The sequence below is a fragment of the Euphorbia lathyris genome, chromosome 9, assembly GCF_963576675.1.
Source record: "Euphorbia lathyris chromosome 9, ddEupLath1.1, whole genome shotgun sequence".
NCBI lineage: Eukaryota > Viridiplantae > Streptophyta > Magnoliopsida > Malpighiales > Euphorbiaceae > Euphorbia > Euphorbia lathyris.
The window spans coordinates 13,755,972-13,828,060 of NC_088918.1; the positions used below are offsets into that span (position 1 = coordinate 13,755,972).

The 72,089-nt window shown below is 35.3% G+C and overlaps 2 protein-coding genes, 1 long non-coding RNA gene and 1 other non-coding gene across 4 annotated transcripts; 2 read left to right on the forward strand and 2 right to left on the reverse strand.

Annotated features, from left to right (window-relative positions):
- The first annotated feature begins 8,739 nt into the window (after positions 1-8,739).
- LOC136206618 (syntaxin-43-like) lies at positions 8,740-13,440 on the forward strand. The gene is made up of 8 exons (XM_065997749.1): positions 8,740-9,182; positions 10,003-10,279; positions 10,634-10,723; positions 11,005-11,082; positions 11,243-11,320; positions 11,615-11,680; positions 11,771-11,851; positions 12,891-13,440. The coding sequence occupies exons 1-8, from the start codon at positions 8,983-8,985 to the stop codon at positions 12,993-12,995; spliced, it is 975 nt and encodes a 324-aa protein (XP_065853821.1). The 5' UTR covers positions 8,740-8,982; the 3' UTR covers positions 12,996-13,440.
- Positions 13,441-14,225: 785 nt separating this feature from the next.
- TRNAT-AGU (transfer RNA threonine (anticodon AGU)) lies at positions 14,226-14,299 on the forward strand. The gene has a single exon. It is a non-coding gene; the product is annotated as a tRNA-Thr (tRNA).
- A 31,477-nt stretch (positions 14,300-45,776) lies between these two features.
- Positions 45,777-46,891, reverse strand: LOC136205255 (uncharacterized). Its single transcript, XR_010675871.1, has 3 exons — positions 46,658-46,891; positions 45,961-46,189; positions 45,777-45,912 (listed from the first exon to the last, which is right to left on the reverse strand). It is a non-coding gene; the product is annotated as an uncharacterized lncRNA (long non-coding RNA).
- A 7,156-nt stretch (positions 46,892-54,047) lies between these two features.
- Positions 54,048-57,546, reverse strand: LOC136205123 (exonuclease DPD1, chloroplastic/mitochondrial). Its single transcript, XM_065995606.1, has 4 exons — positions 57,278-57,546; positions 55,842-56,440; positions 54,535-54,740; positions 54,048-54,440 (listed from the first exon to the last, which is right to left on the reverse strand). The coding sequence occupies exons 2-4, from the start codon at positions 56,426-56,428 to the stop codon at positions 54,217-54,219; spliced, it is 1,017 nt and encodes a 338-aa protein (XP_065851678.1). The 5' UTR covers positions 56,429-56,440; positions 57,278-57,546; the 3' UTR covers positions 54,048-54,216.
- Between the last annotated feature and the right edge of the window lie 14,543 nt (positions 57,547-72,089).

A 72,089-nucleotide genomic window follows, 5' to 3' on the forward strand; every position in this document is an offset into this window, starting at 1 on the left:
CAACCGGTGACTAAGTCAGCTTCTTTCCTTGAGTCAGGAGATAGCACTTGAGTCTATTCCTGAACTCAGATACTCAATACACACAACTCAGCGTGACCTCTTTACTTGGTCAGTTTTGTTTAAGCAAGCAATATATATATTAAGGAGTTTAAGGTTAGAAAGATGTTACTCAGCAGATTTATCCAGGTTCGGCCTCTAAGCCTACGTCCTGTCCCCGGAACACGTTCTGAGCTTTCGAATTCTCTACTGAGCTCTTTACGGTAGAGCATCAAACCTTTTACAACTTAGAAGCTGAGTATAACAAGAGTACCTTCCTCTATACCTCTACTCACTCCTAATCTCTCGCTGAGTACTATAACCGAGTACTCAGCCTCTCCTTTCTAATCTCTAGAAATGATAAAGATTTGTCCTAAACAACAATTGCTAAGACACCTTAGATGATTGAATAATCACTCTAGACTTTTACACGAAAGATATAGAATTTGGTGTAAGTATTTGCTTTGCTTTTTCTCACAGAACTTTGAGTAGAATTTTGGTCAGCGTAATGGCTTGATGAAGTTCTGTGTTAAATGAAGCAACTGAAAGGCCCTATTTATAGAGACGTCTGAGGCATCAGTCATTTCGAATTTCGAAATAATCATTGGAGGGAAACGGCTTCCTGTCGTTGTCACTCAGTCCTGCTCAGTGCTCTTGGCCAATCAGATTCAAGTATCTTCTGTCTTCGGTCAGTGCTGAGCAACTTTTAGTCAGTCCGGCAGAATGTCTCTCCATTTATGGTAAGGTCAACTAGACAGCTTTCTGTGTCTTCTGAACTTTACCCAAAGTAGAAATACTTTGTCTAGAAGTTGTTCTTGCTCAGCTGCTGTCTTGTACTCTTTGTCGATACAACTCAGCAGCTTCGTTCCGAAGTTGTTCAACGAAGGTCTTCTCGATCCTTCTTTCGCTGAGCTGCGTTTTGTACACAACGACAGCGTTTTGCACACGCGGGCCGAGTGGTCTTGATCTGTTTGACTTGGGCTTTGACTTCCGTATTGGGCTTTAAGCCTTTTAGTCTTTATGTCTTATAAACAATTTAACTCAACATTGAACAAACACATTAGTGTAATAAATCAAAGCATCTAAACTTAGTGTGTTTAGAATATATTTAATTTTACTTAAATAATTTTGTCAAATCAAAATCATTTGGAAAGGTGTTTCAACAGTTGATAATCTTTGGAAAGAGATTCTAGAAGAAGCTCATACTGCTCCATACGCCATGCATCCCGGTATGACAAAAATGTACAATACTTTGCAGACTCATTTTTGGTGGCCTAAGATGAAGAAAGATGTAGCAGACTATGTTTCTACATGTTTGACTTGTCAACAAATAAAAGTTGAACATCAAGCTCCAGTGGGAAAATTGCAACCTTTGTTATTACCAGTTTGGAAGTGGGAAAGAATAACTATGGATTTTTTCTATGGACTTCCAAGAACTCCAGGCAAGAATGATGCTGTTTGGGTGATTGTGGATCGATTGACAAAGTCAGCTCACTTTTTACCTATACGGTGGGGCTGTTCACTTGAGAATTTGGCTAAGAAGTATGTGAATGAAATTGTTCAATTTCATGGAGTACCATTGTCTATTGTATCTGATAGAGACCCACGATTTACATCACGGTTCTGGATGAGTTTACAGCAAGCATTAGGCACAAAATTGAATTTTAGTACCGCATTTCATCCTCAAACAGATGGCCAGTCAGAGAGAACGATTCAAACATTAGAAGATATGCTTCGGGCTTGTGTTCTAGAGTTCGAAGGTGCGTGGGATGAATATATTGCTTTGATAGAATTTGCTTATAACAATCATTACCCATACTTATTTCACGAATCAGGTAATGAATTTCCAGAGGAAATTCTTTAAAAGAGGAGGAGAAATGTAACATCTCAATCTTAGGCATTCATGACATTGATGAGACACATGCATTACACGATATTACTTAGCGAATTTAGAAATAATTGTACGTCGACTTACATGTCATTCACCCCATGATATATTCAAATAGAGAGTAAAATCAGGATAACGTGTAAATGTAGAAAATAAAGGTAAATGTGTCTTCAAAGCACATAAACTAGATGAGTAGTTAACAAATACATAATTAGAATAATAATTGATTAATTATAGTATGAGTTAACACTAATAAGAAGTGTAACAATGAAAGAGGATGCAGTTGGAAATACGAAAATTGGTTTGGACAAATTCGTAAAAATGGTAACCTAGATGGATAAACATAATGATTTAACAAATATAATAAAAAAAAGGGAAAAGGGTTGAGATTTCTCCAGAACCCTTTTGGTTAAGAACTCCTAACAAAAAAACAAAAAGAGAAAAGGGAAGAGAAGAGAAGAGAAGAAGAAGGATAAGAAGAAGAGGTAGAAGAAGAAGAAGGTATGTTGTTCAATTGTTTGTAAAATCAATTTCGTGTCTTTAGATTCTGATTTTGAGAAGCTTAAAGAAGAGAAAGTTGTAAGTTTATGTCTTAGTTAAATTTCAAAATTCGTTTTATGATATTTGGGTAAGTATACTAGGAGATATGATAGTATCAATCAGACTAGGTCTAATCTGAACTGTGTACTTGATTTGTTTCTTTTTGTATAGTTTGGGACATCTTAGGTTCCGAATTTGAGGAAGGTATAAAAATGAAAATTGATCCTTTATGTATTGAGTAAGCCCCTGTAAAGTTTGGTTAGTATTGGATAAGTAAGTAGTGAGAAACTCACTAAGGAAGTGTAGATATACTGTGTTGCATAGGTGCTGCAACAGGGTCAGGTTGTAAATTTTACTGGAAATTATTTAGAGCTCCTAAAATTCTGATATTTGGATATGTTATACCTATGTATGTCTAGTTTTCTTACCAAAAAGAATCAGAGAAATAGAAGTTATACGTTTTAAGTTATGAGTAAATTAGTAAAACTGGTACATGCGAGTTGATACTGAGATAGGACTTCAAAAGAAATTGTGTCATAAATCGGGTGGTTCTGGAAAAATTATAAAATTTTAATATGATCTTCATATATGAGTTAGGAGTATAACAAAATAAGAATTATGTCATTTGGTTTAGTATAGAAAGAGTTACAAGGTTTTTGGTATTGACGGGTTATTGAGAAATATTATGTGATCTTGAAGTTTACGGAATCAAAGGAGAAAAAGAAAATGAAATTTGGTAAATAAAGAATTATGTCTTTTTAATCATATGTTAAATTATACTTATATATACGCAAAACTTTGAAGATATTCCGGAGGAAGGTACAAGTCGCCGTTAAGGAAGTTAGCGGCTTAGTTGTGAGTATAAACATGATATGAATATTTTGGCTTCTGAAGTTGTGATTGACATGTTGATATGAATTGATACTTTATGATATTGTGAATTGTTTTGCCATGTTTGATGGGAATTGATACTTGATTGAATTACTTGTGATGGAATGACTTAAATGCAAAGTATATGTACATGTTGCATAAAACGTAAATGACGTTGTGACATACCAGTTTAGGCACTTATGACTACTTGATTATATGGACTACTTGGACCTATATGGTCAAATATATGGACTACTTGGGCCTATATGGTCATTTACATGACCTACTTGATTACATGGGCCGAAAGGTCAAATTATGAAATTACAAGGCTGTACAACAATCCATGTGTTACCGTTTACCTGCTACTTGATCCCAGGAAGTGTCTAACTGGTGGTGTCATAACAAAATTAATAAAAGGCTTATCATTTGCATATGCATGAATTTGTACGTGTGTATGTGTATGTGATCTATAATTCATTGAGTGTTTATATTCACTGAGTGGCGACTCATATAAATCACTAAATTTTTCAGTTGGTTGATGAAGTAAATGAACAAGAGTTTCTAGAAGGTTCAGATATTGTAGATAGCATGGATGAAAGGTTGGTTGCATGTGTTCCATCTCGCGCTCTCTCCTCTCATTCCCAGCATGTAGAATATTTGAAGTTTGGGTGAAATATAAACATAGTCTGTAATATATGTAATCATAAATAAAGTCTGTACCATAAATGGTTATATATATGTATGTGTTTATGTATGCTTTGAATGACTATGAGATCTTGTGACAAAGAACTTATATTACTTATACGGCTAGGGTGTTACATTTGTTGGTAAACAATAGTTCTGAAAGATTCAGATGATGGATATTTCAATTTGCATATGAAATATGAGATGCTATTGTAATTCAAGGTTTTGAATTGATGAAACTGTTTGATAGAATTTGTATATGTTGTATAATTAATGAATTTATTTTAACGATAAAACTGAAATAGTATTTATGATATTAATGTAGTAGTTATGATATTTCAATTTTCTAAAACACTTCTTATCAATTCTCTCTGCTTCCGCTATTATATATAATCAATTAAAACCAATAATTTTATAAAAAGAAAGGGGGGGGGGGGGGGTTTAGGGATTAGACAAGCCAGGGACAATAATAAAAACCTGTTAATGAAACTTCTTTGGAGAATGTGGCAATCCCCGTCGGCTCTTTGGGTTCGGTTATTATGTGGTAAATACAGAAAGGATAAAGTCTTTGGGGGCCCAAGAGAGAGAGCTCTGAATAGTTCATTCTTATGGAAAGGGGTGAATGCTGTGTTTTTACAGTTTTGCTCTGGGATTGGTTGGTCGGTGGGAAATGGCAGTTCTATTAGCTTTTGGAAAGATGACTGGCTGGGGCCGAAGCCTTTATTAGAGGAGTGTTCTTCTCTTCTGCCCCTGGAGGTTCGTGATTGAAGGATTGCGGATATGGTGGACTCTGAAGGGGATTAGATTTGGTCTAACTTTGAGGCTTACCTGAATCTGGAAACACTCCTGAAAATTTGGGGAGTGAAGGTGAGTAGTGATAAGGAAGATGGGGACTTTCGATGTTGGTCCCTTACGAACAATGGGGCCTATTCTTGTAAATCTGCGTTTGAGGCTTTCTTTATAAACTTGGACTCTCCTCCTTCTGTCGTTTGGAAGAACATTTGGACCCTGAAAGTTCCCTATCGCATTAGGAGTTTCATGTGGCTAGGTACTAAAGACAGGTTACTCACGAACGTTGAAAGAAAAAGACGCCATTTAATGGAGGTTGATACTTGTAGTAGATATAGAGTTCAGGCTGAAACTACCCGCCACTCTCTGGTAGACTATGAGAAGAGTAAAAAGGTGTGGAAGGAAATTCTCCCGAGCCATTTACTTCCGAATCTCTTGGCATATCCGGGTAGTGATTGGTTTATTGATGGGGTTAAGGGTTTGTTATTACCTGAGCTGGAGCATGGAAATATCCTCTTTGTTGTTGTGTGTCACCAGCTTTGGCAGTGGAGAAATACCGGTATCTTTGGAGAAGGAGCAATCATCTTTCCTAATTTACTTGCTTTTTTCTCTAGAAAAATTAATTCTATTATTAAGAGCTTTAAAGAGGAATGCTTGTCTAATACTTTCCAGAGGAATGTGACCCAGTTGGTGGGGTGGAGCAGACCTGGAGAAGGGGCTGTGAAATTGAATACTGATGGCTCTTGTTTGTTGGATGGTAGAATTGCTGCGGGTGGAGTCTTGAGAGACGCGGGAGGTGCTTGGTGTCTAGCTTTGCTCAGAACCTGGGAGTGGGGTCTTCCTTCACTGCTGAGCTCTGGAGAATCTTCTCCGGGCTTAGACTCGCCAAAAGTCTGGGCTTAAAAAATCTTCTGGTGGAATCTGACAACCTTGAAGCGGTTAAAATTATCTCCGATAATAAGGCGTTATGTTTGAGTAACCTTAATTTACTAAAAGGGATTAAAAGGTTATGTTCTTCCTTCGACAACATCAGCTTTGGGCATGTCTTCAGGGAGCAGAATAAGGTTGCTGATCGCCTTGCGGCTGAGGGCCATGTGAGATTACTTGGTGTCTCTACCTTCCAGAATCCTCCGGATTTCCTTTTCTCTCTTCTTTCTGATTTAGTTTTTTGGTTTTTGTTTTTTCTTTCCTTTGCCTACCAAAAAATAAAATAAAAGCAACTTCATGAACCATGAATACTGTTATGACTAATAACCTCTATAAATAATAATAATAACAATAGACTTAATATATTAATCAGATGAACTTGTCTAGAAAAAATTAATTGGTCTTGAACTTTAAAGGGTGTCATGTTAGTTTCTAAACTTGTTTAAAGAACTAAATATAAATACTTAATATGTCAATTGAAAACTCTTTGGAAGTTGTTAATCTATTGTCCATATTGACATGTTTGCAAAGATCATTCATTTCCATTCTTGTATAATATGTTTTTCTATATAATCTTATGATTTTAAAATATTTACTACATTTTGTAATAAGTCGATTGCATCTGTGAATAGAAATATGTTTGTCTGAAGAGCCAGAATCTCATCAAAGCTATTTTGAGGCTTCGTCCTGCCTTTGAGTATCTTAATTTCTCCCATATTTTTAGGGAGCAAAACCGCGTGGCGGATCGCTTAGCAGCTGCTGGGCATGGGAGAATGTTAGGTGTTTCTACCCTATCTGTTCCTCCTTCTTTTCTTTTGCCTTCTCTCCTAGAGGATAGGATTGGAGTCAGCCTTCCTAGACTGATCCCGGTGTAGGTTTTTTGTTGGTTTTGTTTTTTTTCCTTTCCTTTCTTACCAAAAAAAAAATAGAAATTTCTAAATTCGGCAAAATCTTTATCAAGCGATGAAGAAACGACAGAATAACACAAATGTGAATTAGTATTTAATAATGAAACAATAGTTCTGAAAGATTCAGAGGACGAGTATTTCAATTTGCATATGAAACATGAGATGCTATTTATAATTCAAAGTTTTGAATTGATGAAACGGTTTGATGTAATTTGTATAAACTGTGTAATTAATGAATTTATTTAACGATAAAACTGAAATAGTATTTATGATATTAGTTATGATATTTCAAATTTCTAATTACTATTAATATAGATAACTTAAATTCATATATTTTTTCCTACGGTGCCAACTAAGCGAAAAGACTTCTAAAACACTTCTTATCAATCCTAGATGCTTCCGTTATTATGTATAATAAATTAAAACTTATAATTTTATAAAAGCAACTTCATGAACCATGAATACTGCTATGACTAATAACTTCCATAAATAATAATAATAATAATAATATATTAATTGGCTGAACTTGTCATGAAAAAATTAATTGGCTTTGAACTTTAAAGGGCACCATGTTAGTCCCTAAACTTGTTTAAAGAGCTAAATATAAATACTTAATAAGTCAATTAAAAACTTGAAATGGAAGGTGAAAATCATCAAATAAAAATATGTAATGTCTATATCACTTTCATTCTCTCATCCCTTATTACCACCTTCATCTTCTTGCTCTTTCATCACCATTAGCGCCTACTATCAACAGATTAATCATCAAAGATTTATTAGTTTTAATAGAAGAAAAGAAAAAAATAGAAGAACACAAAAATGTATTCTCATATTTGCTACAACCTTACTTGATTAAAAAAATGACAAACAAAAAATGATCCAACAAATCCAAAATCGTAACAATGTACAAACACAATCAATCATCCAAGAAATAGAAAATCATAAGTACAAATTCATTAGAATGAAGTTAATATAGGAGAAGAAAAATAAGATTGATCTTCAATAGCAAAAGCGTGTTTTTCCCCTCCTCCGCTTCCATTACTACCACTGTCGGCTGGAAATCCACCACTTCATTGCCTTATTTTGCATATAATCAGCCAAATATAATCAACCCACTGGTAGCAACTACCTTACCATTTTCGAGAAGAAGAAAAAGAAGAAGAAGATTGATTAGGAACATAAAATCAGTCGATTGCATCTGTCAATAGAAATTCCCTAGATTCATCAAAATTTTCATCAAGTGATGAAGAAACGACAAAATTACACAAAAGTGAATTGGTAATTAATAATGAAAAAATAGTTCTGAAAGATTCAGAGGATGTATATTTCAATTTTGCATATGAAACCTGAGATACTATTAATAATTCAATGTCTGTTAATAGAAATTCTCTAGATTCATCAAAATTTTCATCAAGTGATGAAGAAACGACAGAATTACACAAAAGTGAATTAGTAATTAATAATGAAAAAATAATTGTGAAAGATTCAGATGATGAATATTTCAATTTGCATATAAAACCTGAGATGCTATTAATAATTCAATGTTTTGAATTGATGAAACTTTTTAATGAAATTTATATAATAAATTTATTTTAACAATAAAACTGAACTACTATTTATAATATTAATAAAGTAATTACGATATTCAATTTGTTAATTATTATTAATATAGATAATTTAAATTCATATATTTTTTACTATGATGCCAACTAAGCAAACATTTCTTATCAATTCTCTCTGCTTCTGCTATTATATATAGTATAAATATATAAAATTATATAAGTACATTATTGAAAAAAATTATATATATAAAAAAAGGTATAATTTATTTGTGATATATGAAAAAATAAATTAATCTGGGAATTAAATTGTATAATATCATTCAATTAACAGGGTTTGGGCCAGGCAGATATCCAAGCCCACTAAACAAATCTAAGGGAAAATTAAGCAGAAATTCATATTTAAAAAAATATTAACCCATCTAAAAACCCGACTGAAAATTTGACCCGTTTAAGGAATGGATCATGGACCCCACAGTAGACAATTCTAAATAATGCAGTTGGACCAACAAACGAAAGCAAGCAAATGTCTTATAATTTTATTTTCCTTAACTAACCTCCATCCCGCCCCTCCGTCTGTCTTCAACTTTTGCAGCATCGCCGGGCAGTCTCCGTCCGCCGACGTAAACTCCTTCTCCCCGATATCCGGCGAACAGATAACATACTCTGTGTCGAGTAATTACGAAACGAGATATCTAATATATACAGATCTGAATCTTTATTTGAATCTCTTGTTTTCCTGGTTTACCAAAAACAAAATTGAAATTGTGAGTTTTTGGTTATGGCGACGAGGAATAAGACCTTGTTGTTTAAGAAATATAGAGATGCGTTGAAGAGCGTTAGAGTTCCGACGGGATTGTCGAATCAATCCACAACTTCGACAAGCTCCGGTGGAGGTCCGGTGATCGAGTTAGTGAGCGCTTCGCTTCTTCCCAATCGGTCTTATGCTCCTCTGAGTACTGAGGATCCCGGAAATTCAGGGTACGTATGCGTAATTAATGTACAGAATAAGAAAATTGAAGAAAAGAAAAGAAATAGATTTATGCTTTGATATGCCGAGTCTGAGATCTGTGAGTGATTTTTGTTTGTTAATTTTATTTGGCTCGCTAAATTGAAGTGTATACCGTATGAGTTGATTTGGAAAACATCAATTTCGATTATGATTTATGCTTAAGTTAATGGATAGCTGAATTGGGAAAGGATTAGAAGAATGTGGAATGAACTAGCAGCATTAGTTTATGAACAATTATAAGAGACATTGCCTTGTAGTGAGCTTGTGACACGGATTAGTAACCAGGATTGATTGCTTTGAGATGTTTTATGCTGGATCTTGTAATCCTGAAATGCTTGATGGTTCTAAAGCTATGTTGCATAGAAACACCTCTTCAATAGCATTTTTGCATTTCGTGCTCGTTTCTATTTTTGTTTGAACGTTATGTCTTGAGGGCTATGTTTTAGAAGTGACGTTCCAGTGTCCGTTTTCGTTTCGATTTCAGTTTGCTGGCAACATAGTTCTAAAGTCATGTCTAGTTGCTAGTTGCTACTTTTGGAGTTCTATCAATGACTTTGGACAAGTTGTTTGTAGAATTTTACACAGAGCAAACATTGATAAAGAGAGAGTGAGATACTGAATTGTTGACATATGTATTCTTGTTCTTAGTTGTGAAGGATAACATGGTAACAGTCACTGGACATTTTGTAGATTCTAGCATCTTATAACTTTTTAGTCTTTTAAACTATGAACCATTGTTGTAACTTGTAAGACTTTTTATGATGAAGTTAAAACATATGCTTGTTACAGTAAAGGTGCACTTACAGTTGGTTTACCGCCAGCTTGGGTAGATGTATCTGAAGATATAGCTGCAAACGTGCAACGTGCACGCACAAAAATGACTGAATTAGCCAAGGCTCATGCTAAAGCTTTGATGCCTTCATTTGGAGATGGCAAGGAAGATCAACGCTTGATTGAGGGTCTAACTCAAGAGATAACTGATCTCATAAGGAAATCAGAGAGAAAATTACAGAGACTTAATCCTGCCGGGTCTTCTGAGGATTCAAATTTGAGAAAAAATGTACAGGTATGTACCATAACTGTTATATTTTGTGGTTGTAAAAGTCTATCGAGTCACATTCTGATCTCCCAATTTTTGCAAGTCATGGTCAATTTAACATATGACGGTGGTCTCATGTTTGTGGATCTCTGCTCTTCCTCTGCCATCTTCTCTTGTATATTGAATAAACACAAGATTTCTTTTATACTGAGTTCTTTGAGCCTGTACAAATGTTCACAGTGATAGTTGAAATTAGCGTTTGGCTACCAATATGGCACTCATTGAAGCTTCACATTTTTTGTAGCACATATGAACTTATGCATACATGGTGGTGGTTTTATACTTCCATAATGCGCTAATGTTAAGCTACTTTCTTTACAGCGCTCTCTTGCCACTGACCTTCAGAATCTTTCGATGGAACTTCGTAAGAAACAGTCAACTTACCTAAAGCGTCTCAGGCAACAAAAAGAGGTTTGGAAGAATTCAATTTTTCTTATTCAACTATTTAAATTGGAGAAAGTTGACTTACCTTAGAGAGAGAAATCTATAACTAGCTGCCTCTCTTTATCAGGCCATCTCAGTTTTTTCATTTTTAGTTCTGGAGCTCGTTATCTGCGCCATGTTCTTGGCCAAGAAAAACTGGAATTTTTTAATTCTGCTTTCTGAAAATTCCAGCTTTATGTATTAGCAATTTTGCTTAAAGCATACGACTCCAGCATTTTCATATATTCATGTTTTATTTGATGATGCAGGGTCAAGATGGGGTTGATTTAGAGATGAACCTAAATGACAGTAGATCTAGAACAGATGACGACGATCTGGATGATATGGTATGCTCGTTTATTACAACTCTCATGCTTAACTGTTATCATTACATTATCAATTAGCCGAAGAGACATTATCTGAATAATATTGTAGTTGCAAATTTAATGGTCATGGTAAAGCTTTATTCTGCCCTAACTACTGCTTTATATATGAATGACATATTAGGTGTTCAGTGAGCATCACGTGGCCAAGCTAAAAAAGAATGAAGCATTCACAGCAGAAAGGGAAAGAGAGATCCAGCAGGCTAGTCATCGAATTTCTTTTCGATAATGAAACTAACCTAACAGAGGGCGAGCCTTGGCACCACGGTAAACGTTGTTGTTGTGTGACCAAGAGGTCACGGGTTCGAGTCTTAGGAGCGGCCTCTTGCCAAATAAATTGGCAGGGGAAGGCTTGCCCCCAGTACACCCTTGTGGTGGGACCCCTCCCCGGACCCTCGCTCAGCGGGGACGCGTAGTGCGACCAGGCCGCTTTTTAATGAAACTAACCTAACAGTATTTTTCATTGAATAAAATAATTTCTATTTATTCCTTATAGGTTGTGGAATCAGTAAATGAGCTTGCTCAGATTATGAAGGACTTGTCGGTTCTTGTCATAGATCAGGTTAGGAGCTCTGCTAATTCTCTTTTGCTAAGTCAAAACCCCATTCTTAATATCATCCATAATATTAATTGATTTTGATTTTCAAAACAGGGTACTATTGTTGATAGAATAGATTACAACATTCAGAACGTGGCAACTACGGTTGAAGAGGGGCTTAAGCAGTTGCGAAAGGTTCCATTCGTTATCCTCATTGTTGATTTCTTTTATGATCCAGTACTTAGTTATTAAAGGTGCAAGGCGCACTAAGGCTCCAAAACCTATGTGCAAGGCATGGGCGTGTGTCTCACTGAAGAAAAATAATATATAAAATTATAGACAACAACAATTAACATTTCTTAAATGCAACAAATAGTCAAATACTAAATCATATCCAATTTTCATATTCTTAAATTCTTAATCACAAATTCTAGCAAATAAGAAATTCCAAATTAATTATTAACTCTTCTGTCGTAATGCCTTGAATCTGTATTACACACTACGACAGGAAGCAACGGGGTGCAAGTCGGTTTAGGATAGGTTGAGTACTATAAACACTCTCTTAATGTAAACCCTAATGTGTAATCTGATTTCCGCCTCCTTAATAAAAGCTATTCTCCTTCTGCATGTGGACTAGCCAACATAATGTTGGTGAACCACGTAAAATCTGTGTTTCGTTTTTCGTTTATTTATCTTTTGCTAAATCCGCACAACATCTTCCATAATCATATAATTCATAATAATAAATTCAAAATATAACGACTAGAGTTCAACCAAATCCTAAGTTTATCAACTAATACTCTACTAACTACTTTTCATCGAGATTAAAGTCTCCATAGTCCATAACCCCATATTCATCACCACTACTATCTCCAACATCAAATTCGCCTTACGGTTTTTAGTCTCATCCTCTTCATCTTCAAGGTAATAGTCTACAAAGCCAGATTCTTCTTCCTCATCATCTCGAAAAACTGTAGGTGTTCTTTCTCGAACACTAGAAGATGGTGCTTTCGTATCCTTCTCCATTGTCCTAGGCCTAGCATTTGAAGTAGGGTTAGATTGAAACAACCACTTATTAACTTGGAACCCTGAAAAAATGGTCTGGATTATAAAATTGCGCCTTTGGCTTCTAATGCGACATGCCTGCAGCGCAGCGCCATTTTGCGCCTCTGTTGCACCTTTGATAACTATGTTCCGATGCTTCTATTCTGCTACTCATATTTTCCCATTGCAGGCTGAAAGAACACAAAAACAAGGAGGGATGGTGATGTGTGCATCAGTTCTTGTTATTATGTGCTTTGTCATGTTGGTTCTACTAATCCTCAAGGAAGTTCTCTGATTTCTTTTAGCATACAATTACTCTTTTCTCATTATTGCTTGCACACTTCCCTGCTACATTGGCACACTCATAGACGGAGACGCTTCAAGCACGAATAGAGAACCGATAAAGCTCGAGAATGTCTCCGTTCGCATCAGACTAATCGAACTACCCTTAATTTTGTGAGGGGGATAGGGAGATTGAATGTTTATTAGAAAAATGATAATAGTGTCAATGGTGTCGTGTCAGTCGGATTATCTCTGTAAATCGTGTTATTATGTTAGAAATTTTCACACCTACGAGAATGTATAGAGATATTACATACTTTGTAATTGATTCTTTTGATTTCCTTGGGGAATTTGGTGGTTTATTTTCATCACTTCTCTTCTCAAGGAGATTGAGGCCCTTTTTGTTACTTGTATCAAGTTCTCAGATTAATATAAAAATAGGTTGAATTTATGAACAATTCTTTTATTAAAGCATTGCTGTAGAATACCTATTGAAATAGGTCTTCGATAATATATGTCGGAAAAAGGGCTACATGGGAGTTCTGTTACACCTCTAACTACCGGAGTTTACTCTAGAATGGGTGGTTTCAGGTGGTTCGACTTAAAGTTAGTCTTATTAAAAAACCTTTCTCGACAAAACCGGAAAAAGGAAAAAGAGTTTTAACTGATGTATTGATAAGAAACAACATGATTATAGTCATAGCACAAAAGTAGGCATTTCCTGCCAAACAAAAGGACTAGCATAGCTTGAACGCCCGAGCTAAACAATGAGCAACCGAATTCTGACACCTTGCCAATTTGACACTATCAAAACATTATGCAATTCCATATTCTCGAATGCCCTTTATCAAATATATATGTTTTTTTTAAATATTCACTAGGTGAATAAATTATGTACAGTAATAGTTTAAAACTCTTTACAATTATAATATTATAATATTTTTATTAATTAAATACAAATATTATAATTCGTGTTACATGATAAATAATTAAATGATTATTTAAATGTATTGAAATCACTTAGATTTAATAAGCTTAGATCTAACGGAGATTTCATTTAATTTTTCAAATTTCTATATAACTTCGAATTGAACCAAGCTGATATCACCCCTTAACGATCCAGCTATACATTTGTTACAGAATTAAAAGTATATGGATTGAACCTTACAAAATTAAAATTGTAGGACGCAATTGTAAGAAAAAGTACGTATAAATTTTGTAATTTGTCACAAGTAATCAATAAGCTTTCATAGCTCAGTTGGTTAGAGCACCCGTTTAGTAAGCGGGAGGTCTTGAGTTCGACTCTCAATGAAAGCAACTTTATATCTTTTTTTGCTCAATTTCTCCTCATAAATGTCAGTTTTACCCTTGTGATTATTCTGCTTTATATTTCTTTTTCCCTCAATTTCTCCTAGTAAATGTCAGTTTCACCCTGCGATTATTGAGCAAAATAACATTGAGGCCCCTGATTTTTCATTTTTTTCATACATTAAACCCTTTGTTTTACCCTTGTGATTATTCTGCTTTATATTTCTTTTTCCCTCAATTTCTCCTAGTAAATGTCAGTTTCACCCTGCGATTATTGAGCAAAATAACATTGAGGCCCCTGATTTTTCATTTTTTTCATACATTAAACCCTTTATTTTTTTATTTAGACACATTAAACCCCTAATATTTTATTTGCGAAATAACATTGAGGCCCCTGATTTTTCATTTTTTTTCATACATTAAACCCTTTATTTTTTTATTTAGACACATTAAACCCCTAATATTTTATTTGCGATTATTGAGCAAAATAACACTGAGGCCCCTGATTTTTATTTTTTCATACATTGAACCCTTTATTTTTTATTTAGACACATTAAACCCCTAATATTTTATTTTCTGTCACATTAAACTATTGCTTGTTGAATTGGTTTGTTGTGAATACCTAATTCAGTTAAAAAAGTGTTGTCAATTTGTGTTTAAAATTATATCTTTCACAACTCGAAATAAAGTTTTTACAGTTTTGCTATAGCAATATTACACATATTTAAAAAATATCGAATTGTCAGTTTTACCCTTGCGATTATTGAGAAGAATAACATTGAGGCCCCTGATTTTCTTTTATTTTTTTTATGCATTAAGCTCTTCATCTTTTATTTAGACACATTGAGCCTCTAATGTTTTATTTTTTTGTAACATTAAGTCATTGCTTGTTGTGAATATCTAATTTAGTTAAAAAAGTGTTATTAATCTGTGTTTAAAATTATAGCTTTTACAGTTCGAAATAAGGTTTTTATAGCTTTACTATAGCAACATTACACATATTAAAAAAAATAGAACTGTTAAAAATAAAAATTTCTAACGCATGTGAAATGAATAACATTATGTTAATCGATTTTTATATTCAAAACTAACTTGTATGGTCGTCAGAAACTTAATGTGATAGAAAATAAAAAACCAGAAACTTAATGTGTTCAAATAAAATATCAAAAGGCTCGTAATGCTTTTTACTTTTTTTCTATAGTAGAAAAGTGTATTATAAAAACTCTAGCTTAATTTTAGTAAGCTGCTAAATATTGCCCTCAAATTACGTATCACCGCCCTCATTTGGACTTTTTTGCCATTCTCATAATTTTGATAAAAAACTGAAAATTCTCTCTCCAAAATCATAAACCCGAACAACAATAATTGAAATAATGAAAATAATTGATGTGTGACAGCCCGAACCCCGAAAATGGATGATTATGAGTCGGAAACATTAAAATTTACATTTTTTTAATCAAAGAACTCACGAAAATTATATATATTTTTCATGACGATTTTGCATTTTTCGTCACAAAAAATTAGAGAATTTTGCATTTTCGTCACAACAATTGAACGATTTAGTCTTTTTCGCCACCAATTTTTTTACGATTTTGCACATTTCAAAATTTGGCCTAAACAGATGCGGCATCTGCCCGACCCATGGGGGAACAGATGGTTCATTCACCCATCCTATGGTGGGGGCGGATGCTCCATCCGTTCCCGCCATGGTTCGGGCGGATGCCGCATCCGCCCCCACCATGCGCCGGGCGGATGCCACATCCGCTTAGGCCAAATTTTGAAATTTCCTCTCAATTTGTTTTTCCAGTTTTGAAAGTTTTTTTATGCAAATAGCAAAATTGTCCAAATAGGGGCGGTGATAAATAATTTGGGGCGGTAAATAACAAAACTCTAATTTTATCATTCTTTTTACGAAATATCTAAAGTTGCCTTGAGATAGAAATTTAACTTAATATTTCTTTCTTTCTCTTACGATTATTGAGGTCTCTGATTTTTCATTTTTTGGTACATCCCTTTATTTTTTATTTAGATATATTAAGCCTTCGATCTTTTATCTTTTTTTTTTGTCACATTAAGTCATTGCTTGTTGAATTGGTTAGTTGTGAATATCTAGTTCAGTTAAAAACGTGTTCTTAATTTGTGTTTAATTTTTTTTTTAACAATTCGAAATAAGGTTTTTACAGTTTTGCTACAACCACATTACACATATTAAAAAAAAAATCGAATTGTTAAAAATAAAAATTTCTAACGCAGGTGAAATAAATAACAATCTAATAATTGAATTTATATTCAAAACTAACTTTTATGGTTTTCGGAGGCTTAATGTGATAGAAAATAAAAAAATCAGAGACTTAATGTGTCCAAATAAAAAATCAAGAAGCTCGTGATGCTTTTTACCTTTTTTCTATCGTACAAAAAAGTCTAGTAGAAACTCTAGCTTAATTTTATCCCCTTTTTTGACGAAATATCTAAAGTTGTCTTACTATAGAAATTTTAACTTGATTTTATCATTTTGAAGAACTTTTGTGAGTAGCGTTTGCCGCTATCTATTTAAATCAAAAAAAAATTTGATAAACTAAACACCGGCATAACCTATTTACAATTTACTTTCAAATGTCATTGTAAAATCTTCCATTTGATTAGATAATTTTTTTTTCATTTTTCAAGAAAATAATGGACTTATGCCTTTAAATTATAAAATATTTTAAAATTACATTAGGTTTTAATTTTTTTATTTATCCCATTATTTGCAAAAAAAAAAAAAAAAAAATCAAGACTAACTTGATTGAATTGACAAGAATAACCGATTGAATTGATACAATTATTATACAAAAATAACATTGGAAAAAAATTAAAAACAGATCAGAAATTTGAAAAAAAAATAGAAAAAAAAGAAAGAAAATTATTATATGCTTCATCATTCATCAATTTGACAAAAGATAAGAATCACAACTTTAGAAAGTCTGAATATTACAGTAGGTGAACTTTAAAATATAATATAAAAATATTAAATTTTACGTTTTATTATATCTGTGGCAATTAAATTTTAACTAACTTCTTAAAATAACTTTTATTAAAATCAAAGTAAAAATATTCAATAATTAAAGTTGTTTAGAATGATATTTACTATGAAACCACATTTTTTTTTTTAAAAATCACCATTTTTGGGAGCTTTTTCAGTCTAAAAGTGAGATTTCTCTCTTAATCAATCAACGCATAAATGATCTCAAAATGAAAATTTTCAAGAATTAAAGTTGCTTAGAATATTATTAATTCTTAATTTTTTTATTTGTTTTAAGGCCGTCAACGGCCATTTTGAGGCGTTAATTGAAGTTTAATAGCATGTAATAAAGTGTAAAGTTCAATGACTTTTGTATTAAATTTTAAAGTTAAATAATCATATTGTGAAAATTGGTAAAGTTAATGAACATGGGTGTAATTTACTCATTTGGAGTTTTATAGTTCCACTAAACAAGTGTTGTTATACTTTTCTACCCTTAGCAACCAGAAGACGAAAATGCCTTTTCAGGTGTTGAGGTGGGGAAGGTGGTATTTTTTTTTCCTCTCTTAACATACGGGCGTGAGGTTATTATGCCTCACCACATGGTGAGGCATATGAACAATATGCCCCATCTTCTGGTGAGGAGTACAATCCGTATGCCTCATCATTTGGTGAGGCGTATGGCTAATACGCCTTACCACAAGGTGGGGCGTATTGTTCATACATCTCGGATCTAGACCGATGCTGTTTTTTTTCGATTTAATCAATTTTAAAGAATGAATTGAGATCTGAGAGAGTAATACTTTTTTAAAAATATGAGAAGGCTAAATGTAGAAATGCATGGCCAATTTAGTAATGAACTAAACTTAAGGTTAATAGTTAGGCATATATCATTATGGGATCTACTTAAAACACATTTGGATGGGCCTAATTTGTTTATCCATGTTAGAATAAAGAGATAATGTTCACTCCTATTATTTTTGGATAAGTGTAGATTTGCTCCTACCATTTGGAATAATATAATTTTACTCCTAATACTTTCAATCAAGATGAATTTTTATCAGTTTGACTATCACATCAGACCTTCTATATAAACGATGAGGCTTATACTAAATACTTTCCTTAAGATAGAATTTTTCCACTACGGAACAATCGTCTCTCAAGATACAATAACGAACTTGGTCGAACTCTACCACGGATAAAAAATTATCACTGGAACAAAAAAACAATAGAGAATCACAACGAGGAATATAAACATAATGAAAGAGTAGGAAGAATATCATTTACCATTCATTCATTAATTATTGCTTACTAATAGTAATAAGGTTTAATTACAAAGCTAACTTATTATTATTTCAAAATTTCAAAAGCTAAGTAAAATATATATTAGACCTTGAAATGAGAATTTATCATTTGCATCATTTTATTTCATTTTTTCTAATAATCCCTCCGCATGGATGAAATTGAATGATAACTCTAAATTGTCGATACTTGCACATAACAGGTAGGTAACAATCTTTGAACTTTCATTAAGAAAGTACATTTACTTTACTGATTAACTAATAGACATGATGTCCTTAAATGATGATATGTCTCACACAAATACAAACGTCACATGATTATAGTTCTCATGTCTATATTCATTATGACCATGAAATCTCCGGATTCTGTAATAGTACATTCTATATAAAAAGCTAATACACTTTCACCATGATTCCAAATCATCACAAAATGATGTGTCGCAATAGAATTTTTCACAAACCTTAACTCAAGAAACTGTTAGAAGCACCCGGTTTTCCATATCAAATGAAGGACTTCCATACATATTTTATTATGTGTAACTAGGGATGTAAATGGGGCGGGAATTACACGTCCCCGTTTTATTATTAGGGCGGGGACGGGGACTAATATGTGCCTCGTTAGCGGGGACATGCCGGGGATAGGAAAGGGTATCCCCGCCCCACGGGGATCCACGAACCCGCCTCGTATTGCGTCCCGCGGAGATTCTCGACGGATTACTCGTTTAATCCCCGATAACATATTATTAATCATAGAAAATAAAAAATACGCATAGAAAAACTTGAACCTATGATTAATCCGATCCAAATGTTTTACCTCTATTCCACTCTATATCTATTTGTTCATCATATTCTCATATTCTCATATTTTCTTTCTTTTTTTCTCTATTCTTTTTATTTATTTCTTTTTTCATATATTCTTTTAAACTTTAAATGGGTAAACATGGATGCCCGCGGGGCGGGGAGATGGATGACCTTTGTCCCTGTTTGTTTTGCGGGGCAGGTATGGGGATTCCCCGTTTAGTCAGGGAACGGGGATGGGAACTCCAATTCCCATCCCGCCCCGTTTACATCCATATGTGTAACATAAACCCACATGTATTATAACTTAAGAGATCCAATATTTCAATTATTAAGTGAGATCACAATAGACTTATCTAAATGTATGAGAATTTCTCCAAATAACATGGAAGACCAGATGCTTAATATGAGAACTCATCTCATTATGCTTCCACGTCATCAAACCTAATTAATCTTTTTCCTCTCATTCTTTCTTCTTCCTTTTACTTACATGATATGTAGTTGATTTTCTGTAAAAAGCAGTTGTTTCAAATTTTTACCAAACGCTTTTTGCCTCACATGAATATTGACATGCACCTTAATGACCAAATTAATTTGGTTATTCACCGTTAGATCTAGGCTTATTAAATCTAAGTTGTAGGATGCATTCAATCTTCACCCTAGGATTCTAATAAGCCTAGATCTAACAGTGAATTACCAAATACTACATGGTCATTAAGGTCCATGTAATCAAAACCGTATGTCTCATATTTAGACTTAAAAGGCAAAAGGCAGTACCAAAAATTGAAAACAAACGGATACTAGATGTTGTTTGATAAAATTGAAAATTAAGTGCTGAAAAAATAATTACTGAATTTTAAGTGTTGAATATTATAAGTGCTGAAAGTATTAAATGATACAACTGTTATAAAAATATTAGTTGATAATATTTAACTTAAAATTTTATGTTAAATAACTTATCAAAATAAATGATTTTTAACTTAATTGATTAATTTAAGTGGTGAAAAATAACCGTTATCAAACACACTTAAATTAAATAACGTCAGAGTATTTTATCGATGCAGTGTTTTACTTTCAAAATTATTAAGAAAATTATAACTCAATTTTATAATTTTTCAGGAATTTTATGAATAGTTTTTTGTTCGCATCTACTTTAGATTAATACCATTTGATAATCATCGAAATTAACATATCACATCTAAACAACTACAGAAAGAAAGAGATAAACCAAACACCATCATGACCTATTTGCATTTGATTATATATTTTATTTATTTTTTCTTAACCATTTTTTAAGAAAATAATAGAATTATGCCTCAAAATAGAAATATATTTCTAAATTACATTTTAATGTTACATTAGGATTTAAATTTTTTAATTTTTTAAATGTAGATTTGAATTTTTTATTTGGAAAAAAAAACTTCAACAATAACCAGATTAAATTGACAAGAATAATCTGATGGAATTGACACAATAATGATAGAAAAATGCAGACCAGAAATTTTAAAGACGAAAAGAAAAGAGTAATTGGATTTGAAAATGAAGATATGTTTATGTATGATCATCTGCAGAATTCCAGAAGTTAAAAACAAAGAATTACAAATAGAGATAAGAAATAAACAATTAAAATCGTTGTATTGAATAAACATATACACATGATTGAATTGGGTGAAAAAGAACACCAAAATAATAAAAAAATTTATTGATCATCGATCTAGGAACAGCAGAATCGGAAAAACGAAAATGAAAAAACTGAAAAAATTGGAACGCCATCTGCAGATCTGAAAATAATAAAAAAATTTATTGATCATTGATCGTTGATTTAGGAACAGTAGAACTGAAAAAACTTCTCTTAAAATTGGGACACCATCTGCAGATCTGAATCGGAGATAATGTTCCTAATTATCTCTGTAAATAGATTCTTATCTAGTTAGAGTTTCAATTTGTCTATAACCCTAGCTAGGTAGAGTTCTAATACGATTATACTTGTATATTGTATTCCTATACAAACTATTATTGGCTCACTATAAATACAAGGCCTCTGAGCCATAATCACTAAGGTGATTCAAACTATTAATTGTGTCATTACTAATCTCTCTCTATCTCCACAATCTTCCCTATATCAGATTATTCATTCAACATGGTATCGGTAGTATCAACTTCCGCATCCTCCGAATCCTCTGATCATCCTCAATCACCAACCTATTCCCAATACAAAGCTGCTATTGCCGCCGCTGCCGCCGCCACTGCCGCCGCCGCCGCCCCTTCTGCCGTCGCAGATCAAATCGTGTCCGGCGGTTCAATCGCACCGAGCTCGGGTTGGCGATTCACCTCTCCGTTTGTAACCGGTGAATCGTCGTTCCTCGCGGCAACTAATCCTCCGCCACAAGCGTCGCAGCCGCCTCCGACGACGGCGACAGAATCGCTACCTCAAGCGGTTCTTGACGCCCTAGCCGCACACCAGGCGCAACAACGCCAATCGCAGCGACAGCCGCAGGCGCCCCTCGCAGCGGGTGCTGTCCACACGCAAGGTGCGGCCACGCAAGCGCAACAGCCCCTACAGTCCGTGCAACAGCAACAGACCGTCGGCGACCTGCTGCCGCAGGCTGTCCGAGATGCGCTAGCCGCATTCCAGGCGGCAAGCCTTGGCGGGACGCAGCAGCAGAACGCGTTGCACCAGCCGGCCGCGCCAGACGCGATCCCCGCTACCGCTGCTGTCAACGCGCAAGCCGCGCCTCTCTTGACTCCGACGAACTCCACAGCCGATGCAGCGGTGCTAGCCGCGCTTGCGGCATACCAGGCAGCAGTCCCGCAAAATCAACAACCCCGGGTTCAGCAGCCATCCACTCAATTGCAACAATCTGCGACACCTCCAACTCTATTTTCTCCATCAGTTCTTGCTGCCCTAGCAGCGTATCAGGCAGCCGAAGCCAGTACAAACATCAACTATCAAGAAATTTTGCACAGCTTGAAGATAGTTGAAGGCATGATTCAATCGACTAGAAAGACAACTCTGCTTCAGCCCGAGGGTGTATCAGCACATCGGGAGGCCAATGTATCCACCATGGAAACAAATCAAGCAAAGAAGCAGAATCCAAAGAAGAGAAGAAGTGGCAAGTGCTACAATTGTGGTGATCCAAGCCACTGGGCTGACAAGTGCAAAAGACCAAAGAACAATTCAAGAGCACAATACAATCCTGGACCACAAGCGCACATGGCATGGCAACAACCACCAAATCTATTCATGGGTCCTAATCAGCCGTGGTATCCAGACACAGGAGCAACCAATCACATGACGACAAATCCGACTCAACTTCATCAAATGCAGCCATATCCAGGATATGATACAGTTCAGTTTGGCAATGGTCAAAGTTTGCAAATTTCTCACTTTGGAAATTCAAATATCAATAATTTGAAAATTAATGATGCCCTACTTGTTCCCAAGCTTACCAAATCTTTATTATCTGTTCAAAAATTTACCCGTGACAACTCATGTTTCTTTGAATTTTGGCCTAACCATTTTCTTGTGAAGGACCAAACAACTGGGGAAATCCTATTACGGGGCCCGAGTAAAGATGGACTTTATGTGCTTACACCCACCCTGAAGGAGGCGCTAGTTGGAGAGAAGGTGTCTTTTGAAAGGTGGCATGCACGGCTTGGACATTGTCAGAATCAGACAGTCAGCTCAGTTCTCAAAGGAAACAATCTATCCTCTTCAAAACCAGTTAGCAATTGTTCTTTTTGTCCATTAGGCAAGCTTGCTAAAAGCTCTTTACCCTCTATTAGTCGCTCTAGCACATTTATTTTTGAGAACTTACATCTGGATGTTTGGGGGCCAGCTCCAGTTGTTTCTTGTCTTGGCCACCGTTATTTTTTAATAATCATTGATGAATTCACTAGATTTGGATGGGTTTTCTGTTTAAAGAATAAGAGTGATGTTTTCTCAACCTTCTGTGATTTTTATGCCATGATTTCTAATCAGTATAGTGCAAGGGTTAAGAATATTTACTCTGATCTTGGGGGAGAGTTTCAAAAACTACAACCTTTTTTCAAACGACATGGCATTATACACAAAATTGCATGCCCTCACACTCATGCACAAAACGGTATAGCTGAGAGAAAAATTAGACATGTCGTTGACACCTGCCTTACTTTGCTAGCCAATGCATCTTTACCTCTAAAATTCTGGAACTATGCCATGATACACAGCATTAGGCTAATCAACTATTTACCCACCAAAATCCTGAACAACAATTCACCCTATTTCTTGTTCTACAAGAAACAGCCTGCCTATAAGGCCTTACGCATTTTTGGCAGTGGTATCTATCCTCTTCTTCGTCCATACAATCATCACAAATTTGATTTTCGCTCCAAGCTATGTGTCTATCTTGGTCCATCAGAAAATCATTCTGGGGATATCTGTCTTGAGTAAGCCACTGGACACATATACATCTGCAAATTTGTGCAGCACAATGAAGAAGTATTTCCTGCATCAGCAGTCACTGCATCATCACCTTCATCTAGCAACTCGGGGGTAAGCACATCGTGTCAACTACCATCTTTACTCGGCCCGTATCCAGGTAATTTCTCTAATCCCAATCCTATATTATCTACTTCTAACTTAGTTCCATGCTCCCAACCCATCACACCTGTCCACTCTGGGCCTCATCCTAGTACCCCAAATTACTCCCCCTGACTCTGAAGCCACAAACACTGCTCCTTTAGCTCCACGTCAATGTTTGTCACCAGTGGTCACTGCTGCATCCACACCTGTTCCTCAGAATGATCCTAGTACACCAGTTGATGCTGTGAACATCACCACACCAGAAATACAGAATGCAGTACCTCATAAAGAGAACATCATACCACAAACAGATTCTCCTCCTCCTGAAACTGCACCACCTGCTCCTATTCCAACTGAAAGGCCCAGGCCTCGCAATGCATCACTGATTGGTCCACGACAACATTATATGCAACTCCGACAGTCGTCTCTTCAGTCAAGAGGAAGGTTTGAGGGACTTTTAGCTACACATCCAAATGGCATAGTGGATCCCACATGCTTCAGTAAAGCCAACAAACAACCCGAATGGCGTACAACAATGTCTGAAGAGATTCAAGCTCTTCTGGACAATGGCACATGGCAACTTGTACCGAGACCACATGATCAGCATGTCATCACCTCCAGGTGGCTCTTTCGTACAAAGAAGAAGTCTGATGGAACCATTGATCGTCACAAAGCCCGCTTGGTAGCACGGGGATTCACTCAAAAAGCTGGGATTGACTACAAAGAAACATTCAGTCCAGTAATCAAAGCTACAACCATTAGGTCTGTATTTTCCATTGCAGCAGCAAACAACTGGTTCATCAATCAGCTGGATGTCTCTAATGCATTTCTTCATGGAAACTTATCAGAGACAATATATATGGAACAACCGCAGGGTTTTCGGGACAGTGACCGACCAGATCATGTCTGTCTTCTGAAAAAGAGTCTCTACGGATTAAAGCAAGCACCGCGAGAATGGTTCACACGCCTTCGCACATTCCTCCTCTCCCTTGGGTACAAAATGTCACAGGCTGACAACTCTCTGTTCATCAGACGCACCGACACTGAAAATACTTACATTCTGTGCTATGTTGATGATATACTCATAACAGGTAACCATCCTGCACACATCACCAACACTATTGCAGCCATCGAACAAGAGTTTCCCATTCACAATCTTGGCAAGGCAGAATATTTTCTCGGAATTGAGATCAGATATGAGAAGGATGGCATTCACATGTGTCAGGCCAAGTATGTGGCTGACATCCTAGACAGAGTGAAGATGATTGACTCCAAGCCCACACTAACGCCCATGGCAACCACGCCAACACTTTCAAAGGAGCTAGGCACCAGCTTAACCTCTGGAGATGAATATAGAAGCATTGTGGGAGCCCTTCAATACCTAACATTCACTCGTCCTGACATTGCATTTGCAGTTAACAAATTATGTCAGTTTCTGCACTGTCCGACTGATGAGCACTGGAAAGGAGTTAAGAGGGTCTTACGCTATATTCAGGGCACATCAGACTTTGGTATAGTCATGTCCATCAAACCAATACAGCACATCCATTGTTACTCAGATAGTGATTGAGGAGGGTGTCCTGATGATCGACGATCCACGGGTGCCTTCTGTGTTTACCTTGGATCCAGCATTGTATCGTGGCAGACCCGCAAGCAACCCACAATAGCCAGATCCTCAACAGAAAGTGAATACAAGGCAGTGGCAAATGCCACCGCAGAACTCCTATGGTTCAAATCTCTTCTCTCGGATCTCGGATTTCCCTTACCCACCCCGGTTCAACTATGGTGTGATAATGTTGGAGCAATTTATCTCACCTCAAATCCGGTGTTCCATGCCCGTACGAAGCACATTGAGCTAGATTATCATTTTGTTCGTGAACAAGTTCACAGAGGTTTTCTCAATGTCAGATTTATTCCCACTGATGATCAGGTTGCAGATATACTCACCAAGCCGCTAGCTTCGGCTCGCTTCACGATGCTACGCTCTCGCCTCTTTGTTCGTGCCCGCCATCGGCTTGAGGGGGGGGGGGGGGGGTGTTAGAGATAATGTTCCTAATTATCTCTGTAAATAGATTCTTATCTAGTTAGAGTTTCAATTTGTCTATAACCCTAGCTAGGTAGAGTTCTAATACGATTATACTTGTGTATTGTATTCCTATACAAACTACTATTGGCTCACTATAAATACAAGGCCTCTGAGCCATAATCACTAAGGTGATTCAAACCATTAATTGTGTCATTACTAATCTCTCTCTATCTCCACAATCTTCCCTATATCAGATTATTCATTCAACAATAGTTACCAGAGCAGGAGAAACCTTTATGCCTATAGTATTTGGTTTTGTTATCTGTAACGTCTCAAAAATTTACACATAAGAAAAAAAAAAAAATATCTCATATATACACATGTCTTTCATGAGACAAATTTTTTAAAACTTTTATTTGTTATTATTTTCATGTATATACAATCTTTATTGATAAATGATAACATCACGTACGTGTTGAGTGGAGATAACAAGATTCATAACCACGTAAAGCATTTTGTTAATAATGACTGAAAATTAACCTAACACGTTGAGAATAAAATTGGTCAAGCTGCAAACTTTCAAGGTTAAAATTTAACGTTTAAAACATTCACAATAAAATTGTCTTTCACCGTTAATATTGAGCTAATATTTACATTTTATCCCAGTAGATTTGTTTAAAAGTTTAATTTTGCTCATAAAATATAGGGTTAAGGTGTAAAAATACTCCTAACATTTTGAGTCAGGAGCAATTTTACTCTTAATGTTTAAAATGGTGCAATTTTACCCCTAATGTCTAAAATGGTGCAATTTTACCCCTAACGTTGGAAGCCAAGAGCAATTTTACCTATGACGTTGATAATTTGGATCAATTTAAGAAATAATTCATCAAACTGTATTCTCGGTCATGAATCTTGTCATATACACTTCACACATGCTTCATTTTATCAGTAACAAATCACAAACATATGTTGGGATGTAAAAAAAAAAAAAATATATTGTCTTTTGTACGAATTAGACAAAAAAATCACCGAATTTATAAATATTAATCTCAAATTCTATTATTAAATTATAAAAAACATGAAATCCTTTTTTAGAACGAATTGATATGCAATTGGTACGAAATAAGGAACAAAAATATCTGTGTTTTATAATAGTGTCTTAAATCAACCCAAATTATCAATGTTAGGGGTAAAATTGTTCTTGGCTACAAACATTAGGAGTAAAATTACACAATTTTAGACGTTAGGGGTAAAATTACTCCTGACCCAAAATGTTAGAGGTATTTTTACACCTTAACCCTAAAATATAATAGGATAATTGAATTCGGTAAATAAGGAAATTTAATTGATTTTGAAATTCTGATGATAATTGATCTCCAAAGATGGAAAATTCTCCAAGAAGATAATCCAATGGACTGTCAAAAAAAAAAAACAATCTAATTGAATTTTATAACACACATTTACCGTTATTCCATTTGACTAATTTAATTACCCTTTATTAGTAATTTAACCACTAATTGTTTAAATACAATTTTAACATGAGGGTAAAATGGGAACCAAAATATGAATCCCAGTCAACCCATATTTTCTCTTTAAAAGACCATGTTCCCATACCAGTTTCTTCTATTTTAGTTTCATCAAAACTCGAAAACTTATCTTCTATGTCGAATATTAGGGATACTTTAATACCTTATTGCCCTACTAGCGATTTTATATTAGAGTCACGGATTTCCATGTCATATTAAAACCTTTCATATAATTTTTAATACAGGTGTCCGATGGTGTATGGAGGGTCATTTTGATGAGTGGAAGAGCCAAAACCCTCCTATAAATTCCCCTACTTCTGTATACTTCTGCTATTTATACACTCAAATTACTTTCTATTATTCCAACCTCGCACTCCTGGTCTATAATTAGGGTCGAGCTTGCATGGAGTCAAGAGTAATTTTATCTACAATGTCTTAAAAATAGACACAAATAAAAATAAATAAAAATAAAAATCACATATATACACGTGTCTTTCATCTAGTTTAAAACATGAGATAAGTTTTTTAAAACTTTTATTTATTTTTATTTTCACGTGTACTCACGTATGTTTGATCTTTTATTGATAAATGATAATATTACGCACGTGTGGATTAGAGATAACGAGATTTATAACCGCGCAGAGCATTCCATTAACTTTAATAATGATTGAAAATTAACTTGATTTTCAAATGTTGGGAATAAAATTGGCCAATTTGCAAAAATTAAAAGTAAAATTGTAACTGTATTAACGTTTAGGTAAAATTGCCTTTGTCCATTAATATTAAGCTCATTTTGACACTATTCTTTTTTTTTTTTTGGTAGAAATAGGAAAGAAAACAAACCAACACCGAGACAAAAGCTAACCTGGGATCAGCCTAGGAAAGCTAACCCCAACTCTGTCCTCTAAAAGGAGAGAAGAAAGATAGATAGGAGGATCAGAAAGGGTGGAAACACCTAACATCCCCTCGTGCCCAGCCACCGCCAAGCGATCCGCAATTCGATTTTGTTCTCTGTAGATGTGGCTGAACTCTAAGGACTCAAAGGAGGAGCCAAGACTTCTTATTGCTTTGATAAGGTTCTGGCTACTAAGACAAAAAGCATGATTATTAGAGATCATACTAATAGCCTCCATATTATCAGACTCCACAGCAAGCCTTTTAATACCCAGATTTCTGGCAAGCTTGACTCTAGAAAGAATACCCCAAAGTTCCACTGAAAAGGATGAGCCCAAACCCAGGTTATGGGTGAATCCAGACAACCAGGCACCTCCCGCGTCCCTGAGCACGCCTCCAGCCGCGATCTTTTCATTGTTGAGACAGGAGCCATCCATGTTCAACTTAACCACCCCATCCTTCGGCCTACACCACTCAACGAGTTGAACCTCTTTATTCTGGGTAGAATTGGTAAGGGGGTCCCCTTTGAAGCTCCCCGTAATGGTAAGGAGCTTTTTAGAGAAGAACTCGGGTAAGTTCTGAATAAAAACAGTCTTCTCACCAAAGATCTCCTCGTTTCTCCACTTCCAAAGGTGGTGGCAGATAATAGCAAATAAAATGTCTCCCTGCTCTATGCTAGCCATTAACCTACCTTTAACCCCATTGGAGAACCAGTCATTCTCAGGGTAGGCAAAGAAGGAGGGGAGAATGTGGTGCGGAAGAACTTTCTGCCAAACCTCCTTACTCTTAGGGCAGTCCCTAAGGGCATGGCACAAAGATTCAACTTGGCCTCTGCATCTACTGCAAGCACCTGAATCCACCAAGTGACGTCTATGTCTATCCGAATTAGTCAGCAACCTGTCCTTGACTCCAAGCCACGGGAAGCTCCTCATTCGGTAAGGGATTTTCAGAGCCCAAATGGATTTCCAAGTGTCCGAAAGAGGGTCGGATCTATCAAGAGTAAAAGCTTCAAAGGCAGACTTGCAAGAGTAAGCTCCATTTTTTGTCAGGGCCCAGCAATGCCTATCCTTGTCCTCCTCAAGGTTACTAATCTTCACTCCCCTGATTCTGAGGAGAGAATCAAGGCTCAAGAAGGAATCAAACATAGACCAAATCCAGTCCCCATCAGAGTCCACCACATCGGCAATCCTCCAGTTGTGGAAATTGCTAGGCGGGGGAGAGCAACAAACCTCTATAAGAGGTTTATCTCCGATCCAGGTGTCATACCAGAAGCTTATGGACTTACCATTACCCACCTCCAGGCCAACCCCCGTGCAGAACTCAGCAAACACAGCACTGAGCCCTTTCCAAAGGAAAGAACAATTGCCAATCCTCTCTTTAGGGCCCCCAAAGATTTTGTCCTTTCGATACTTGCCACAAAGCAATTGAACCCAAAGAGAAGAAAGGTTCTGCCACATTCTCTAGAGGAGCTTCATCAACAAGACCTTATTGTTATCTTTAGCTTGTCTGATGCCAAGACCCCCCTGCTTTTAGGCTGGCAGACCTCCTTCCAAGGGACTAGGTGAATCTTCCTACCCTCTCCAGACTCACCCCAAAGAAAACGCCGGTTGATTTTATCAAGCTCATTGAGAACCGGCTCAGGCAACTTACATGCTTGCATGATATGATTGGGAGCTGCGCAGTTGACAGACTGAATTAAGGTTAGACGGCCAGCCAAGGAAAGAGAGTTGGCCTTCCAACTAGCACACAACCCATTAGTTTTGTCCAGAGTCTCCTTAAAGGAGGCTTTGGAAACTCTGTCACTATGAAGGGGGATCCCAAGATACTTTCCCAAGGATTGGGTAAGAGGGATACCCGAAAGATCGCTAAGCTTATTACAGAGGCTTCTATCCATGTTCTTAGAGCAAAGCATCCGGGACTTGTGGACATTGATCTTCTGGCCAGAAGCAACGCAAAAGCACTCCAGGATATTCATGACCACACCAATTTGCTCCTCATTCCCTTCCACAAAGATCATCACATCGTCAGCGAAGAACAAGTGGGAAATAGGAGGGCAAAATCTGTTAATGGACACAGGATGGAGACTCCCCTTATTCACAGCTTCTTGAATTAGGTGAGCCAGCCTTTCCATTGCTATCACAAAAAGGAAAGGGCTCATAGGATCTCCTTGACGGATACCCCTAGAAGGAGAAAACTCATCAGACATATCTCCATTGATCAGAACCTGGAAAACAGGAGAAGACATGCAACCTTCAATCAAACTCCTCCAGTTCTCAGGAATACCAGCTTTACTTAAGTTATCCAAAAGAAAGCTCCAGTTTAAACGATCATAAGCTTTCTCCAGATCAAGCTTGAGAGCCACGATCCCTTTCTTACCCTTCTTCATTTTCATGGAATGGACCATCTCTTGGGCAATTACCACACTGTCCATCATTTGCCTACCAGGAACAAACTACCTTGATTTTGGCTAATAATCTCAAGAAGGATCCGCCGGATCCTATTCGCCACAATCTTAGTGATAGCTTTGTATAAAACATTACATAGGCTGATCGGCCTCAATTGTAAAAAGGAGGAGGGCTTTTCAACCTTAGGGATCAGAACCAGGAGGGTTTTATTCACCAGGCTAATCTCGTTGGAACCGCGGAAGATTCCAAAGATAAAATTATAGACACCTTCCTTCACCGAGTCCCAGTGTTTATGGTAGAAACTAGCAGGGATACCATTGATCCCTATTCTTTTAGATTTATTTGAAAGAATTTTTATTTATAAAATAGTATAATTTGAATTTGGCATTTAATGATATTTATTTGATTTTGAAATTTTGATATCTTAAGATGGGAAATTCTCCAAGAAAAATTTGAATTTTTCTTAAAATGCAAAACTCTAATCAAGCATTAAAAAGAAAAAAAAAACAAATGAAGCAAATTGGGATTTGTTTTTTAAAGTATTTTTGTTGGGCAATTGTTATTGTTGGAATAGGCCACTTGGCCTAATTTTGAATTTATGAAAAAACCCAACTAATTAAATTTCTTTTCTCCGAACGTTTCTTCAATGGTCATGGTCAATGATCAATATTTAATAAGGGGTAACCTTCCCTAATTTAATAAGGAGTAACATTCCTTGATCTCTCTCTTTATTCTCCATTAAATCAGAGCATAACCGCTCTTTTTCTTGTATAAATAGCTGTTGAGACTGTCATTCTAGAGAGAGAATTACAATACAATTTTTTTGAGTAAACCGATACTGAGCATTTATAGAGTATAGACGGAAACGAGTTCGTACGGTGCAATACGAATTCGTATACGAGGGAGGCTGTTTTATCCTGGAGGCGACCAAAAATTACACTGCTTGTATTTTCCGGCAGTTCTATGAACGTGTCAAAGAAAAGGGCTTAGTCTGCAACTATGTCCATTGTTTTGTTCGGTGAATTTCGGGTTTTCCAGTTCCGGTTCTAACAATCTTCATCATCAACTAAAAAGTGTTTATCTGATCGGATAAAACATGAGTCTTCTTCTCAAGATTTGAAACCCGCATATTTGATTCCATAACTCTCAATATGACTTTTAAGGTTTGATCATCTAGAATATTAAAAAAGTTTTGATCTTTTCGCCTAGTTAAGTAAGCATTATTAGAATGACTCCTAGCACTTATGAAACATTGAAAGTAATTGAAACAAAAAAAACACATCACTAATTTCACTTGACAAAATTCACATCAAAGGAACATGTACAATTAAAAGAAACACGTAAGTAGTACGTACCTGAAGTAGTTCAAAACATTTTGAGTAAATAAACTTTGATTCGTCATCTTTTTCTTTCGCATTTACGGATCAAAGTTTACTTACTCAAATTTTTTTGAACTACTTCAGGTACATACTACTTTCGCGATTTGTTTATTTATTTTTTTGTTTTTTGTTTTTTTAAATTGTACATGTTCCTTTGATGGGAATTCTGTTAGATGAGATTTGTGATGTGTTTCTATGTTTGTCTCAATTACTTACAATGTTTCAGTAGCACTAAGAGTCATGTTGATAATGCCTACTTAACTAGGCGAAAAGATCAAGACTTTTTGAATGTTCTAGATGATCAAAACCTAGAAGTCATATTGAGAGATATGGTATCAAATAAGGGGGGTTCCAAATTTTGAGAAAAAGATTCATTTTTTATCCAATCAAATTCAACCATTTTTAGTTGATAATCAGTAGAACTATTTTTTTTTTCTGTTGAAGACACTGTAAAAAAAAATAAATTCCAAGATTGACAATGTGCCACGAAAATAGCATCAGTTCTGAATTTCTGTTGGGTTTTTTCATATAGAAATTAATAGCGGAACTAATAAAGTTAAAAGATCTACATCTCCACTTGATTTTTATTTTTATTATTGATTTTGGTTGTTGGTTCTTAATTAAACCATAAACAACAAGCCTATATATAGACCAATAAAGAAACAGACAAACATAATATTTAGTAACCACTAACATAATCAGCAGCTATTAACTAAAGTAACCTTTAACTTATTTATTACATATTAATTTTAGAAACTCTACTAATTAAAATATATTAAATATTTTTTCATAAGAACTGAATCAAAATAACTAATTATTAAACTTTGAATCAAACCTAAAAATTTCTGCACGGAAGGTTGTCTCGCCGATGCCAGTTTTTTTTTCATGTCTTTATAAACCATATCTTTATTTTATGACAAGCTTTTATTAATGGAATTTAAATTTTTAAATTCATCCCTAACAATTTCCCCTCTCTTTTATGCATAAAGAAATTTAAAAATGTTGATTTTGCACATAAAAGAAGAAAGGGGGTTTTTTTTTTTTTTTGTTCATTTCTCTTCTTTTAAGAATTTCAAAACTTAAATTAGAAGTATACAACTAAAAGGAACTAACTTTCTGCATCTTATTTCCAACAGATTTTGAACTTCAACAAATATAAAAACTCTCAACTCTCAACTCTCTTTTCTTATTACACGCTCTCTTCTTCTCTTCTTTCAACTTTGGGGGCGTCTGGTTGCTACTTTTTCACCTCTTGTTTGTCTTTTTATTTTAAACAGTGGAGTTTCAGGTATTTAGTTAGACCCCTGTTGTTTGTCTTTTGTAGCTGGAAAATAGCTTTTTATAAAAGTATATAATCTATGCTTTTTAAAAAAGCAGCATTTTCAAACAGCAGGTAAAACAAACGGGTCTTTTATCCCTCTTCAAAATAACTAAGAAGAAAAGCAAAGGGATTCAAAAAGCTTCCAAAAATCAGAAACAAATGGGTATGTAAACTCTTTTTTTCCTCTTTATCTTGTTCTTCTTGTTTATTAAAACAAAGGATTGGGTATAAAAGATTCGTCCATGGCTTTACCTTATAATGGGTAGCTCGATGAGGTATGTATCTTTCACCTTAGGTCGGAACCTCTTTTCTAGTCTCTGTTGCATTTTGGGCATTAGATTTTTGCGAAAAAAAGCTTAGCACATTTTTCCAGTACTTTATTGACCTCGCCGGTTAGATCGATAATTCTATTCTCTATGGTTGGCACCATATGCTCATTTTTCATGGCATTTGTGTTATTCTTTATGACTTGCCTCATTTTAGCTAAATCAAATCTTGCATAAATTTATTGTTTTGTCGCATTGCGTCATCCAACGATGGTGGTTGTTGTTGTTGTCGACTTGCACCTTCGATATGGCTCACGGTTTCAGCCACGAAACCTTTTGGCACTTCTGGCACTTGGTTCTGGCTTTGATTTTCTCCTGATTTAGAAGGAACGTTATCCTTGCCAGTGTTCTTCCGTGGTGCCATTGTTAGTATGTCCCACTGGGCGTGCCAATTTTTTTTTGTCACACCCGACCCTAAACGGCGTCGGTTATGAACGGTAAAGAGGATGACGAACTTCTAACAGTAATAAAATAAAAATTATTTGGACTACCCAAAGTTTATTGAATTATTTGGCTTGGACTCGATAATTCTATCAAGCTTCCTACGTATCCCGAGTCATCTTGCAATCTTTAAATCGGGAATCAAAGCCACGTAGTTCTAACTAACACATATTCCTATAAATTCTCGACAGAAAAATTCTAAAAGAGTGTATAACCTGATACTAAAAGACCAGTAAACTATAAATCCATGAAATATGCACATAGAAATTTGATTAACAACATTTTTACCAAACGAACCATTTTTACCATACGAATCCAACACAAAAGTCTAAGACGACTCATTAGACACAAACAACTTAATTTGCTGTTCATTTTACACACCATCCTCAAAATGGTTTGTATTACTTCAAAATTTAAGAACTCAAAGAAGGAATGTTAGAATGATAATATTAAACAAAATCCGAGATCCGAGATCATAGATGAAAATCATGACGTAAAAACAAAATTACAAACCGGATTGGTTTACCTTTAGGTTCAACTTACATGCGTAGACCTAGTTAGTAGGGACACTGAGATGACCTTAGAAGCGTCGTTGGTAACGAATTACTCCTCAAAGAATTCGTATTTATTCAAAAGTGACTTACAATCATAGAACGGAGCAGAATATTCCATTTTCCCCTGAGTGAAAACTGCCTGAAATCACTCGAAAGTGGAGGTAAATAGCGGAATTCATCACAAGAAACATAAGCAACGAAGACTTAGCTCGCTAGCGACGGATGAAGAGAGAGGAAAATTACATGTTTACCCTAGCCATCCCCCACTCTCTCGCATCTCCCCTTATTTTTTTTATCATCTCTGATATGTCTTTAAAAATGAAATTTCGAAGCTTTGATCTCTCCTTCCTCCACAAAAAATGTCATTCTTTTTCTTTATTAAGAAAGTTCCAGACCAAATCACCACATTAGGTGTCATTTATGCATGTTACCTACGTGTGGTTCATGGAATTATCCATTTTTAATTTATATATTTATAACAATAAAATAAGCATAAAATAGAATTTCATAAATCCTATACATTTGTTGTTCTAAAGAATGTATTCCACATTTGTTTTAAACATGGCTTTCTTTTACTTACAACTAACATTAATATCTTAATCATTTTCCTTTTGTTTTTAATTTCTGACAAAAACTCATATATTCTGATTTTGTATTTAATTATCCAAAATTGTAATTTACTCATAAAGATATTAAATTGCTTCTATATTGTAAATTAATTACGATATTTAAACGACAATTCTGATACTTAAATTTTTATTATTTATATTTATGTATCATTTACTGTTCCTTTGTCTAAACGTCACTATAATCGGTATCCAAATTGAACCTTTATTTATGATTCCGACTACAAAACTTCATCGTACATAACCAAAGATGTTATCTCGGGTCTAAAATTCAAATAATGAATTCGAGATGTTATATAATCTAATATCATCTTATAAAAGTTTGAAATTTTGGGACATGGACGTGACAATTTTTGTCTAGAAACTATTTTTGGGATAAAAATGTAAAAAAAAATTATGGAAGTGGTAGGCTTAATTATGGTTGTCCCACTGGGCGTGCCAATATTGTTGTTAAGAACTGTTTTTTGCGAAGGCAAAAGTGGGATGAATGGTATTTGGGACACGGGGTGTCAAGGATTAGAAAATGCACCAGTGCATATTTGTGAGTGGCCCATTGGGCATGCCAAAAATTATTGGCATTATTTTGCAATATTTCAACCTTTACTCATGTGGATTTAATGCGGGCGTGCCAGGAAAATTAATTCCTAATTAGTTTTGATGGTTTTGGGTTATAAAATGCGCCTTAAACTTAACTTCTAGTAGGTAAAACTATTGGATGAAGGATTCAAGAATTGAAAAATAAAACCTTCTTAGGTTTCTACTTCCGCTAATAAAAGCTTTACTAGGTCAACTAATTATTAAATCAACATAAGGATTTGTAATTTTTTTCCTTTTGATTGATTTTATAAATATTGTTTTGATTACAAATGATGAAATCAAAAAACAAAGCAAATTGAAAAAACTATATTAATTTCTTAAGAGAATTATGTTTAATAATAACAATTTAGTCATAATTAGTATGAATGAAATTATTAACAAAGCTGAAATTGAAATAACAAACTTGAAACTAGAAATGAGTGAACAATTCGCCAACTTTTGGAGCTGAAATTAATTTCGTCTTTGCGAATGACAATTAATGTGGATGATCAAACAGGAAATTGAGCGAATATAGATTGAAAGTGTTACAAAAAATGAGTTATAATATTGTCGCTAAGATGTCGAAAAAAATGGAATGAAGAACATCGCGAATCAAACGTGAAAATTTGAGAACCGGAAACATGAGAAATTTGATGCGGAACAAAGTTTGGAATATTCTAATAAACTTTGATAAGGAAGTGAAAAATGAATTAATAATTTAGTGAGGTATTTGAGCAAAGAAAATGTATTCTGGAATTGGAATTTATATATTGAAGAACGATTGTAATTTTTGGAGAAGATGACAATGGTGGATTGATAGAAACTTGATTTCAAACAAATTGAAGGCTTGAGGAGTGAAATTAAAGGCTTAAGACTAAAGCTTTGAAACGAAACTTAAAGTTTTAAAATGAGATAGGGGTTCATCAGAACATTCACAACACCAGTAGGAAAGGGGAGACAAACCTCGTTCTCCAAAAGATTTTATAAAAGCCCATAAACCCTTCAAGAGCATGGGTTATTGCCTGATCGCGAGTTGGAACTGCAAACCTTAGGTGGGCAAATTCAAGACAATGAGTCATCGGCTTGGTTACGACAAGTTCATCCAGAGTAGAGGGTTGTTCATAATTTTGAAGATTATGGACAATAGGCCTATTTGATTCCCTGGAAGCTACACCTTTCTCATTACGTGACTTCTTACGATCCATTACAAACAATGAAAAAGAAAGAGATGGAGAAAGAAATAAGAAGTGCAAAAGGTAAGAAATCGAAGACTTACTAGGGCAGACCTACAATTAAAGTAGTCGACCACTTTGAAAACTCAAAAACTAACAGAGGACAGAGCATAGAAGCCTTGGAATTAAAGAAGCTCTTTGGTCCTCAATAGTCGAAAAATGTTGGAAAGACGAAAGAAAAAAGCGTATGATGGCCTTGAAATCAAAGAAGCCTATATGTCTTCAACGATTGAAAAACGATGGGAAGATAAAAAAAAAGGTGACCTTAGAATAAAAAATCCTATTGATCCTCAAGAATCGAAAAATGATGGAAAGATGGGAAGAGAAAAAGGAATAATACACCTTTATAATAACATAAGAAACATTTACCATAAGAAACACGTAAGTGAAGAGACAAAGAAATCGGAAGACACGGAAGATTGAAATACATGATATTAAAAGCTCCTTATTATTAAAAACAACCGTCATTTTTCAAGAAAAATACAGGCCATGCATATTCCCATGCATGTCAAGAGGAGAATGCGTGGACAAGGTCTGTGGAGAAAACTTATCAAACTAATAAGAGAAAATCAACACATGTAATCAACAATTAAAAACAAAAAAAAAGGTCCTTTCTTTTTCCCCTTATACCCAAATACAAATTCTGAAAGAATTTGAAAGTCGAAGGGGAAAAGGGTGGACATATGATACCATATAAAATGACATCATGACCATTCCTTTATGTGAACACATCATGTGCAAACAAACATGTTTAAGGGCGATCTTAGAAGCTTCGGTTCCCTTAATGAAGGAACATTCGAGAATGACTAGAGTTCTACGTGACAAATGATTCCTCTAGGACAAAGACTCCTTACAGGAAAAGGAAATCGTGATCCCATAAATATTCCTAATTAATAAAGGTCTCGACCTAGAAAACCTATATATAGATAGGTATAATCACATGATATAGACGTTAACTATTATCTTACAACGAATCCATACTCTTCAATCCTTTCTAAATCGTGAACTAACAGATATCGAAGCGGGTTCGTCGGACTTCGGCCCCATCTGACATGCGATCTTGTTTTACATGTTGATACTCATGAAGATCGGCAAGCAATCCAGACACGTAGATGAAATTCGAATACACGGTTATCAGTTAAATATATTTTGAAATTACATTTGATTGTCACATTAATATTTAAATTTTGGCAAATTTAAAAAAAATACGTATGTTTTCACATTTTGTCAAACTAATTCCTATAAAATTTTTTTTGTCCAAATGGGGACCGAAGTTTTCATTTGCAACCTGGAGATGACTAAGATTTTTTGTTTTATGAGGAGAAAGAAAGCTCCGAAAAATGATGATTTTGGGAAAAAAAATCAAAATTTGGTTTCACAATAACTGTAATACTAAACAAATTTAATTATTGGAAATTTCCATTTTCTTCAGATCCCATTTGAAAAAAAAATTACAGATACCAATTTTGACAAAAAAAAAAAAAGTACATGAGTTTTTTTAAACTTTACGATTAAATTTTTTTTATGTAACCTGTTATTTGCAAAAAAAAATAAAATCAAGACTCAAGCTAATTGAATTGACAAGAATAATTCACAAAATAATGATACAAAAATTACATGGTTAGATTTGGGTTAAACCCCTAAATGGGGTTTTTTTTATATAAATTTGCCACAATGTGTTGACATTAAAGAAGAAAGAAAAATCTCCACTAGACTCGGATATGATTCGAACCCATGACCTCCCAATGCATTGGTAAGTTCTCAATCACTAGGCTAAGAGTTTTACCACAAACCTCTAAATGGGGTTAATTGAGAAAATAATTCCCCATTTAGGAAGGGTTAAGAATTATTTCCCTATAAATCTGCTTCTTTTGGGGTTAAAGGAGATTACTTAAAGGGATGTTATTTTCTCAACCTTGCTTGGGAAGAAGTTTAACGGATGTGATGGTTAAATGAAGGTTAGAAAACCTTGAATTAACCACAATTTCAGCCCACCAAATTGGTGGGATTTGGAGGTTCACTAAATAACCTCCCCTCTAGGGGTGGCAACGGGGCGGGACGGGGGCGGTTTTGCATCCCCCAATATTTTCGGGGACGGTTTTGGAAAATCCCCAAAATAATATTCGGGGATTTTCTAACATCCACGCCCGCCCGCACGGTTCCCCACGGGTAACAGGGAATCCCCAATCCCCAATTCAATTTAAAAAATACCCTAATCTCCAATCATAAAAAAACCACATTTTACTACTGGTTTATACCAGCAGTGATATAAATAAACCAGTACAAATGGTTTATATCATCTGTTGCTGGTATAAACCAGTAATACCAGCAGCAGCTGGTATAAATTACACGCAGCTGCTGGTATGGTATAATTTATACCAGCAGAGCTGGTATAATTTTTATACTAGCAGACTCTGCTGGTATAATTTATACCATGCTCTGCGTATACCAGCAGAGCATAGGCTGGTTAATTTATACCAGCATATGCTTTATGTCTTTTGTTTTCTTTAATGGACATTTTTAAAGTGATCATGTAAGTGTGAGGTTTCGTCCCTTGATTCTCCATCAAGTTTCTTATTGCAATACTGATATGTTGCTTTCCACTTGTCCTCAATTTTTTGTCTTTTAAAATGATTCCAAACGTCTGACCGACATCATTTGATTAACAAGGTATCTCTTCATTTGAAGTGTTTTTTTTTGCTAAAATCTTTTGGTGATGACTCTTGCCCAATTAGTGTTGACTCCTCTCTTAATGTTTCGGTAGTAGATTTTTTACAACTACTAATGCTTCCATGAATATCATTCGTAGACGAATCAACATGACTAAATTTATCCATGATTCACCTAAAAAATGAACATTAACATTCATTATAAAACATATAAGTTTATAGCAGTAATAAAAAAATTCAACATTGCTGATATAAAAAAAAATCAAATCTTAAAATACTGAGCAGCGATAAAACTATACCAATTCAACAAAATTAGATACACCTATATACCAACAGCAACAATATAGCAGACATATTTTCCAGAATGTTGAGTAAACTAACAGATTCTCCTCTATTCCTAATTTTCTTAGGTCCAGAATTGTAACAGATAGCAAATTTTGATTCAAATAAAAAACCCAACACTGAAATTTTATTCAAATCATAAGGTATATGAATAATATCTGAATAGAATCCACAACAAACTCAGCCCGAAGCCGAGGAGCCTGGAGATGCTTCTGATTCGTGAAGCAGCACGTCGATTTGAAGAAGAGTTGTCTGAAGTGAATGAGAGAAGAAAAGAAAACCAGGAAAGTGAAGAAGAAGGAGAGCAGCGTCGAGTGCGTCGTTGAAGGAGAGAAGAAAAGATAAAGAAGGAAAGTGAAGGAACGTGTCTGATCTGATTTGAAGGAGATAAGAAAAGATAAGAATTCCACAGATGATAATAGATAGGAATAGATAAAATAGGTAGGTTAATTTATTATAATATTTTTTTAAGATAGATAAAATAGATAAGTTTTTTTAATTAAAATAGAATAAAATAGATAGGTTTTTTAATTAAAATATTTTTTTAATAATTTAAACTAAAATTATCTTGGATATATATATATAATAATATATTTTATTTTGCGGGGAGTTTTCGGTGATTTTACGGGCGGTTTTTTCGGGTGCGGTTTGCGGATCCCCACGGTTCGGGGATAGTAAAACTCAATCCTGCCCAATTTTAATGTTCGGGGCTAAAATTTTCCCCGCCCCCAACCCCGCACCCAAAATTTTCGGTTTTTCTCTGGCCCTATCGGTTCGGATCCCCACGGTTTTCGGTTTTTTCCCGCCCTATTGCCACCCCTACTCCCCTCCCCTCCATTTAATGCACCTTATCAAACCTTCATCCAAGCAGATCTAAGGAGTTGATTTTAATCCATGGTTAAAAATGGTCTCATAAAAATTATAATAATTATATATATATATATATATATATATATATAATTTAATATATTAAATAAATTAAAAAATATTTATGTATATGTTTATTACTATTAGTATTTATTTTTATTTTTTATGAATGAAGTATTTACCGTGTTATTAATATAGTTACAAAAAATATATGAAACTGCTTTAATTTATCGAGAAAATTGTTTGGAAGATCCGATGTGACAGTTAAATAACAGTCAAACCAATCTTTCTTTTGTCCAACCCGTACAAAATACAATATAGTTTTTTTTCACATCTAATCATATGTTGTGGTCTATTACTAACTAGTGATAAATGACGTAAATTGCATTATTTTAGACGTTATTGATAAAATTGTTTCTGGCTATAAACGTTAAAGGTATTTTTGCACCTTATCCAACAATAGTTTTTAACCACATGATTGTGTTTTCGAAAAGGTTAAACTTCCGCCTTTTTTGTATTTTACTCTAACAATAATATACTGTAGTTGTTAACTGTTTCTTTATCTAGAAATTGTCCTAAAAGTTTGATTTTTATTTGATTTTTCTTGGTTCAGTCAAAATTTAATTTAATTTTAACTTATAAAAAAATATGATATAAAAACTAACAGGCTAAGGCTTCTAAAATACTGGAGTTGTCCCTACATGTGGGTATGCCAATTTTGTACTCTTATCCTTTAGGATAATTGAACAGGATGAGTAATTAAACAAAAGTGATAAAGTACAAAAATACCTCTAGCGTTTACAGCATGAATAATTTTACACTTAACGTTTAAAATTGTGCAATTTACACCTAACGTTGACAAGTTGTGTCAATTTGAGAAATAATTCATCACACTGTCTTCTCTGTCATTAATCTTGTCATGTATACTTTATATATGCGTAATTTTATCATTAATTAGTAACACATCACAAACTATGATTAGACGAGAAAACGAAAATAAAAAAATATACTGTATTTTTTACGAGTTGAAAAAAAAATTCAAATATTTCGTCAAATTTAAAAATATTAATCTCCAATTCTATTATTAAATCACAAAAAATATGAAATCGTTTTTTTAGAACCAACTGATATGCAATTTGTGCAGAATAAGGAACAAAATTATGTATTTCATAATTATGTCTGAAATTGACCCAACTTGCCAATATTAGGGGTAATATTGCTCTTGACTGTCAATGGTAGGAGTAAAAGTGTATCATTTTAAATGTTAGGGGTAAAATTGCTCCTGGTTGTCAACGTTAAAGGTATTTTTGCACCTTACCATTTTAATTGATTTAATATATTAATTTTTTATATAAAAAATGGGAAAAGTACAAAAAAAACAAAAAAAAAACCTTGTGGTTTGGATCATTTTCAAACATAAACTACGTAATTTAAAAGTTTACAAACTGGTACATTGTGGTTCATTTGGTTAGCAAAGGTAGTCCAAACTGACTAATAGTGTTAAAAAAAAGTCAAATGATAAAGAGCTATTTTGATCTTTATATTAATTTATTTTATAAATTAACCCCCTCATTATTTAATTATCACAAACAAACCCCAAAACAAAAACAAAATATCAAATTCACCATCTCCTCATTCTCTCACATCTCTCTTTAATTTATTTTCATTCTCTCTCTAAACATACTCACTCTCCCTCTATTTTTCTCTCTCTAAAAATACATGTAAAAATAGATTTTACCCCCATTGAATATAAGATTGAGTTTACTAAAATTTCTAGACAAGAAGTGAGCCATTTCTCAAATCAGTGTGTGGTTCAAGTCTTGGTGACGGTCACGCAACCAAAACTCAAATGAGTTGACAGAGATCATTAAAAAATAGAAAACAGTTGACTCAACAACATCAGCTAGTTCGACTAGCTTGACTTTGAAGACGAATCTGATTCAGTTGACTAAACAGCATAGTAGAAAGATATTATTTGGTGTGGAATTTTTTTTATTAAAAGCAAAATGGATACGACGTTGTCGGTTCGATCTATCAATCAGGTGTTTGAAGAGATCGTGAGAATTCATAGATCTTTACTAGCGAGGCCTAGAATTGATGAGATTGAAGCCGCTAAATCATTGATTATGAATGTTGATAAAGAAGACCAGATTAAAATTGAAGCCATTTCTTGGCAAACTAAGTCGCCTGATGTGCCCGAAGAGCTTTTCAGCATCTTACAGGAGATGTAGTCAAGAAATGACTACAATTCTAACATGGTCTTTTTTTTATCAACATTCAGAATCAATGATTTAATGGCTTCAATCTCATCAATTCAAGGCATCGCTAGTAAAGATCTATAAGTTCTCATGATCTCTTCAACCGCCTGATTGATAGATTGAATCGACATCGTCGTATTCATTTCGTTTTTAATATAAAAAAATTCCACACCAAATAATATCTTTCTACTATGTTGTTTAGTCAATTGAATCAGATTCTTCTTCAAAGTCAAGCTAGTCGAACTAGCTGATACCATTGAATCAGCTGCTTTCTATTTTTAGTGATCCATGTCAACTCCTTTGAGTTTTGGTTGTAAGACCGTCACCAAGACTTGAACCACGCACTGATTTGAGAAAGGGTTCACTTCCTGTCTAGAAATTCCAGTAAACTCAATCTTTTATTCAATGAGGGTAAAATCTATTTTTACAGGTACTCTTAGAGAGAGAAAATAGAGCGAGAGTGTGTGTGTTTAGAGAAAGAATGAAAATAAATTAAAGAGAGATGTGAGAGAAGGAAGAGATAGTGAATTTGATATTTTGTTTTTTGTTTTGGGGTTTGTTTGTGATAATTAGTAATAAGGGGGTTAAGTTATAAAATAAATAAATATAAAGATCAAAATAGCTATTTACCATTTTACTTTTAACTTTTTTTAACATCGTTAGTTAGTTTGAAATGTCTTTGCTAACAGAATGAGGCAGTAGTAGTTTATATTTGAAAATGATCCAAACCGAGAAGAGGAGTTGTGCGTACAACAAGCTTTTCCTCGTTACGGCACTAGACAACTTACTTTTTTTCTTATTACAGTGGCTGAGTCTACTTTTAACTAAGGGATTAACTCCATTTTGGGTGTTTAAGCCATTAGATTAGGATTTGAAAAGCAGAGCAGAAAAAAAAAAGTTATTGGATTTGAAAATCAACATATATATATTTTTTTTATGTATGCTCATCTGCATAGTTCCAAAAGAAACAAAGGTTTGCGAATAGAGACAATAAACAAACAATTAAAATCATTGTATTGAATAAACATATATACAAAATTGAATTAGGTGAAAAAGAACACCAAAATAATAATTAAAATTATTGATTGTCGGCAGAATCGAAAAAAAGAAAATAGCCAAATAGGATTTGAAAATGAGCATATGTTTCATCATCTGCACCAGTTGCGAATACAAGATTACTCGGTTGGGGGAGCCGATTTTACATGTGCGTTCGGGAAAAAAAATTTACTAAATCGAACTTGCTTATTTTTTTTTTTTTTTTGTATATACGCGTGTTATAATTTGAATGGTCAAAAACCAATTTGGATTTAAGGAGGTCTAAGAGGTAAAAAAAAAATAGAAATTTGGATTTATGGAGACCTAGTATGTTAAAAAAAATTAGAAATTTAGATTTAGAAAGGCCTAACATGCCTAAAAAAAATTAGAAATTTGGATTTATGGAGTAATTAATAGGTCCAAAATATTGAAATTTTGAATTTTGGACAAGCTTAACACGTAATGAGATATATTTAATTTTTTTAATTAGTTCAATTCTAGTTTTTAAAAAAATTATAACATTTTTACATTTTTTTTATTTTTAGTTTTAAAATTTTAAAATTTAATTTAGAAATTCAGTTGTTTGAAGAAATTATTTTTTTTAATGAAAAAGAAATAATAAAAATGAGTTTAAAAGTGTTATGAAAATAAATAAATTAATTAATAATGGTAGTATAGTTTTATAATTATTGAAAAATAAAATTTAAATAAATAAACACTTTCTAACACTATGTTTGGTTGAGGGTTAATCAAGGTAAGGTAAAGTAAGTGAATGAAAATTACCTTGTTTGTTTTGAAGGTAAATTGAGGAGTAAGGTAGGTGAGGGTAGGTGAGAGTAAATATTCCCTCATTTTCTTTACACCCCAATTTGGAGGGGAAGCATGGTTAAATGTTTTTCTTTGACAAAATTACCCTCACTTTTTCTATTTCATCATTTTATCCGTATGAAAAATATTTGACAAATCCTACCAACAAATTCTGCATGTCTTAATTTTAGCTCAGTTGTTGATACCTCAATTTTACTTTTTCATTAAATGTTATTGTTCATACCTCAATGTTATTGTTGATACCCCAATTTCTAGTATATATTATATCAAATGTTATTTTTCATATCTCAATTTTACGTTTTTCTACTAAGTGCTTAGACAATAGTCGATGATGAATAATTTATTTTATTTAGTTTGAAGGGTTAAAATGCAAAAATATCTCAACGTCTATAATGGTGCAATTTTACCTCTAACGTTAATAAATTGTGTCAATTTGAGAAATAATTGCTCCGGGCTACCAACATTAGGAGTAAAATTGTACAATTTTAGACGTTAGAGATAAAATTGCTCCTGACCCAAAACGTTACGGGTATTTTTACACCTTAACCCTAGTTTAAAAGAATAAGGATATAAGAGTAATTTTGTGTATAAGCTTACCTTACTTTACCTTCAAACCAAACACAATTACATTATTTAACCATCACTTACTTTACCTTCCATCCAAACACAACAAGTTATTTTATAAACCTCACTTACCTTACTTTACCCTACCTTACTTTAATTAACCTTCATCCAAACAAGCCCTAAAATAAATTGAGGTTGGGGGGAATTGAACCTAGAACCTTTTAAAAATAATCAAGCGTCTTTAACCATCTCAGAATCTATATAATCTATATAGACTATTAGTAATATTAGGAGGCTGAAACTACTCGGAACCATTGAAATTCCAGTGGCCGAAGGGGGCCGGGGCCCATACGCCCCTGATCTGCACTGCACAAAAGAAACAATTGAAATCCATTGTATTGAATAACTACATCAGGATCGTTGATTGTAGTTTTACGAAAAAAAAACTAGAAAGAAAAAAACGAAAGACTGATAGGATTTGAAAATGAACATCTGCAGAATTTCAAAAAGAAACAAAGAGTTACAAATAGAGACGAGAAATGAACAATTAAAATCCATTCTATTCAATAAACATGTATACATTATTGGATCGGGTGAAAAAGAACACGAAAATAATAAAAAAAATCGTTGATAGTTGATTTACGAATAGCAGAATTGAAAAAACATCTCTTAAAATTGGGAATCATCTGCAGATCTGAATCGGAAAAAGTTGGATTTGAAAATGAGCATATGTTTATGTATCATCATGTGCACAATTCCAAAAGAAACAAAGAGTTACAAATAGAAACAAGGAAGAAACAGTTAAAATCAATCATATTGAATAAACATACATACATCAGAATTGTTGATCCTCGATTCACCACGAACATCAGAATTAAAAAAACTTCCTGTTGAAATCGGGCGCCAAAAAGAAAAAATTGGTGTTCGGCTTCGAGATGGAAAAAAAGACAAATAGATTTGGAGCAGTGATGAAGATTCATAGCAGAGAGATTCAAAATCTACTTATCTTCTTTCCATCTTGAAGCCGAAGATCAACGCAACGCTGCACCAAGAAGACGATGCCATGGCGGTAAGTAGAAAATAAGAGAGGAAAATGATTTTTTGAATCTATAGCTCTAACAATTTGGGGTTTTATACTTCAACTCAACGCTTAATTACGATTACGGGCTCAGTTTATTTATCTTAGGGTTAAGGTGCAAAAATACTCTAACGTTTTGGGTCTGGAGTAATATTACCCATAATATCTAAAATAGTACAATTTTACCCCTAACGTTGGAAGCCAAGAGCAATTTTACCCCTAATGTTGATAAATTGGGTCAATTTCAGACACTATTATAAAACATAGATATTTTTGTTCATTATTCTGCACCAATTGCATAATAATTCGTTCTAAAAAAGAATTTCATGTTTTTTATAATTTAATAATAGAATTTGATATTAATATTTATAAATTCAGTGGATTTTTTGAATTTTTTTTGTCTAATCCGTACAAAAAGACAGTATATTTTTTTATTTTTTTCACATCCAACGAATGTTTGTGATTTGTTACTGATAAAATGACACGCGTATGAAGTGTAGAAGATTCATGACCCAGAAGACAGTTTGATGAATTATTTCTCAAATTGACCCAATTTATTAACGTTAGGGGTAAAATTGCTCTTGGCTTCCAACGTTAGAAGTAAAATTGCACCATTTTAGACGTTAGAGGTAAAATTGCTCCTGGTCCAAAACGTTAGGGGTATTTTTGCATCTTAACCCTTTATCTTATAAAGATAGGTATGATAAGTGATAGGCAGAGGATACGCTTACTTTGACAAAGTAAGCTTTATTTTGTTTTTTTCACCATTGGATAAATTTACTTTGTCAAAATTTACCATCATCTAATGGTGAAAAAGACAAAGTAAGCATAAAAAGGCACCTGAGTGATAATATAATTATAGGTATGATAAGTGATAATATAATTGATAAGTAGACATGTTTATGGTTAGGCCGGAGCCAATTCTGGTCGAGCCAAACCGAGATGTAACTACATTGTTTAAGTCTGGCCCCCAACTCATACTATATTCACATTGGATTCAAGATGGGTGTCACGGGGCCAAGTCTGAGTCAGACCAAAACTCTGTGTGGCATCTCGATTTTTTCAAGTCTCGGCCAGCCAACTCCTATTGAAGCGATCTATTCCCTTTAAGCATCTTGTTAATGCGTTTGTCGGTATTCCGTCATGGAAGGTCTCCCTGTGGTTAAGTCTCGCTCTAGAATGGGCACAAATTATGGGCTCTCAGCTGCCCTATAATGTCCATAGAGTTCCCCTCTATGGAGACATCCGTCTCCCTTCACGATCGTATGCCAGTTCTGACTACTGACCCAAGGAGTAGCAGGATAGTTCATATCCCATATAGTGTTGCTTATACCAACTCGGCTCTACCACCAGCATATGTTGATATGTTCCATTCGTCACTCCATGCTGAAACCTTCCCGTAGCTTTATCAATATTTGAGGTTGAGTTTGTCTATGGTCAAACACTCTCATTACACGTTGATATGTTTCATTCGCCACTTCATGTCGAAGCTTTCTCATACCTTTGTCAATACTTGGGACTGAGTTTGTTTATGGTCAAACTCTCTCTACACTGGGTTGGACTAGAAAGAACTATTTTCTAAATCTAGCCAACACACCCAACTAATTTATTTATATTTAAATAAAATAAAATAAAAATTATCATTTTTTAAACGTTAAGCTTACATTAGTACTATTTTGTACGTAGAATCTAAATTGATACTTCCTTATTCTAAAACATAAAATAATCGAATGGCATGGGAGAAATTCTAGAGAAAGAAGAGAAGGGCTAAAAGAGAAAGATTCTAGGTATTTTCATTCATAATCATCCAAAGGACAACGTACAGATATATAACCGTTACACCAAAAGGAGAAAATGAGGACAGCATGACAGACCACGTGTCATACAAGCTGTAACTACTCTTTAGGGAAAATGTAAATACAAAACGTAAGGTAAAATGATAAAACGACAGATGCTGATTTTTCCACATAACATGCCATTCCCCTTAGAAACCTTGACCACAAGGTTCAGGATCGAAGCATCTCCAAATTTATCTCAGGAAAACGCTGGCGAATGTTGTCAGCAAACTCCCATGTGGCATCTTCAGCGGATTGACCAGACCATTGGATTAAAACCTTGGTTGCAGCTTGATTACCCCGCTTAACCATTTTACTATCTAGCACAGCAATGGGGACTAACTCTTGTATCTCATTTCCTGGCAAGGTTGTAGAAGCCAAGGCCTGATTTGAAATCTTTTTCTTCAACTGAGAGACATGAAAGACTGGATGTACAGAGGAGCCCACAGGTAATTTGATTCTATAAGCTGCCTGCCCTATCTTATCTTCAACTGCATAGGGACCATAGAATAATGGAGATAGCTTCTGATTTGCACATTGAGCTACACTTGTCTGCCTATATGGCTGCAACTTGACGTAAACCCATTCACCAATCTGAAACTCTCTGTCTGTGCGATGGGAATCTGCCTGTTGTTTCATTCGGTGTTGTGCTCTCTGCAATTGGTACTTTATGACCTGCAAGCCTAGTTCCCTATCCTGCAAGAACTGATCCACTGACTCAATCAAGGAATCCCCAGACACATATGGAATATGAAGAGGAGGAGGCATTCCATAAACAATTTCAAAAGGAGACAAGTGAGTTGAGGTGTGGTAATTTGTATTGTACCACCATTCGGCTAAGGGCAACCATTTCAACCACTGCTTAGGGTGATTTCCCATCATACACCTGAGATAAGTCTCTAAGCATCGGTTGACTACCTCAGTTTGGCCATCTGTTTGAGGATGGTATGCAGATGATTTGAGTAAAGCAACTCCTTGTAATTTGAAAAGTTCTGTCCAGAATGCACTGATGAATATAGGGTCCCTGTCACTAACAATTGATGAAGGAATACCATGTAATTTGCCCACATTGTCAAGGAAGGCTTGTGCTACAGAAGCTGCTGTGTAAGGATGCCCCAAGCTTGTGAAATGAGCATACTTGCTCAGTCTGTCTACCACCACCATTATAACTTCTTTGCCTGCAACTTTCGGAAGTCCTTCGATGAAATCCATGCTCAAATCTAACCAAATTCCCTCAGGAATTGGTAGAGGCTGCAATAACCCAGGGGATCCACTAGTTTCATACTTACAAGTCTGACAGATAGCACAACTCCTTATATAGTTCCTGACATCTCTCTCAAGCCCCTTCCAGTAAAATAGCAGTTGTAACCTCTTAACAGTAGCTTGGACCCCGGAATGCCCTCCTATGGCCGTGTCATGCATCAACTGAATTAATTTAAGCTTTAGTTCTGACTTATCTCCAATAGCCAATCTTCCCTTCCTTCTCAATATAGAATCTCTCCATGTATAAGGGCTGTCCAGAAGCTTGTTACCCTCCAACGCTTTGATAATCTCTTGCAACCTGGATCCTCAACCCAACTACTTTCAATCTCTGGCATGAGGCTCCCTACTGGTGTGGAAATTGTGATGGCAGCAAGGGTAGCAGCAGGAAGTCTGGAGAGTGCATCAGCTGCAACATTTTCTTTACCCTGTTTGAATGATATTTCAAAGTCATACCCAAATAATTTTGCAATGTACTTCTGCTGATGTGAGGTGGTGATCCTTTGCTCCAAAAGGAATTTTAGACTTCTATGATCAGTTTTGATGAGGAATTTCTTGTGCCCCACATAATGATCCCATTTTTTTACAGCAAAAACCACAGCCAGCAGTTCCTTCTCATACACAGATAGGCCTTGATGCCTAGGAGCCAGAGCTTTGCTAAGATAAGCAATGGGATGTTGTTCCTGCATTAATACTGCTCCAATTCCCACATCACATGCGTCTGTTTCTATGACAAATAACTTGTCTGGTGAGGGTAGAGCCAAAACAGGGGCAGTAGTAAGAGCTTCCTTTAGTGTATTGAAAGCTGCAGTAGCCAACTCAGACCATACAAAATTGTCCTTCTTCAATAAGTCTGTGAGAGGTTTGCTTAACACTCCATAACGCCTGATAAACCGCCTATAATAGCCTGCCAATCCCAGGAAACCCCTAAGCTGTTTAAGATTGACAGGAACAGGCCAACTGGACACAGCTACAATCTTTTTAGGATCTGTTGAAACTCCATCCTTAGAGATGATATGGCCCAAGTACTCAACTGAAGGAGTGCCAAAAACACATTTGCTTTTCTTTGCCAACAGCTGATGTTCTTCTAGTTTAAGGAACACATTCCTTAGATGTTGCACATGAGTCTCTATGTCCCTGCTATAAACAAGAATATCATCAAAAAATACTAATACGTATTTTCTCAAAAAAGGCTTGAACACATCATTCATCAAGCTCTGGAAGGTAGAAGGAGCATTTGTAAGCCCAAAGGGCATGACAATGAACTCGTAGTGGCCCTCATGAGTCTTGAAAGCCGTTTTGTGAACATCTCCTGGGTGCATTTTTATTTGATAATATCCCTTGGTCAAGTCTATTTTTGTGAATACTGAAGCTGAATGTAATTCATCTAAAAGCTCCTCGATGACAGGCATCGGAAATCTGTCCTTGACTGTTTTGCTGTTAAGTTCTCTGTAGTCAATGCACATCCTCCATGTGTTATCCTTCTTTTTGACCAGCACTACAGGAGAAGAATAAGGACTCACACTGTGTTGGATAGTACCATTGTCTAAGAGCTCTTGTACCATCTTCTCAATTACATCCTTCTGCATGGAAGAATGCTTATAAGGTCTCACATTAACAGGGCTAGTTCCCTCAATCAGTGGAATCTTATGGTCATGGGTTCTGGTTGGTGGAAGGGAGGTTATTTTGTTGAATAGAAAATCAAATTCAGAGAGTAGTGGTTGGAGTTCTTGAGGAATGGTATTTTGGGTTGAGTTGGTGGAATTAGTTTGTTGAATATGGGCAGAAAATGCTATACAGCCATGGTCTAGCATCCTTAACAAGTTACTCTCACTTATAACCTTAACAGAAGCATTAGTCAACCCTAACAGCTTGTGATCCACTCCTCCAATTTTAAAACTCATACTCAGGGAATTAAAGTTCCATGTGATGTCACCCAAGGTAATAAGCCATTCAATCCCAAGGACCATTTCGCATCCACCTAAAGCCATCACCAGGAAATCTGCAGTAAAACATTGACCCTGTGCCATCCATGTAAACTGCTTGCACATATATGAACAAACCATTTCTTGCCCATTTGCAACTAATATTTTTACTGGAGTAATAGCTTTCATAGGATATCCTAAACCTTTAATCACAGCAATATCAATGAAGTTATGAGTGCTACCTGAATCAATGAGTATGTGTAGGGATTTTTTCTTGAAACTCCCTATGATTCTCATGGTTTGTGGTGAATTTTCCTGTAATCCTCCCATAGCACATAGAGATATGGTTGGTATTTCTGCAAAATTGTCATGTGCTTCTTCTATGACTTCTTCACTGTTCAATTCTTCTATCTCATGGCATTCTTGCACCATGATCATATGCATGTATTTCTTCTTGCATTGATGACCTGGTGAAAACTTCTCATCACACCAAAAGCAGAGGTTCTTAGCCCTCTTATCAGCGAGCTCAGCTTCTGTAAGTCTCCTGGTTTTAGGTTGGGGATGTGTTTTTAGGTGGTTGTTTGGTGTAGTTGGTTGGGATTTGTTGGTGGTATGGGCATAATTAGTAAGAAGTTTAGGGACAGTTGGAGTGGGAAGTAATGGGGGTAAGGATTTCTGGTGATTATTTGGGGTGTAGGGAATTACTGAAGTTCCTGAAGAACTGGGTCGGTTACTGATAGTTCGATTGGGTTTTGTAGCATTGTGATAAGCATCTTGTAGCCTTGCTAGAGCATAGGCTTGTTGTAAAGATTTTGGCCCTAACATTTGCAATGGAAGAGCAATCTCATCCCTCAACCCACTCAAGAAACAGCTTAAAACGTATTCCTCAGAGATTGTTACCTTGTGAGAGCATATGTCAAATGCCTCAATGTATTCCAGCAATGATCCAGTCTGTGTCAATCGCTTCAAATCGGCCATAGGATCTTCATACACCCTCTCTCCAAATCTTCCTTTGACGGTGGTCACGTACTCCGTCCATGGTGGGTCATCCGTTTTGCCTCTGTTCTTCAGGAAAGACTGGTGCCACTCCAGCGCACGCCCAGTCAAATGTAAGGAAGCCAGCTTCACTTGAGAATCTGAAGGTGTTCCATCAATTTGGAAGAATCGGTCACACCGGAATAACCAGTCCTCCAAATCAGTACCATCGAACTTAGGAAACTCCACTTTGGTGAATCGTGTTGCCAGTTGGTAGGGTGGGCTATCTGAGTTAGATCCATTCAGATTCACCATCTCCGGCCGATGATTGTGAGGACCGGACGTGTTCAGCTTCACGAACAGACCTTTAATCTCGTCGAGCATAGTGTTCTGCTGCCTCGTCATTAGTTCAGAAAACTCTTGCTCTTGCTTCTTACTGTTTTCTGCCATTAATTTGTTATTTTCTGCCAACATTCCTTTAACCATGATCTTGATGTTTTCCTCCATTTTCTTAAGTTCCTGCGAGCGGGTTTCGGCCATTAGTAAGCTTTGGATATGGCGGGAAGAATCACAGGTGAAGGATGGGTGTCTCTGATACCAGATGGTATGGGAGAAATTCCAGAGAAAGAAGAGAAGGGCTAAAAGATAACCGTTACACCAAAAGGAGAAAATGAGGACAGCATGACAGACCACGTGTCATACAAGCTGTAACTACTCTTTAGGAAAAATGTAAATACAAAACGTAAGGTAAAATGATAAAACGACAGATGCTGATTTTTCCACATAACATCGAACTGATAATTGGAACTGAAATATTATAAAATACTGATCATATAACTGAATAAAAAATAACCCGAGCTAAAATTTTATTTAAGTTATGGGAAAAACGATTTCAGCATTTATTACCTAATTGGTAATTTGAAAATGTTAGGGATCTAATATGCTTTGAAGATAGATTAATAACCTAATTGATGATTTTAAAAGATTATAAAAAAATTATTTTTCATTTTATTTAGTCTTTCTTTGTATATAAGAATTAATAAATATTTTATAAGCCCACCTTAACCAGGCCCATGGACACGGCCCATTAACAGATCTAGTCCTATTGCTTTGCATTTCTTCATCATCAGGCAACACATGATGAATTACTAAAAAAAAAAAAAGATTTACAATAAATAGCAATTTCTTCTGCTAAACTTTTCTTTCTTTTTTTCTGTTACAAAATATGGATCATACAACAAAAAATGTATGAAAAAAATGGCTTTAAATTATTTTGACAAGAATGAGAATAAAATTATAAACAACATTTCTAAGTTAAAACTAGCTTGAGTTCTTCTTTTTCTTCTTTGCATCGGATAAATCCGAGGCTGTGAAAGAAATTTCTACCAGTTTAACCGGTGACAGCTTCAGGTCGAACGATAATCTCTGAAAAACTAAAGACAACGCGTTCACATCTGCCATAGCTCTGTGAGCAGTTCCGACGAACTTGATTTTAAATGTGGTGCAAAGAGCTTGCAGTGATGTTTTTGTAGGAGTTTCACTACCTAATAACAATGTCAAATATACAAAACTCTCAGTAAATAAAACAAGTTCCGAAAAAGGCAGAGAAATTCAGTTGAAGGAAAGCGAAAGCCGCACCTTGAGACTTTATCCATTCGCGTGCTAAAGCAAGTGTGTCGATGAATAGCCAGTCAGGAGGAATATCAAACCCGTAACGTTTGAATTCGTTGTTGAGAAAATGTACGTCGAATGAACGAGAATTGTGAGCCACCAATACAACGTAACCACCTTTCGTTTGCCGGCTTCTGATGTATTGCAGTAATATAGGTATCAGCTCTTCCATGCTGCAAAAAAAACCAATCATTTTGTCAAATAGATGAAACTTCAAAGAAAACCAACAACAGAAGCTTCGTTACAACGAAAATCTTTAAGAAAGCAAAGCTATTTGCAAGTCATAGTTATTCAAGGCGCTTGGGGTCCCAGAGCCTAGGTGCAAGGTGCAGGTACACGCCTGAGCAACACAAGGTGTACCAAAGAAAATCAATGTATATAATCATAAATAACAACGAATACTATTTCTAAAATGTGACAAATATCATATCCAATTATCCATAATCTTAATCATAATTACAAATTTTAGCATAAAATAAATTCCAAATTAACTATTAACTCTTCCACAATCGTAATTCATAATGATAGATTCTAAGCTAAAGACTAAAGTTCAACCAAAACCCAAGTTAATTAACTAATAGTCTAAGAACTACTTTTCATCAAGACTAGAGTCTCCATAGTCCATATCATTACTCATCAAAGCCATCACCACGACGATCATCATCTTTAACATCTAATTGATCTTCAAGATTCTAAATCTCATCCTCTTCATCTTCAAGGTCTACAAAGCCAGATTCTTCCTCCTCATCTCTCAGAACTGTAGTTTTTTCTCGAACACTAGAAGATAATGCTCTGGCCTACGCCTAGCACTTGAAGTAAAGGTATTCATGATATTTTTTCCTATTCTAGTATGATAAGCATTTTCTAACAAAAAAAAAGGTAAAACGTGGAGCACAAAAAACAACTTCTATATAATATGAAATCAAATTTGATTAACAAGGGTTGGAGGCGGAATGACTCATTCCATCATTTAGTAACTAGATTTATGCAACCAAACATTAGAAATGGGAATATCTCATTCCCATTTCCATTCCCTGGCATTTTTAACCCAAAGAAACACTCCCTTACAATGATTCATGAGCTCCAGATAAATCACAGAAGTTCAGTAGGTTCCAACCTTAGATTGTCGGAACCCCTCCCAAAATCACAGAAATTCAGTAGGGGGAAAATGGCATTTGAAACTAAAAAATGCAAATTACAATCTTCAAATTCATGGATAGGTATTTTAATTTCGGAAAGGAGCTCAACAAAACTGTAAAAATGTTGAAGTTTACCTTGGAACGCCAGGCCTCTTGACCATATGGCTTGTAATTCCATGAACATGTGAATTAGGAATAGATCGAGCTCCCGGATTTACTAGCGTCTGGAAAGTGCTGTTTTCGCCTCCCTGAAGATCTTGTAGGGCAATCTCAATAATTCGATCATTGTCTCTGCTAAAACCAGTTGTCTCAATATCAAAAACAATTACTGTCACATTTGCAGTCTCTTTGTTTTCAACAATCTTTGGTTGAATATCACAGGATTGCAACTTCTGAATTTCACTTATTTCAGCTCTTTTTACATTCCATTGAGCACTAGTTGAAACTGCTTCATCCCAACTTTCGTGCGTATAAGTAGCACTGCTATCTTTAGTAAGTTCGTCGGGTTTTTTTCCAATTGATAGTCTACTATAATTTCCTATTGATCTTCTACTGTAACTTCCTTTGTTAGCATCTGATTTGGAACTTAGCAACCTAAACCTTGAAAGGTTGCCACATTTCCTGGGTAAACTGTAGAAGCCTTCCTGCCAAAAGTTAGCTAAGGTATGGAGTCTGCATCTTGGAACTTGCAAGATCGAAAAGCATGTAGTCAAAGTCCTCATCGAACTCGAGAACTGTAACAGATAAAGATTACAAAGTCAGTACTTTGCATCACAAAAACAATTCAACTTAAACCTCAGAATGAACAAAGAACAGCTCATCAAAAGTGTTTGATTAAAGCTGTTTCAAAAAGCTACAATTTATAGCTTTTCTTTCATAAGCCACTACCAGATTAGGTTTTAAGATTTACCATTCAATACCATGAAAACAAAAGGCTAATAAATTGATCTCAAATGCCAATCTGACTAAATACCAGCAAAGAGACATCCTAAAAAAACTAGTTTCCATTTTTTGTAAATTGCAGAAACATGACCCGAAATGTTTCCTATTAGTTTCGGAGGATTTCGGTTTCCAAAACGCTTTAAAATCAAATTTCCTGTGCAATTATAGCTTAAAAACCATGTTTCCTTTCAGAAGCTACAAACCATAACAAATGTAAAGTTAATCAATGCTCTCCAAATCCTTGGCTAGTTCTTTTAAATAGATTGCATTTCAGATTCTGAATTTTGAAATTCAAAAGCAATACTTAGTATTTAAGAACAGATAATAACAAAGGCACAATGGTAAAACAAGAGTTCTTCCCCATAATCCAAACAAGAAATTAAGCACAAAATTCATCAATCAACAAACGAACATTCCTAATTAACCAAAAACCTAAAACATTAGTTTATCATATATATAGAGACAACTAAAAAACTAGTAAACCAAAATCCATTCAAATAAGCGACAGCATTCAAATCAGAACAAGCTCGAAACATCAGAAGTAGCAGTTTCATCCCATTTGGAGCAAAATTTACCGGAAAACAAACAGAATAGAAAATGAATCAACAGAGGGAGAGAAAGAAACATACCTGGTTGAAGAAATTGGAAATGGGGAAAAGGAGAAATGGAAAATGGGGAAGTTAATAAAAATGAGGAGGTGATTTATAGATGGGGAAGTGGGTGGGGATAGGAGTGGGAGAGAGAGACGGAGAAGTTAAAGGCATGTGGAAGAAGAAGGAATCACGAATTGTGAAACCGCAAGAAATCGATTTGAAGAAAAGAAGCGAGGAAAGAACACTCAAACTGTGGATTTTTCAGCCCCATGATCTCCGCATCTACTGCCCGATCCTTCTCTCCTTTCTTTTTTTCTTTACATTATTATTTTTATTTATCCTTTTTTAGAAAAAAATAAATAAATATGTATATAATTGCACATTTAAATTTGTAATATTTTAGGTTTTTTTCTTACAATATATATAATTGCACATTTAAGTGGTAATAGTTTATTTGTGCCAAAAAAAAAAAAAGTAGGCTTATACATCATATCCTTGAATTTGTACAAAAAAAAAAAAAAAGTTGATTGACCCGCTTTTGAACTTGCATAAAATGTTCCGTTAGTCCAATGTAATCAATTAATCACTCGGTTGTAAAAAACTAAGTTAAATGCGGAAAATGTATTGCACGAATCTTAAAAAAGTAAAACGACCAAAACCATGGTATGCGAGTCTAATATTAGAGAATAAAAAGTTTTATAAGTAAAAACCTATTTTTTAATATATTTTAATCATGCTGCAGGAAAAACTGGTTCTGCTGCTGTTCTTCGATCAGATGAGGGGCGCTTTTTGTCTGCTCGGGTTAATTCTACAGATGGTCTTCAGCTGGTGCACGAAGGGGAAGCTACGGCTCTGTTGAATGCACTTAATTGGATTAAATCGGCTGGTTTTGAGCATGTGCTTCTGGAATCAGATTCGTTAACTGTTGTTCAAGCAGTTAATTCGTCTCTACCCGACGAAAGCGAGTCTGGTGATATCATTGCTCAGTGCAAATCTTTACTCAGTCTCAACAACGGTTTTTTGGTCCGTTTTGTCAAACGTTTATCTAACGGTTTAGCTGATGCTTTTGCTCGGCTTTCCTGTTTACATGCTATTCCTTTTATTTATGATGTTATTCCGGATGTAATCTCTTCTAGTTTGTTGAACTTTTGCCCGATTGTGGCTCATTAATCTATTCCGTTTTCAAAAAATATATATATTTTAATCTATTTCGTGATATGTAATAACATTCTAAGGCACGTGCAATATATTTTCTGTATTTAACTTAATTTTTTACAATCCAATGATTAATTAATTACATTTTACGCAAGTTCATTTGGCTAACTGAACATTTTATGCAAGTTCAGTGGGCTATCAGGACACTTTAAAAGTCCAGAGAACCAATCAAGCTTTTTTGACAACTTTAATAGGCAAATGATGTATTAAACCTATAGAAATTTTTTCTCTTGTAAGTCCAGAAGTGTTGGTCCCTAATACAGCAGATTGGTGTTAAAGGGGGTGAATAGAACTAATGGGTAATTTAAAACCTTTAGAAATTTTTTCTCTTGTAAGTCAATTGCAACATAGAGGCAATTCTCGGAATTAGAAGCAACTTCAGTTTACTGAGATTTTGATTCTGCTTTGATAATTCCACTCAGAGGTGAACTCTTTTAACAGAGGTTCTGAAGATCTCTTAGACAGATGATATTTAAGATGTGCACAGAATATTCAGAGTGATAAGTGTGAGATAGAAGTTAGAGTATGTAATAATCAGAGGCAGTAAGAGGCAATGGAAGGGAAAGAAGTTACTTAGCAGATTCATACTGGTTCAACCTTCTATCTACGTCCAGTCCTTAGAATACCTTATTCTGAGTTTTAATCCACTATAGAACTCTTTCGGAGGTAGAGCACAAACATATTACACAATAATCTAAGCTTGAATAAAGTACCGTAATTTACTACAACACTCGTTGATGCCTATAACCGAAACAACAACAGAGCTTCTGATTTTATAATAGAAAGATTTTAAATGTGAAATATACTTTAACTAATCACACTCTCTCTAAATGCTTACACTAATATGAAAGTGCTTTTGTGTATTTGCTCTTTGTTCTTATTTTTCACTTTTGCAATGTATATCTTTTAAGCTTGATGATCAAATATGAATTTGGAGCTTGGATTTGGCTTTTATATGTGGAGCATTCAAACTAGTCGTTTGAATCAGAAGGTAGTCGTTGTAAAGAAACAACTTTTGTTCTTCTCTGGAGCTTCTGACTGCTGCGCTCGTATAGTCATTTAAGAAAATAGTCGTTTCTGAATTCAGAGAACGGTTGATCATTGAGAACTGCATCCAATGATTTTCTTCTGAATCTGCAGGGGTATTAAAGATGAGTTTTTGAGAGAGTCTTCTGTCTTTTGAAATATTGCCAGATTAGGAAGTCTTTTGTTTGACTTTCACATGGGCTTCTGCTTTTGGTTCTGAGCTTTTTCGGATGAGCCTTTATTTCCATTACAGCCTTTTTGCTAACATGTGTAAATTGCTTCTAATGCTTATTCGATAATTTAAACACTTGAACAAAATTGTTAGCATATAAACACATTAAATTAATTTTGAAATTTTAATATCTTGACGATCTAATTCCTTAATTATAATTTTTGTAATGATCAAAACTTCATCAAAATTGGGTTTCAACAGGTAGTTGTTTTTCGTTCTTCATGCTAGCACACGGGTTCCAATCATCTGTCTCTGCATGTGTGGTGTAGAGATGTTGTCATTTGTAGCTCTAATCTCATTTTGCTGCGAATGGAAGATCTGGTATGAAGGGAATCGCTTCAAATGGAACAACTCGCATCCTTGACAAAAGGTGATTATATTTCATATATTATAATCCACATGATTGATCCATGGGGAAATACTTTTTCTAGAGTAAACTCTATTTTTCGCTCGTTTAATCTGTTATAAAATTGCCAACATACTATTCTTCATATTCAGCATAGGTCCATACTTTTTCATTTCCTGGAATGTGTCGTTCTCGCTACTTATATGATCTATGATGTATATTTGGCATGTATTACTCACATTTTTGGGAGCCACATAACTTGGTTTCCCCAGTTAGATCTTTACCTGTCAGCAACGTTGAGCAGCCTTCATCGTTCGACCATTTATTTGTTGGAATAATAGGCTAACGTATAGCAGCGGAAATATAAAATTTTAACCTATTTCCATAAACCATAAGATCCGTTAACCGTTATTTCATATAAAGAGGGATAAGAAGAAATACCTTTTAGATGTTCTATCTACCGTTGCAAACGAAGTGCCCACAACTCTTACTTCGAGTTCCCGAGCATAGAACAAAACAAATATAAGATCAAGTTAGAATCAACCGTTGAATAGCAACCAAAATAGATTGCCTCTAATTAATCAACACAAGATCAAGGATAAAGAAAGAAAGATGAAAATCAATTGAACGGAAGGAAGCCGTGGAAAATCTCGTCCTCGAACTGGGGGTCGAAATTCTCTCTCTTGCTCTAGGGTGGAATTCGAAATTCTCTAGGGGGTTTAGCTTGTAGATTTCAAAAATCCTATAAGGGGGGGTTATTTATAATCTCTTGTATCTAATCCCTAGTTAGATAGAATTAGGTTATTGAAATAAGAATTCAATTCGGAATAGAATTCATAATCATTATCCATTAATATATCTACTATATAAAGGATAATAATAATAACCTTATTGGATAATAATAGGAGTACTATAATCTAATTAAAACTCCTAACTTATTTATCCTATAATTAATTTAATTCATAATCCTAATCTAATTAGGATTGATAAAAATCAAAATAATTATTTATGTATTTACCATACATAAAATCGTCCCCCTCTAGTGAATGGGCCTCATTGGGCTCAGTTGGGCTTCCATCAATTAATTAACATCTGTCTCTCTTTTGGGTTCCAAGTCTTATGTGTGACCCATTAGGTTCTTATTGCTTCTAGCCGTATGCAACTATTAAAATTAATTTTCAAAGAATTATATTTAATCTTTGCATAACGGAATGATGTACAGAGTATGTGATTAGCAAGTCCGTAATCATTCCCCTAGAGCTATAAGAAAACAGGTTGATTCTGTCGTTGACCTTTCAGTATTAGTTACGGTATAATTCGGTCCTTTATCAACTACATCCTTGAACTGAATCTTATGACTATGGATAATGTCAAGTCACATATAGCGAGACGTTATTTTTACTTGTACAGGCCGAGTCAACTCAAATTAGATAGGTTAAGTGAAATCTGTATTTCAAGTCTTAAGCTATCACCTTGCAAGGATTTAGAGTCGAGTCTTCCACAAGCGATCCATGGACATATCTCCCATTTATCGGGAGTGATAAATGCTCAATCCAATATATAACGATCCCGCAATCACTTCCTGTGATATTCTACGTCTGCTGTTCACACCCCAGAGTCATCTCTGTTAAGGATCGTGTTACACCAGAGTCAAAGCATCACATTCCGTAATCCAGAATACCAATTAACATTCCTTTGAGTCTGAGGATTATTTACACCTATTAATACCAATGAGATGAACAGGTGACAATGATGAATCTACCCATCCTGTTATCTCAAGTCGGGTCCCCAATCCTAATGAACTACTTTTCATCGGATCCATGTAACTGTCCAGATATCTGTATATATGAAGCTTGTGAGATCAGCTTTCTGTCGGACAGAAGACATTATTGCATGCAAGTCTCAACAGTGATATATCAATCCTAAACATATCACTTGACTTGGGGTGGTTTTAAGTTTATTAGTTTATTATAAAGTTTTATCTCACTTCATGCTTGTATGAACACTTTATAATCACTTTAAAACAAACTTACGGATTTCCTTTTATTAGACTTTATTCAGTGCTTAAAAGGGATTGCCTTTATATAGTTATAAAACATATATCTCATTAAAACAAATGATATAAAGAACACTTCATTTACATTAAGTTTGTATCCTAGAACAATTGTTTATAGGACACTAAACCCCAACATACTCCCACTTGGACTAAAGCCAATTGTTTCTATAACTTATCCCAGTAGAAGTTAGATGACGATCATGTACTTTCTGGGTTAAGGGCTTTGTCAACGGATCTGCAACGTTGTCCTCTGTAGGTACTCTTTCTATTCTCACATCTCCTCTTGCCACAATTTCTCTTATAATGTGGTATCGCTTAAGGTAATGCTTGGACGCATTATGAGACCGTGGTTCCTTTGCTTGCGCAATGGCTCCATTGTTATCACAATACAGTGTAATGGGATTTACAATGTCAGGCACCACACCAAGTTCTGTAATGAACTTTCTAATCCAAACCGCTTCCTTTGCTGCTTCCGCAGCTGCGATATACTCTGACTCGGTCGTAGAGAAAGCTACGCTTCCCTGCTTGGAACTCTTCCAACTGACCGCTCCCCCATTCAAGATAAACAGGTATCCTGATTAGGATTTAAAATCGTTCTCATCTGTGAGATGACTTGCATCTGAAAATCCTTCTATTTTCAGATCCCCTTCTCCGTACACTAGGAACATATCTTTAGTTCTTCTCAAGTACTTAAGAATGTTCTTGACGGTAATCCAGTGCTCGTCTCCCGGATTTCCTTGGTAACGACTCGTTACAGATAACGCGAACGCTACGTCAGGTCTAGTGCATAGCATAACATATATAATCGAACCGATTGAGCTGGCGTACGGGACTACAGCCATGCGCTTCTTATCATCATCGGTTTTAGGACATTGATGATTGTTTAACTTTACTCCATGTAGTATGGGTAAGTTACCTCGTTTCGATTCAAGCATGCTAAACCGCTTTAGCACCTTTTCGATGTATGTAGCCTGTGAAAGACCAAGCAGTCTTCTTGATCTATCTCTATAGATCTTTATACCAAGTATATAAGCTGCTTCACCAAGGTCTTTCATTGAGAAGTTACCAGATAACCATACTTTTACCGACTGTAGTAGAGCTATGTCATTTCCCATTAGTAATATATCGTCCACATATAATATTAGAAATGCTACAGAGCTCCCACTTGCTTTCTTGTAAATGCAAGCTTCTTCACAATTTTGTTCGAAACCAAATTGTTTTATGGTTTCGTCAAAACGCTTGTTCCAGCTTCTAGATGCTTGCTTGAGTCCATAAATGGATCTCTGAAGTTTGCAAACCTTGTTTGCATCCTTTGATATGAAACCTTCAGGTTGCATCATATATACATCCTCAAGCAAGTTTCCGTTTAGGAAAGCTGTTTTCACATCCATTTGCCAAATCTCGTAATCGTAGTGAGCGGCAATAGCAAGCATCATTCTGATTGATTTGGACATAGCCACAGGAGAGAAAGTTTCGTCATAATCAATTCCTTGCTTCTGATGATATCCTTTCGCTACTAACCTAGCTTTGTAGGTGCTAACCTTTCCATCTATGTCTGTCTCCTTTTTGAAGATCCATCTGCACCCAATGGGTTTTATCCCTTCGGGTGGATCAACTAAAGTCCACACTTGGTTGGTGTACATGGAATCCATTTCAGAATCCATGGCCTCAAGCCATGCTTTAGAATCTGGACTAGTAAGAGCCTCTTCGTAGTTTTCGGGTTCGTCGTCTAACACGGGAACCTCATCATCATCTCCCACTAGAAAACCATATCTAACTGGGAGTTCACGAACTCTTTGTGATCTACGAATAGGTGGCACTGCAGTCTCATCTAATGGGACTATTTCGGGTTCCTCAATCGCTTCTGTTGTTTCAGTTGGTGTTTCTTGTTCATGAACTTCATCAAGTTCAATCATGCTTCCCTTTTCTGTGTCTTCGAGAAACTCTTTCTCTAAGAAGGTTGCGTACTTGGATACTATCACTTTCTGATCATCTGGATGATAGAAGTAATATCTCATAGTTTCCTTAGGGTATCCAATGAAGAAACATTTATCAGATTTAGAATCTAGTTTGTCAGACGCAATGCGTTTGACAAATGCTGAACAACCCCATACTCTGATGAATGAGAATACGGGTTTCCTACCAACGAACAATTCATATGGTGTGGAACTAGCGGATTTAGTTGGTACTTGAATTAGGGTGAAGAGGGCGGTTTCCAAGGCATAGCCCCAGAATGTCTTTGGAAGTAATGCTATGCTCATCATGGATCGTACCATATCTAGTAGGGTACGGTTCCTCCTCTCGGATACACCATTGTGTTGTGGTGTATAGGGAGGTGTCCATTGTGAGCAAATCCCACATTCAGTTAGATAATTCAGAAAATCATCTGAAAAATATTCGCCACCTCGATCGGATCAAAGTGTCTTTATTTTCTTTTCTAGTTGATTTTCCACTTCATTCTTGAAGCATTTGAATTTCTCAAAAGCTTCGGATTTGTGCTTCATCAAGTAGATATAACCATATCGGGTATGGTCGTCTATGAAGCTAATGAAGTATCTGAATCCTCCTCTTACTTGGACTGACATAGGACCGCATACATCTGAATGAATGAGTCCTAGAGTGTCTGATACACGTTCACCTTTATTGCTAAAGGGTGTCTTTGTCATTTTGCCTTTTATACATGCTTCGCACGTTTCCAATGATTCAGGATCAATTGAATTTATAAGCCCATCTTGATGTAGCTTAAGCATTCGTCTTTTGTTTATATGGCCTAAACGACAATACCACAAGTAAGTTGAATTATCTAGCTTATGTCTTTTGGTATCAATTGCGAAAACAGAAATTTTGTCATCTAACACATAAATCCCATTTTGTGATATTCCTGAAAAATAGAAAATCGAATCTCTATAAAAATCGCAATGTTTGTCTTTTATTGAAATATGAAAACCGTCGTCAACAAGACGGCTAATAGAAATAATGTTACGAGACATTTGCGGAATGTACAAACAGTTCCTTAATTCTATTACAAGCCCAGAGGGCAAATTTAAAACATAATCTCCAATTGCGAGGGCGGCAACTCTTGCTCCATTTCCTACTCGCAAGTTTATGCTTCATTTCTTCAATTCCTTAGTCTGATTTAGTTCCTGCATATTTGTACAAATATGAGATCCGCATCTGGTATCAAGTACCCAAGATTCAGACTGTGAAATTGTATTTATTTCAATATAAAACATACCAGATGTTGAAGCACCGCCCTTTCCCTTCTTGAGGGTGGCTAGATACTCCTTGCAGTTCCTTCTCCAATGCCCGTCTTTACCACTGAAGTGGCACTCTCCTTTGGGCTTCTTTACTTCCTTTCCCTTGGCTCTAATGGGCATGACCCTTTTACCTTTCTTGGGATATTTAGGATTGGGAAAATTCCCTTTCCTCTTCTTTGATCCCTCTATGACAAGAGCCGGTATTGCCTTGTCTTTCTTCATATTGGGCTCAACTGACTTGAGCATATTTGCAAGCTCTTCAAGAGAGGTTTGCAAGTCATTCATTTGGTAGTTCATGATGAACTGTGAATAACTCTCTGGGAGGGATTGAAGAATTAAGTCCATGCTTAGTTTGTTATCCATCGCGAATCCAATACTTGAAAGTTTGGTAATGTAGCCAATCATCTTGACACAATGTGTAACCCCCTCACTAGGATCACATGATATCTCACACAATATTAGTTATAGACATGCTTTCAATTCTCAATCATATAAACTTCAATCTCATATAAACTTTACATATTATACATAAGAGAAAGCATTTACAATTTATAATACACGTTTAAGTCATTATCCTACATAGAGGATTTACAAAACAAAAGTACATCACAAGACTCCAAAATGCCTAGATGAGAATGGAATGACACTGCCGGTGCGACCTTAAGCAAGAAGAACTCCTCCTAACCTGTAAAATCTGTTGGCAAGGGGTGAGCTGCCTACTCAATAATCATATTACGCATATATGTATACAAAAGTAATGTAAAGAACACAGATCAAAATATATCATCAGTACCAAGTTAGAATTATCAATAGAAAGATATTCACTTGTTTCACTTAGTATAGTAATACTTATTTTAGAAAGGCCTTGCTATACTTAGACAATATATATAAAATGGTCATTGGGCCCAATATGTATTCCGGCTCACTAAATTCGGAATACAATCATCTCTACGGAGGAGTTAAACTCAACTCACGTATGCATATATCTCAACACATGTGCTTCCGGCTCACAATATTCGGATAATACTCTCAACTTAGACCATTTCACATATCCATCTAAGCAAACTCATATTCATTTCTTATCCAACCATTATCCGGTTCAAGTATGTGCACAAGGCTCAACATGCCACATTTACTCATAACACTGCAACATACTCAATCATATCACTTTCTTATATATCACAACATATCACAAACACTCAAACATTATTCACATCATTCACATCAGATTCAACCACATCACACACTCAACAAGTCACAAGCCACAATATATTTATACATATATATAAGCAATATGCTTACCGTCACACTCGGTTCGATCTATTCTACACGATCGGGTGTGCGTTCAATTGCACCTTGTCCTCCTAATGTCACATAACATTTATACAATTAGCCTTAACATAAACTTAATGAAAATATAAACTAATGAATGCTATATGATTTACAAGACACTAACTCCACAAGGTTTATACAATCTAATCCTTTTGTCTTAGATCATCACATGACCTACTTACACACATTCTGCCATAACTTTCTCTATATGAATCCAAATGCCCTGATTCTTGAATCTACTGAAACTAGACATATATGGGTATAACATAGCCAAAATTCACATTAATATCACTTCTACACAATATATGGCATGCAAAATGATGATGTCCTGTTTCCAGCCAAGAAACAGACTACCCAGCTTTGCATCTACCATAATGCACTCAACCTAGATCACAATAAACACAATGGATTGCCAAATCCTTTTACAGACATATACTTCAAGTAGTTAGGAACACTTTTGTATGAATCAACTTTCCCAAATTAGGACTCTAAGGTCCTCAAAATGCTACATCAACATGGCTGCCTCACATGACATTCAATTTCGAGGCAGTCATGATCCATCTAGGTTTTCTTCCTCTACATATGGAATTAAAGTCCCATATTTTACAGAGGGTTTCATAACACATATAGGAACATAGTTTATTATTTATGTATCTTCAAATTCGAACAATATCAATATGAAAAACAGGCTCCAAAATGACTGAAAGCAGTACCCTAGATTTCTGTTTAGGGCACTTGATACATATCTTTCATTTGGACAGCCTATAACCACTTTAAACAACACCAAAACTCAACAAACTCAATCACAGCTCATCCACAACAAATCCTATGATCATACCTAGGTATTTCAGAATCTCAAACTCATAGAAAACAAGCTAAAACAGCATACTAACCTTCAACTTGTGTCTATCACCTAGTATGCTTCCTAACTTGACTTGTTTGGCTTGAAAATGGAAGAAAATGGAAGAGTTTTGTTTGGAGAGGTTTAGGGTATGCAAAAGTAAGCTTTGATGAAGATATGGTCGAAAGGTTTTGGCTGAAATAATAAGACTTAAGGTGTATACATCCTTTTGAAAATGAAGAGGCAAAATTTGTCTTACATTAGGTGACACCTCGTGCTTGCTCACAAACCTCCAATCCAGCCCTCCAAAAATGTAAGTTAAACAATTCTTCCCCCCTTAAAGAATTTCGTCCCCGAAATTCACTTACCAGAAACTTCAAATAGGTAAGGATATTGTGTCCTCATATTTTCTTCTACCTCCCAAGTTGCCTCATCAAGTGTTTGATTATGACTCCATCTCACCTTAACCATCGGAATTTCACGGTTTCGGAGTCGTTTCATTTCTCATCCCAAAATCTCTAAAGGTTGCTCACGAATAGTCAAGTCTGTGTTCACTATTGCAATCTCAAGTTCAGGAATCATATGACTTGGGTCCGATGTATATCTTCTTAATACTGACACATGAAATACATCATGTATTAAAGACAATTCTGGTGGTAAAGCTAACCTATAAGCCAATGGTCCAACTCTCTCAATCTAGGATCACGATCTGAAACAATAGATATAGGTACTCCATGTAATCTCACAATTTGTTCCACATAAAGTCTAGCCAATTTATCCATCGAGTCTGTCTGTTGAACCGGTAGAAAGTGAGCAGATTTTGTAAGTCTATCCACTATCACCCATATACTATCGTGTCTAAGCCTTGTTCTTGGTAATCCCATCACAAAATCCATAGTGATCCTCTCCCATTTCCACTCTGCTATGGTTAAAGGTTTTAGTTTTCCCACGGGAGCTTGATGCTCAGCTTTAACCTGTTGACATGTCAAACATTTGGAAACAAAAGTAGATACATCTTTCTTCATTGTAGGCCACCAGTAAAAAGGTCTCAAATTTCTGTACATTTTTGTCATTCCTGGGTGCATAGCATAAGGTGAATTATGTGCTTCCTGTAGTATTTCTGATCTTAAATCTGCTACATCTGGAACAAATAATCGACTACCTATCATCATAGTCCCATCATCTTCCACATAAATATCAGGTCTTTTACCTTGTTGTACACGATCTCGCATTTTCTGTAAATAAGGATCATGCCATTGTGCTTCTTGGATCCTTTCTTTCAAATCTGGTTTTACCCGTATTGTAGCCATCAAACCTGTTACTTCATTTACTTCTAATTGCACATCCAGGGCTCGCATCTCCACTAGTGAATTCAAACTATAACTCTTCATATAAGCCACAATATCAACACTCTTTCTACTCAAAGCATCTGCAACCACATTAGCCTTTCCTGGATGGTAATCTATTGTGCAATCATAATCTTTTAATAACTCAATCCATCTTCGTTGTCTTAGGTTCAAGTCCTTTTGTGTAAAGATGTACTTCAAACTCTTGTGATCAGTGAGAATCTGAAATGTCTCCCCATATAGGTAATGTCTCCATACCTTCAATGCATGGATGACTGCTGCCAACTCTAAGTCGTGTGTGGGGTAATTCATCTCATGAGGTCTCAGTTGCCTAGAAGCATATGCAATAACTTTCCCATTTTGCATTAGAACACATCCCAAACCTTGTCCCGAGGCATCTGTATAAACAATAAAGCCACCACCTTCAGAAGGTAACACTAACACTGGTGCAGAAGTCAATCTCTTCTTTAGTTCCTCAAAGCTTTGGTGACATTTATCATTCCACTGGAGTAGAACGCCCTTTCTCAGCAATTTAGTTAATGGACCTGCAATCAGAGAAAACCCCTCTACAAATCTCCTGTAATAACCAGCTAACCCAAGAAAACTCCTAAGCTCTGTAACGTTCTTTGGCGGTTCCCATTCATCAAACACTCAAACATTATTCACATCATTCACATCAGATTCAACCACATCTCACGCTCAACAAGTCACAAGCCACAATACATTCATACACATATATAAGCAATATGCTTACCGTCACACTCGGTTCGATCTATTCTACACGATCGGGTGTGCATTCAATTGCACCTTGTCCTCCTAATGTCACATAACATTTATACAATTAGCCTTAACATAAACTTAATGAAAATATAAACTAATGAATGCTATATGATTTACAAGACACTAACTCCACAAGGTTTATGTATCAAGTGCCCTAAACAGAAATCTAGGGTACTGCTTTCAGTCATTTTGGAGCCTGTTTTTCATAATGATATTGTTCGAATTGGAAGATACATAAATAATAAACTATGTTCCTATATGTGTTATGAAACCCTCTGTAAAATATGGGACTTTAATTCCATATATAGAGGAAGAAAACCTAGATGGATCATGACTGCCTCGAAATTGAATGTCATATGAGGCAGCCATGTTGATGTAGCATTTTGAGGACCTTAGAGTCCTAATTTGGGAAAGTTGATTCATACAAAAGTGTTCCTAACTACTTGAAGTATATGTATGTAAAAGGATTTGGCAATCCATTGTGTTTATTGTGATCTAGGTTGAGTGCATTATGGTAGATGCAAAGCTGGGTAGTCTGTTTCTTGGCTGGAAACAGGACAACATCATTTTGCATGCCATATATTGTGTAGAAGTGATATTAATGTGAATTTTGGCTATGTTATACCCATATATGTCTAGTTTCAGTAGATTCAAGAATCAGGGTATTTGGATTCATATAGAGAAAGTTATGGCAGAATGTGTGCAAGTAGGTCATGTGATGATCTAAGACAAAAGGATTAGATTGTATAAACCTTGTGGAGTTAGTGTCTTGTAAATCATATAGCATTCATTAGTTTATATTTTCATTAAGTTTATGTTAAGGCTAATTTTATAAATGTTATGTGACATTAGGAGGACAAGGTGCAATTAAACGCACACCCGATCGTGTAGAATAGATCGAACCGAGTGTGACGGTAAGCATATTGCTTATATATGTGTATGAATGTATTGTGGCTTGTGACTTGTTGAGTGTGAGATGTGGTTGAATCTGATGTGAATGATGTGAATAATGTTTTAGTGTTTGTGATATGTTGTGATATATAAGAAAGTGATATGATTGAGTATGTTGCAGTGTTATGAGTAAATGTGGCATGTTGAGCCTTGTGCACATACTTGAACCGGATAATGGTTGGATAAGAAATGAATATGAGCTTGCTTAGATGGATATGTGAAATGGTCTAAGTTGAGAGTGTTATCCGAATATTGTGAGCCGGAAGCACATGTGTTGAGATATATGCGTACGTGAGTTGAGTTTAACTCCTCCGTAGAGGTGATTGTATTCCGAATTTAGTGAGCCGGAATACATATTGGGCCCAATGACCATTTTATATATATTGTCTAAGTATAGCAAGGCCTTTATAAAATAAGTATTACTATACTAAGTGAAACAAGTGAATATCTTTCTATTGATAATTCTAACTTGGTACTGATGATATATTTTGATCTGTGTTCTTTACATTACTTTTGTATACATATATGCGTAACATGACAGTGAAAAACAAGTATCCATTGCCTCGAATTGATGATTTGCTAGATCAACTTAGAGGAGCTCGTCATTTTTCAAAGATTGATCTAAGATCGGGCTATTGGCAGTTGAGAGTTGCCGAAGCTGACATACCTAAAACTGCTTTTCGTACAAGGTATGGTCATTTTGAGTTTCTTATGATGCCTTTTGGCTTGACTAATGCTCCTGCAGCTTTCATGGCATTAATGAACAAGACTTTTCAGCCATATCTAGATAAGTTTGTTGTGGTGTTCATTGATGATATCCTAGTGTACTCAAGGATTGTGGGTGAGCATGAACAACATTTGAAAGCTGGGCAAATGTGAATTTTGGATGTATGCAAAGCTGAGCAAATGTGAATTTTGGATGGATGAAGTTGTATTCCTTGGTCATGTGGTGTCAGGTGACGGGGTTCAACCCGGTCCTTCCAAAATTAAAGCTATTGATGAATGGGAACCGCCAAAGAACGTTACAGAGCTTAGGAGTTTTCTTGGGTTAGCTGGTTATTACAGGAGATTTGTAGAGGGGTTTTCTCTGATTGCAGGTCCATTAACTAAATTGCTGAGAAAGGGCGTTGTACTCTAGTGGAATGATAAATGTCACCAAAGCTTTGATGAACTAAAGAAGAGATTGACTTCTGTGTTGGGGTTTTGTGTCCTATAGTCAATTGTTGCAGGATACAAACTTATTGTAAATGAATTGTTCTTTATATCATTTGTTTTAATGAGATATATGTTTTATAACTATATAAAGGCAATCCCTTTTAAGCACTAAATAAAGTCTAATAAAAGGAAATCCGTAAGTTTGTTTAAAGTGATTATAAAGTGTTCATACAAGCATGAAGTGAGACAAAACTTTATAATAAACTAATAAACTTAAAACCACCCCAAGTCAAGTGATATATTTAGGATTG

What these genes read in the sequence shown, in the direction of transcription:
- LOC136206618 (XM_065997749.1), top strand. Translation starts at nt 8,983, where the DNA reads ATGGCGACGAGGAATAAGACCTTGTTGTTTAAGAAATATAGAGATGCG. An exon ending in ACGACGATCTGGATGATATG is followed by an intron (nt 11,083 to 11,242) that starts GTATGCTCGTTT and finishes ATGACATATTAG; the next exon opens with GTGTTCAGTGAGCATCACGT. An exon ending in GGGAAAGAGAGATCCAGCAG is followed by an intron (nt 11,321 to 11,614) that starts GCTAGTCATCGA and finishes TATTCCTTATAG; the next exon opens with GTTGTGGAATCAGTAAATGA.
- LOC136205123 (XM_065995606.1), bottom strand. Translation starts at nt 56,428, where the DNA reads ATGAGGACTTTGACTACATGCTTTTCGATCTTGCAAGTTCCAAGATGC. An exon ending in AAGAGGCCTGGCGTTCCAAG is followed by an intron (nt 54,741 to 55,841) that starts GTAAACTTCAAC and finishes TTTTTTTTGCAG; the next exon opens with CATGGAAGAGCTGATACCTA. An exon ending in CGAATGGATAAAGTCTCAAG is followed by an intron (nt 54,441 to 54,534) that starts GTGCGGCTTTCG and finishes CATTGTTATTAG; the next exon opens with GTAGTGAAACTCCTACAAAA.